Genomic DNA, 72,089 nt, shown 5'->3' on the forward strand with positions numbered 1-72,089 from the left:
TCTAGAAGACTTTTGTTTAGTTTCTCTTCCGGGTAATTTTTCTCTATAAATTTTTGTTTGATTTCATTTATTTTAATTTCAAAATCTTCTTTCTTGGTACAGTTATTAAAAATAATACTGGTTACCTCCCACCTCCCACTTCCTCACTTCTCCACTAATTGAAATGTCGTTTTTTTCGATAACCGATACAGTATATAGTATGGGCGGCATCAATAGGCACCGATAATATATATTAGATCGATCGGTATATCCGATCGTTTTTTAACTAGGACACATAGCATAGAACTTGCACTTACCGATTGTTTTTTGGGTCCTGTGGAGCGTCTGGAGAGAAGGAGACGGACGAGAGGACGGCAAAGCGGACGAGGTGACGACGGCGAACGTATTGACGTCAGACGCCGGCGGAAAAAGATGGCGCCGCACACAATTTAAAAAGACCACGTACCGAGAATGAATACTCCTGATGAAGCCACGGAACTGGCGAAACGCGTCGAGGATACTATAGAGCTCTTTTTACTTTTTTATCTGGACTTTTTATGGATTTTAGCATCCCTTAGTGGATGTTTGTGAATCGTTTATTATTTTGGCCTATAAGCCTTGAATAAATAGGTTTTATATTATACCATATAGTGGATGTAATTTGTTTCCAGCATTGGATACAGCTCCACATATACAGATCATCTGAAGCAGTTACAAAAGAAGCAGAGGAAAGACATTTGCTGTGTAAGGGTTTTTTAAACCCCTTCCAAAGTGTAAGTACATTTTGGTATTTTGCGTGGTACATACATTGAGTGATAACACACCATTGGGGTCCCTACCTGTCTCTCTGTTTTTTTGCATATTTGTCATACACCCATTTTTGAAGACTGGATTGTCTCTTGAAGCCTGAATACGTGTAAAACACTGTAAGTGCATTACACAGACTTGCAGCGATATCACTTGTGTTTAATATCACACAATTATATTCTTTTCTTTTTATTTCATTGTTCATTGAAACCGGTATACACGAGCGCCCCCTAGTGTTCTTAGTTCTGTTTTGGAAACACCTGGAGAGTGTTTTGTACGGGTTGCAGCTGAGTATCCGGGAAGGTTACACTACAAAAAGGGAAGTATTTTTATTGAATTTCCTTCTCTACACACCCACTCCACACTGGTTTTCATCACTCTTCTTTTTCACATAGAACTCTAATGAACCTGTGATTGTTGTGCATTTATTCCTAGCTGCCACAAGAGGCCAGAAGTGTGCCTGCGTTGTGAACAGACTAAATTTTAGAATGATAAAAGGGTTTGTGAAGCTGTTAGTACTCATGGGAGAGAAAAATATGGGGAGTCAAACTAATCTGCTGGTTTAATACCCTACTCACTGGCCTCAATAGAGACAGAGAATTCATCTCCTATTACAAACCATTAATCCTCTCACAATTCAAATTAACTACAAACAACTTATTCCTGGGAACATTTGACACCTTCATGGATCTGGAATCTGTCAAATGGTTTTATGGCCCCTCTAACCAGGGAGTAAACTGACCAAGGATGCTCTGACTGAACCATATCTGTCTATTAGATCTCTGCTAGTCCAGCTAATTTACTGCTGAACAAATTCCCCAATACCTCAGTTTATTTAAAGTTTTTGTTAATGTGTGAATTGTGCTTTTGTATTTAGAAAATTCTGTTTTAGCTTCATTAATGCCTGAGGAAGGGACCTAACAACTTGGTCTTGAAAGCTCGCAATTAAACTCTTAGTTGGTATAATTTTAAGTATAATTTTCAACTAACTTTTAGTAAGCCACATTTACCTTTCTGGTAGCATTCATGCTATATAACAAATATTTAACTGCGAATACTAGTCTGGAAATGGGCAAGCTCAGTCCATAGAAAATATAAATAAAATCCAGGTGGTGCTCAACAAATAATGGGTTACTCCAAACCACAATTTGCAATATCACTGTAAATAGTGATAAAATACATATATATTTTTATCGTCTGATCCGTAATTCCATAAAATCAATTCAAAATAGTAGAACAATCTGAGAAATGTGGAAAAATAGAAAAATATATAAATACTCATAGCAGGCAAAGCATTATCAAATGGAAGGTCACAATTGCATCTCACAAATTCATCCTGCAATCAGGCGAACGCATAACATGTTTCGCACGTAGTCCTTTGTCAAAAGCCACCTTTCACAGCAATTTCATTGCCTTCAAAGTGAACAACGCCATAACAGAAAAATAAAAAAAATGTTGAATTGCTCTTTTACTTCCACGAGAATAAAAAGTTTGTTGAGACTATGTAATGTGAAGAGTTGTACCACTGCCACACAATTTAACAACAGATAAGAGGCATCCAGCCCACCTAGTCTTCCCATATCCCCTGATGTAGAGACTCAGACCTTAATCAGTCCCTGATGAGCCCCCTCCTTTACCATATGTTTAGAGGAGGACATACATAGTGCCCTTAAGAGTGTCAATGGGTTAATGAATCGTACCAGAGATAGTAATTTAGTCATAGGGACAATCTACACACATAGGCCAGTAAAAGCTTTTAGTGTTGACTTTAAAAATATTCTCCAGAGCTACTTGACCCCTCTACATATCAAATCATCACAAGGGGTTTGGTTCAGGCTAATGAACAGATGGCATATGGGTCGGTTATAGGTCCAATCTCACACTCCTCTACTAGGGAGCAAATGAGCATTAATGTCTGGGGAAAATAATCATTTCTGAATGATTTAGTGCTTATTTAAATCAAAAGGCACTTTTGTATATTGGAACATTAGTATAAGAGAATGACTGGAAAAAAGTAACAGGAACTTTTTTCTTCTTCTAAGAACCAGAGATACCAACATAAGATAGAAACATTACAAATACTGTCTGGCAGCTTTGCACTCAGCATCAATACACAACATCAGTGTTTAAACTTCCCCATCAACGAAACAAACAATGTCCATAACAGAAGACCAGATGGCTCCATTAACCCAAAAGGTATAGTTAGAAAGGGCTTACAGGGCAACAGTAACATGAAAGCATCTTCAAAGCTTATGGTTTCCAAACATCCCAAAGGAAAACTCTATTCAACTACTATCAAACTTGGTAACTTTCTGGGTCGGCTTACCCAGAGCTCTCTCTCATCTGGGCTAGCAAGCCATGTAGGCTGATTTTGTACCTGTATAGCACAAGGGATTTCTGTATAGCACAACAGAAAACATTGAGTAACAGAAAGTGGGCATGGCAAATGCTGCTCCTCCTTTCCGGAGAAAAACAAAATCGACCTGGAGAAGAAGCACTTCACCTGGAGACTCCGGGTCAGAGAGTTTGCCTACAGTATAAGGAACGCATACATTCACTAAACACTTCCTAATAATAGAAGCATGTTTGGAGGAAATCAATTAAAGCGTGGTATATCATTCTACGTTGTCACAATGACCTGAACTGTATTAAAAACCTTAGATTTCATGTGTATTAGAGTCTGGGTTTTCTGCCCCCCAAATATTGTTTAATTTTATTAGCCACAACAGAACTTCAGGTAAGTTTAATTGGCTTTGAGTGAAACACTTTATGTATCTAAGCCCATCATTATCAGAGTGTGTCAGCAGTAGAAATCTTTACATTAAACATTCACAGCCAGCTTTCTATTCCCGCAGAAGTTAAAAGAGAACAACTCAACCGAGTCAAATTTCACATTACCTTAGTAACTGCCTGGGGTAATAACTTTCTCAGGTTTAAAACATAATTATTCCAGTAATTAACTGTAGCATAGGGAACATGGTTTTTTAAGCAAGTGCAAGTAAAGCAGCGTCTAAATATAAGAATCGGTCCCATTTGTAGATTTCCATCAAGTTAACAGCTTGATGAAGCTGTACTTTTAAAATGTACACTAAGCAAAATGTTTTTATAGGAGGTCCTAATTCACAGCTATAGTAGAACAAAATTAGAATTCCTCCATGTGTTTCAAATAACCCCCCTTGCCCATTGGCAAGGGTTAGTTTGAAACAAAATATGGGCATAATATGCCCTGGTCTAGCGTAAGTAACAGTTTGGTAATATCAAAAGGCTGGGAGGTTCAACCCAAAAGGGGTGTGAAGAAGCAGAGATCTAGAACTATAACAGCACAGATCTATACAATTCACCACCACCACTTGGACCTCTCAGATCTTCACCACGGTATTGTCACAGGACCAGGTTTACTAGAGTTGACCCGGACCTCCTGTCCCCGGGCAGAGCCAGACATTTTCATGGAACTCTAAATCGTGTTGTCTGAGGGCAATTTACACAAAGTATTCCGTTATGTAAAAATGTTTTGGAAGTCTTGTTCAGGTTAGGTGTGTAGGAGTAATGGTCTAAAATAATAGTCCTATACAGAAAGTATGTACATTTATTGTGCCAGCAGACAATACGGTTCAAGGTGCAGGTTCCTGAGGGTCTCTGCAACTCCACAACCCCCCCCTCCTGTGGATTTATTTCTCAATACGATGACATGACCATATCATGTTCAACGTTCTAGCTTTTCATATCCCTATCATAAAAAAGAAAAAAAAGTTTGAGCGTCAAATGAATTATTGAGTTCGCAAGAAGAATACAGTTGGTAGCCTGGTGGGAACTCAATAATTACCCAGAAGGATCTGATATGCCAGTCTCAGCACAAGTTAAATTAGAAGAATAAAAATAAAGATCTGCATCACAACAAAACTCTACAAGGCAAGAATTGTACCGGGAACAGTGACGTGCAACCAAAAGGGAATTTAAAAGCCTTTTCTAGTCTGTTTTATGAGTCTAATATTAACACAAACTAAGACACAAAGCTATGTTCGAAATTTGAAACTATGTGGCTCTTACACTGAGGGATTTCAAAATATATCACTTGGAAGATGATTTACTCTTTCAAACGTTTCCCCCATTCTTCTGGGATGGAAACATTAATAGATGCACTCACTATGCAATAAATAATTAAAGTATGGATATCAATCTTTAATTCCACTTCCTCAAGAGAATAGAAAACATCTACAGAGAGATTCACAGCTAAATTTGTCATTATAAAGCTCCATAATTTATTTGATGTTCAGTATAATCCCGCTTCTACAATGTATGGCATATTTGAGACTTTTTAATGTAAATATGTGTCTAATTTTCTTTTGGCAAATCGGTGCATGTGTTTTTTGGTTACTCACTTTGGGGGGCTCCCCAGTCGCCTCTACTGAAAGCACTAAGCATATGTAAGTATACTTCCCCTAATGCTCTACAGAACTCCCACCAAAGCCAAAAGCAAGAGAGTTTCAATTGAAATTAGAGTAATGCCAGCCAGTCACGTTTGTTAGTTGGACATCAGGATTCAGCCAGCATACACGATTGGCTTCTACTACTTCTATTGATTTGAAATTAGATGTCCTGTTTTCGTAGCTAGGGGTGCAGTAACGCACCAGACAAGGTCATGCTGAATGTGTAAGTGAAAGCATATGTACACAACCTAAAGAGCCGAAAAATACTAGAGGGAGACTAGGAGGCCACTTGATTGTACTCCCCAAGCCAAGGCCAGCTGTCCCCGGTCTACCACTTGCCTGGTCAAGGTAACCCATAGAAAGGGGTAATTTTTTGTAGGAAAACATAGAAAGTTTTACTAGAGGGACAATAGAAACTATATAAAAAAGGAAAAAAATAAAATAAACACACTTGTTAGCTATGAGCTAATCCTAAAATAAACGTTAACAGTAACTAATAATGGCAATTCATGGACAAGCCATTTTGCTCCCAATGCCTGTTGAAGTCTGCCTGTTTTAGATAGCATCTATCTGGAACGTGTTAGGAATATTCATGGAGTGATCTCGACAAAAGTGGCCACAGTCAGTCTAATCCCATCATAATCTGTCATCCTGATGGTCCATATATGAAGAGTGGAGGCTGGAGAAATCTGATCCGTTCTCTTTTGAGCAGAGATAATCTTGAATGCTTTAATGTATGCTCTTTGAATATATGGAATGTTTCAAGGACATTCTAGAAATGCAGCAGTAATATGGATGGCAAATTTGTCAGGGCTACAATCAGACTCCAGCTGTTTGGATGTGCATACAGACACATGTATTATACGGTACTGGGATTCAGAGACATTTATAAATCCTAATCTCTACCAGCAGCCGTTCAGTAATACAATGGTGACAATCATCCTGCGAAGATAGGCTGCCTATGCATTGAATGTGTTCCATGTGAGAAGGGTATATTACATCATCTTTCACTGCTTAATATACTAACCACACGATGATGTCCACAACTATTTCTTTAAGAACAAAAGCCAGTGATGATGTTTTCTGCATTTATGTAAGCAAAAAGTGGATAGATGTAGGAGGTGAAGCGAAGCGTTACTCTCTAGCCCCAGTTTTATAACCAAATTGAAATAACAGGCAACTACATTATTCCTCCCCATCTCTGTGTATATGTTGTCTCAATCCAAAGATGGGAACATTTGACAAGCTGCACTTACATCTCCTGTATAGCAATGTAGTAATAATGCATACATTTGACTGGATATAGGTTTTATTTCACAGAATTGCACTTACCCACATGCGCAGGTGTGGGAGGGCGATTACCAAGGCTCTGTGGAAAAAGACCATCACTTAGTATACTAGAGGATGCCAATAGATGCCTCACAATCATCCCTACTACCACCATAAGTCAGACAAATGAATTGATATATGCTACAGAGGCTGGAAATCCTAGAAATGCTTGGATAGACACTCAGATTACATACCCTCCATGGAAAATTAGATTGGACCCAAATTCAATACAAGCCAGAGACAAGTAAACAGCTGGTAGAACTACAGAAGTGTGTGAAGGTTAAGACCAACACTCATCTACTTAAAATATACAAGAGTCTTACTCCATCTGAAGTCCTAGAGAGTGATAAACAAAAGCTTGCAGCACTGGCTACCAGACAAAATAGATACACTGGAGAAGTATGTATACTTGTGTGTGTATGAGCATGGATGTGTACTTGTGTGCGTGCGAGAATTTATGTGTAATTGTGTGTGTGTGTGTGTGTGAGAGCAATGATGTATACATGTGTGTGTACTTTGTGTGAGCATGGATGTGCACATGTGTGTGTGTGTGTGAGCATGGATGTGCACATGTGTGTGTGTGAGCATGGATGTGCACGTGTGTGTGTGTGAGCATGGATGTGCACATGTGTGTGTGAGCATGGATGTGCACGTGTGTGTGTGTGTGTGTGTGTGTGTGCGCATGGAGGTGCAAGTGCGGTGAGATGGAGTGTGTGTTAGTTAGTATAAGTACTGTAGTTTGGGGAAGCTGTACTAGTCCAGTGCATAAGAATGCAAAAAAAAATAATCTTGTAATACCTTTTTTATTAGACTAACAGTTCTGACCAAGCAAGTTTTCATATATGCTTACCCCTGCCTTATCTGTGCAGTATATGCCACTATTTACTATTTACAACCCTCTTGAGTTTTTTGTCTGCAAATTCTCTACCTTGTTGTTTTAACCCTGTATCAGAACATGTAGTGGTTAGTTTTAAACTGTGTTTTTCACCTGCTTGGTCAGAATGCTTTCGACTTGATAAAGGGAGGACTCCCAAAAGCTCGTCTATTATTTTAAATACTGTTAGTACAATAAAAAAGGTATTACAAGATTCTGCAACATTCTGTTTTTTTTGCATTAGTATAAGTATGTAAATTGTGTGTTTACATATGCTTTATGATACTTGGAAAAACACAATATTCAGGGATATGATCTTTAATTATGGGGAAACAGCTTATTGATCCAAGGAGAAATCTGACTGCCATTTTGGGAGAATATCAGAAAAAGGGGCGCATAAACATATGGAAAAAAATAACAACACAATAGTGTAATACAATCAAATATAGTGATGTGATAAATAATGTATTGCACTCACAAAAGTGATAAGTAAAAAAAGCCCATCAGATGGAAGATAATCTTCTTGAAATCTGGAAAGCAAATAAGGAAACCAATGGTGCAGTATCACGAAGCTTATGTTTAATATAAAAAAGCTCGTAAACTCACAAGAATGTTGGCATAACCCATAGTGTTATGCTAAAAGGCACAATGTAAAATGTCCAACAAAAGATAATGATAGTCTCAGCCTCAACGCGTTTCGCCAAACTTCGTTGGCTTCTTCAGGAGAAAATAATAGAATAAAATCCAAATGGATAAAAATAATAATAACAACATCCTCTACTTCCGGCTTTTAAAGGTGTCTCATTAACGTCCTCGCGGCTGCTTGCGTTGCAGTCGCGTCATCACGTCATTGTGCGGCGCCGTGTTAGCGCGATCGCATTCGCGACATCGGGAATTGCGGCTGTACACCTGGTCGCGTACATGGAGATCGCGTCATCGCGTGTATTGACACGAATACGTACGCATCATCCCGTCGTCCGTACTAGTCTCTACATCCAATGATGTGTTTAACAAAGTTCATTCAAATGAAGGTAGGGGGATAATCAAATGAATTATATGTTCTTCTCTCCCCACAAATAGGACTCGGACATGTAAAAAGAACAGCCCCCCCGGACAAGGGCAAATATAATCAATAAAAATATATATATACAACCCAAATATATATGTGTCTAGACTATTATTAAAAAATGTGTATAAAAATAAATAATGACTATAAGGAAGGAAAAAAGAGGTATCTATAAGAAAAATACAATGAAAAGAATACCATAAAGAGTAATCCCTGAAAGGAAGGAGAAAAAGGAAAGAAGGTCTAACATAATGTGGTGAATTGGAAATATAAATAAATATAAATATATATAAAAAATAATGGATATACATTATGCCATTTTGGGATCAAGAAGGAATTTTTTCCCTGGTTAGTGCAAAATTGGAAAGAGCAAAACCAGGGTTTTTTGCCTTCTTTTGGATGAACAACAAATTAACCGATATAGGAAAGGCTGAACTTGATGGACGCATGTCTTTTTTCAGCCTATATAACTATGTAACTATGTTGTAAGGTGGGGGCAAGGGGCAATGATGGCACAGCTGTTGAAGTTAACCTCTATTACCCGCTCTGTAAATGTCCTTCCAGTTTTAGACTGCAAGTACAAGATCATAATTAAAAAAGGAGAGTCTATATATTACATCGTTCATACTGTGGCTGAGCATTGTGGGATATTTGGTCACAGCTATTAAACATCCAGTGGTTGTTTGTGTGCTGTATTTTTATAAATACAAATGCATTTTCCCCTTGAAATTTTGCTGACACACAGTCACTTCTTTGAAGTCAACAACAATGTTTATATTTTATTACAGCATGTTTGGCCCTGTTATTATTAAACATTGTTTATATAGTGTGGTATATTAACAGGTTGCTTTTATGTTTGCTAATAAGGTAACGCAATAAATTGTAAAATGTATGTCGAGTTCCTGCAGGCTTCCTCTATGGGTGGAATCTACACGCAGGGGTTTCGTATATTTATGAATGAACGCTGAGCAGCAGTTACAACCTGGGGTGGGGTTTCCAGGATCAAACAATAAGGCTTTTGGTTTTGTTGTCTGGTTGCTAGGTAACCCACTACTTGCAGGATCAGCCCCCCCCTCCAGCCTTCAGAGAGAGGCTATTTACAAGCACAAGGTGAATTAAACAGGTAAGAAACATTCTTATTATATTTTAACTTCTTAACAAAGAAAAACAAGTGTTTAGAATGATGGTTAAAGATAAACTACAAGAACGTATGAAGTCTTTGTTGCCCAAATTGCGTGAAAATTGCTTATATTACAACTCGAAAGACAACAGAAGAAATCACAATCATGGCATGGGGATTGAGGATCAAGTACGGTAGATAGGATTAAACCTTTTCAGCACCGAGTTGCTGCTTTATTTTGTTGTTTAGGTAAGCAATTTTTCCAGCTCCTCTATCATATAAACTATTAAAACAAAGACAAACATGCCCAATGTTATATTTACGCACCTTTTAAAAACATACATAAAAAACATGCTTAAAGTTAGCTGCGTCCGTTAAAATACAAAACTATGAAAAGCAAGAGAAAGTAATACTAAGCTTTGTATGCTCGACATGCCAGAGCTTCCTGCGAATAAGCTTATAGAATAGTAAAACAATATAAAAGATTTTTCCTGCTGCAAAAAAACAAAACAAAAAAAAGTACCATTCTTGGTCTAGCCTTAGATACAGGATAGCCTTATGCCAATACCATCTACCTTTAAATTCCCTCACTGTATTAGCCTCTACCACTTCTGATGGGAGGCTGTTCCATTTATTTATCCCCTGCTCAGTATAATAAATCTTCCTTATATTACATCTAAGCATCTGTAGTCTAGATATAAAATAGATCTGTAGGGCAATGTGTATGTAAATGTATATACAAATTGGCAAGAAAGAGGTAATTACCTGGTTTTCTGCATTAAACGTTCATAACATATGATCTGATCTACATCTAAGATACAAAGTATAGACAAATACAATGTGCTTAAGATAAAAACACACACACAATGAGAATCTTTCATGTCTTTATTGAACATTAAACGTTCAGTGCTGATGGAAAAAGTACATGAACCCTTGATTAAAAAACTGGTTGAACCTCCTTTGGCAGCAATAACCTCAGACGCTTCCGGTAGCTGCGGATCAGATCCGCACATCGTTCAGGAGGAATTTTAGAAGCTTCTTTTTTACAGAACTGCTTACGCTCAGCCATATTCCTAGGATGTCTGGGCTCTGTTTTTGCCATTCCAAAATGCAGATTTTTTTTATTTTTATTTTTTAAACATTCTTTAGTAAATTTACTTGGCTGTTTTGGGTCATTCTCCTGCTGCATCATCCAATTTCTCCTGAACTTCAGCTAGTGGACAGCCACCCTAACATTATCCTGCCATGGACTCCATCATTGTTCAATGTTTTTAATATGAAAGACTCAAAGTTCCTTTACACCTCAGTGAGGTCTGCGATGCGCTCTTGGAGTCATCTTGGCTGGGCACCCACTGCTAAGGAGAGTAGCCACAGTACTAATTTGTCTCCATTTATAAACAATTTGTCTAACTGGGGACTGATGAATACTTATGAGATTACTTTGCAATCCTTTCTAGATTTTTGCAAATCAACAATTCCTGATTGTAGGTATTTTGACATTTATCTTTGTGAGGCATGGTTCACATCAGCAGATGCCTCTTCAGAATATCTTTTTATGTCAAAGTAGCTCTGAAAAACACTTCCAATCTCTTTTCATTGATTGCTAGATTAGGTTTGCTAACTCCTGACTCCAATTAGCTTTTGTTGAAGTAATTGTCTTAGGGGTCACATACTTTTTCCAAACCACATTGTGAATGTTTGAATGATGTATTCAATATGGAAAATATTAGACTTGTGCATTCGTCTTCGGGCGAACATGAAAACTAACACGAAGAGTGCGTTTTCGTGTTCGTTCCAAAGACATGCCGAAAAGAAGACAGCGGCGGTAAAACGCAGGCGAAGACGAAGACAGACACACACCACGAAGATCTCCGTGATCGTCTTCGTCTACCATTCTCCCCCCCTTCTAACTTACCTTGTCTTCGCGGCAGTTCACGGAAGTGGAAATCTGCATGGTCGCCGTCACAGGTTACAGGGCAGGGCGAATGAGCCTATTGGTCGCCTACAGGGACCTCCTCTGGTATCAACCAATTGTCTTTGTAAGTTGTAACCCGACAGCGAACCTATGGATTTCCGCTCCCGTTAACCCCTTCGATGTTGCGTTAGATAACGGGAGCGAAAATCTGTAGGTTAAAGGGCCGTGCAAGCGACCAATAGGCTCACTAGCACGTCCCCTTAACCCTTTAAAAAAAAAAAAAGTTAACCCCTAATGGCAGTTAAAAAGTTAACCCCAATACTGCAACTTACCCGGCAGATCCCACTGGTCTCCCTGTTCTATCAGTTAAATGTCCATACAAGCGACTTTATTGGTCACTCGTACGGACATTTAACTGATAGAACAGGGAGGCCAGTGGGATCTGCAGGGTAAGTTGCAGCATTGGGGTTTTAAAAGTCCTTAACAGACTTTTAAAACCCCAATGCTGCAGATGCCACTGGTCTCCCTCCCTTTTCAATTAGTTAAATGTCCGTACGAGCGACTTTATTCGTACGGACATTTAACTGATAGAACAGGGAGGCCAGTGGGATCTGCAGGGTAAGTTACGGCACCAGGAGTTTAACGGTCTGTACGAGCGACCCTATTGGTCGCCAGCAGGGGGCTCGTCTGCCAATGGTTGATGGCAGACGAGCCCCCTGCTGACGACCAATAGAGTTGCTCATACGGACATTTAAACTCCTGGCGCCAGAGCTGCGTTAACCCCGTATTTACCCCTTAACCGGAAAAAACGAAGAAAAACCGAACACAAAGAATGTCCACGAATATTCGCCCGAAGAGAAGACAGGAACAGGCGAATATTCATGGAATACGAAGATTTTTTTCCCCCCCGAAGACGAACACGAAGAGCCCCCTGGTGCCCAAGTCTAGAAAATATCCATACAATACTTTGTGTGCTATTAGTTAAAACATTTTGTTCATTATTGCAACTTAGATGAAGGTCACATCATATTATTAAGACAAACATCCATAGGGTTCATTATTTTCTTGCAGCTGTCTTATTTTAAAGATTTTTGCTAGCCATATAATATTAAATGTGGTTTGTTTAATCAGATATAAAGGTTGAATCCATATAAAACCCTAATTTACCACAATCTTTCAACCTTTTCATTCAACAGATTGAACATTTTGCTATCAGGCTACTTTATTTATCATAAGTATCAATATTTTGTACAGTCTTGTATACCTTGTAAGGGTGAGAAGCTAAAAAAAAAAACAAAAAAAACCTATACTATGAAAAAAGTTATAGTAATTTATAGTTTATTTTCTTATTTAGAGTCTCTTTCCATATATATATATATATATATATATATATATATATATATATATATATATATATATATATATATATATATATATATACCGTATTTTTCGCTCTATAAGACGCACCTGCTGATAAGACGCACCTAGATTTTAGAGGAGAAAAAAAAGGAAAAAATATTTTGAGCTAAAAAATGGGCTATAAAAAAAGGACATCATCCTCCCGTCATGCCTGCACAGAAAAAAGCTGGTCAGACATGATGGGAAGTGTAGTTGGACTACAAGCGCCGTACTGCGCATGCGCCGGCGCCATACGTGACACGGCGCTTGCGTCAAATCCCCCCGTCCTCTCCATCCAGTCCGCCCTTAGCCGTCGCAACGGACCAGAGAAGAGGAGAGGCGGCGGTCTCCAGATGAAGACCTCCCCTGGACGGCGAAGCGAGACAGAGACTGTCCGGGACACTTTTGGTGAGTACCGTATTGGCTCGGATATAGGCCGCCCCCGTATATAGGCCGCACCCTAAAAGTTTGGTGCTTTTTTAAAGAAAAAGTTTTTTTCTTTAAAAAAGCACCAAAAAACATACTGCCACTCTGCCCCCCCCGCCCCCCGAGATATGCTACCACTGTCCTCCCTCCCCGAGATACGCTGCCACTGTCCTCCCTCCCCCGAGATACGCTGCCACTGTCCTCCCTCCCCGAGATACGCTGCCACTGTCCTCCCTCCCCGAGATATGCTACCACTGTCCTCCCTCCCCGAGATACGCTGCCACTGTCCCCCTCTGCCCCCCCCTCCCCAACTTACCGGAGCAGACTCCCGGGTGTCTTGCGGGGCCGGCGGGGGACATCTACGCAATACAACTTCCGGTGCGGCACATCCGGCACCGGAAGTTGTATTGCGTAGACGTCCCCCGCCGACCCCGCAAGACACCCGGGAGTCTGCTCCGGTAAGTCCGCGGGGGGTGCAGAGGTAAAACGCATCCGCACGATGCGCTTAGACAACCTCCCGTGCCGGCAGCCCCCCCCGTGGGAAGTGCTGGCAGGGGAGGCTGTCTGAGCGTATCGGGGAGTAGGATGCAGGTCCCCTGCACCGCTGCGGGGGATCTGTATCCTAACCCCGCTGCCTGCCCGGCGCCCGGGACTGCATGTCCCGGGCGTCGGGCGCTAGACCCCGAATATAGGCCGCACCCCCACTTTAAAGTCTTAAAGTGGGGGAAAAAAGTGCGGCCTATATTCGAGCCAATACGGTATATCGTTGCCCCCCCCCCCCTCCCTGCCTGCATCTTCGCTCCATAAGACGCGGCTGATTTTTCATCCTACTTTGGGAGGAAAAAAACTGCGTCTTATGGAGCGAAAAATACGGTATATATATATATATATATATATATATATATATATATATATATATATATGTTATTAACACCGACATCTAAAGGAATATGCAGGCAACCCATATTTTCTGTAAATAATCATTATAAACCCGTAGCAATCATCTGTTGGCAACTCTGTATTCCCCATGAGGAGCTCCGTACTATGCCATCATTGGAATCAGTAGATCATTATCACAGCAGAACTGGCTGTAAATCAAATTCAAAGCTCTAGCAGGTCGCCATAATGTACAGACGTAGCAACCGCTGAGATATGAGTGCAGGCAGCATTTTGCATGAGGTTTGTGATAAAAAGAAGCGGCAATATCAGCGTATTGTGATATCAAACTAACAAAGTCAAGGGCAAAGTGAAAATAAGTCTCCCCTCCAACATATAGAAACTTTCTAAAATGTTTTCATTTGTATCTTTTTTTTATTTTTATTTTTTTAATCAGAAAAAGGATTCCATCAGTTTCCCGTTTTTCCCAAACCGTGATTAATCCCCCGTTAAGTAATCGAATCACATTTCGACTGTGTTATGAATATAATACCAAGTATCATTTTGCATTGCAAATTTGATGTGTTCATCAAATAAATCTAAGAGGGACTGTCATCTAAAACATTTATATTGAATAGAATATAGAATATTATCATCCATTCTACAACTTGACTTTGGGCTGTATTTACTAACCCAATAGTTGGGAGGACTCATCAAAAATGAACTTGTAACAAAACACAGTTTATCTGTTTACTTGCAGGACACTTGTGACAATGTCTGTAGACAGAAGCCTGGAGGACTTTTTGAAAGATGTTGATGAAATCTGTAAGTTTTATTTTAGCTCCTAGTTAGATTTTCAAAATAATGATGAGAGGAGGCAGGAGAGGAGGAGGGGATACTGGTATGTCCAGTATATGTGCCATCTTTTTGTCTAGATAACGTCTGCAAGCTCTGACCATTTACCCCTTTACTACATATTCTATTATATTTTAGATTGTTTCCTCTTGTCCATTCACGTTCTGTCTCAGAAAATAATATTCTGGTTCAGGCCAAAAACAAATTATGGAGACATGTCCTTGGGAGCAGGCATGGACTAGTGGTTGGCACAGGTCAGTTAAGTGGCCAATATAAAGGTCTAGTGTGTCGCAGCATATGGACCATACATGGCCATGTGTCTTCAGATTTATCAGCCACTGGCTTTAGGGCCAGGGTTAATCTTTAATCACAGTGCACTCCTGCTTGAAAGAAGACAAATAGGGAGCCCTGAGATACCCTTTAGGAACACATTTCATGGGGACCAGTAAGCCCTACGCACCATGATAAGGCCTAGCCAGCTTTGAGTGGTAAGCATAGCTTTGATTGAGGAGGGGCTCGCATTGTTATGGGCAGAAGTAACGGGAATGAGCGTGCTACATCTTAATTCAACCTGTTCTTGATGTGCCAACACGTAAAAGAAGATTAGAAACCCACTTAAAAACTATATAAGTAGAAACTAAAACGATTAATAATTAGGTATTTACGCGACTACACAATTTGTAAACGCTACACTTATTTACCCATGAAATGTTTTTCATACTGGTGGAAAGGTACTGTGTGCATTTTTGAGGTTTGCTATATATAGTTTCAGCATTCTTTTTGTTGAAGTGTCCATTTTTTTAAATAGGTAATGGAACTTATAGAGAACTTAATTTGTTCTATAAAGCAGCTCATGGTTTTCCCAACTGTTATTGGGTTTTTTTTGCAGCTGAGATTGTACAAAGTCTAAATTCTGAAGACACAGCTTGTCGTGAGAAGGCATTCTTAAAAGCAGACAAAAAAATTGCTTTGTTGAAGGACAATGAAGATATGGATGGGACAAAAACTAAACTAAACAGAACCGTCATCAATTCATCTCCTAATAATGATTTTTCTCAGCCTGTGAGTTAATTTTCTTTATTTTCTTCACATGGAAAAGATGATACTAATAATGTTTCTTCACTAAACTATTATTGATAGGCCAGACCAGAACATATTTCAAAACTTTATGTATAAAGAGCCAACCCCACGGAGTTTCTCCTACATAATTCATAGGTAACTCTATGATAAAAATCGCACATAAATGTGAATGAAGTAGATCTAACTAAACTCACCCTGTTGGAGACTCTTAATAGCTCGCCCTATGGCAAGTCTCTACATTTTAGCTCACTTCTGCCATTACTGAGGGAAAATGTCTAACAGTATATCAGACTAATTCCTTCCCCAAGCAGCAGTCTAGAAACAAAACTTAGAACTAGGACACAGTTTTCAGCTATTTAAGAGTTGATATGTTTTTAATATTAAAGTATATATATATTTTTTTACCTTCCGTTTTTTTTCTGCTTCATGATTTGTTTTGGTTGATTCGATGTGAATATACTATGGAGTGGGGGGCACTTTATAGGAAATCCTGATTGGCACAGGGATCCTTCCACACACTTGCATATAGGCATACTGATGCCCTTGATATTATAAGGGGCTTTTTGTACTTACCCTTTACTATTAAGTTGTGCAACGTTCTACATTATGTTGGTTTATTTTCTCTTTATTTTTTTTTTTTATATATATGATTATACCCAGATTCTCTATCCGAATACCATCTGTAGCACTTATTTAAGGCCATAATATAATTTATACTGGTTACCTACCACAAGGGACGTGGACACTTTTTTTTGTTTGTATACACTGCATAAATGCTCGTTGGGAAAATATTGGCTTGTTCGGAGATGGATGCAATGACATCCAAAGTGGTTATGTGGCTAAAAAGGTCATATACAGACACTTGGGGTTAAAAAAGCATGGCCAGGGTGAGGCTTTACCAAGGCTTTTCATGTGGCTGTATGGACCATTAATTGAGGTTTGAAGAAGCATTTAGAAGAAAAGATTGTCTCTTGTTTACACAATGTAATTTACTAACCAGTTTCTATACACATTATTGCAACTTTTAGGACCATGGAACACCAATGTACTAATACCCAGCAAACATTTGGCGTTCTCAGTAAAGAGGGACATTAGGGAAAGAAAGAGGGACAGTTTCCCATAAAAACAGGCACTAGGTTCCAGGTTCTAGAGAAGGTAGAACGTGATCATCAAGAAGGGAGGCATCTTTATCACAAGGGTGAGACACATTTTGAAATGTTCAAGTCTTTCAAGAATAAAATAAATATGTGTTTTAAAACATAAGAAAACGCTATCGTTATGGTCAAGGCAATACAAACTTTGAAAGACAAGATGGTTTTCAACTTCACTGTGTGTACGGCATAAAAGACTATGAGAAAATAGGGACCATGACTTCAATCTTTATAAGTAATATAGAAGGGTATAATGAAAGCAAGCAAGCAAAATTTGGCACACGACTGTAGGATAATTGGCTCAAATTACAGTGTAAAATTTATTATATTTTAACTTATGTTCTTTGTTTTCCATTACATTGGGTCACCTATCATCTGGTGAAGAACTCTGTAATATGTCAAGGTAAGAACAGGCATTGACTTTAAATGTAACCTAAATGTAACTGTACTTATCACAGTTTGACAAATACAAGCTATTTCATAGTGACGGAGAGCGGTGGAAACCAATTATAAGCTATGACTTTGTATTAAAGTGTTTTTACTGAAATCCTCCATAGGATTTTCTAATATCGAAAGATTGGAATATCTGGATCATTTCAACACTGTGATCCTGAAATAAAAAATAGGGTTACATGGATCAGACACCTGCTCTATGACCCATACCCTAGATAAGAAGTGATTTGGGAGGCAAGTTAATGCCCGGTTTCATATGTTTTTAAAGAATAAAATTTTTGTGTATCCTCAGAAAGCTTTCTCGAAGTGCTGGAAAAAGATGCAAAAGAACGGGCAGAAAAGCGAAAGGAGAACACCGCTTTGGCAAATGGTAATTTATATTGTGTATAGTTGGAAGCGTTGGAATAAAGTAATGGACTGACCAGGTAGTCTGAATTCTGTATAATTTATTTTTCATAACGGATGGATTTTTGGGGGGTTAAAATTCATCACTGTAGCCAAAATTACATATGTAAGAAACGGATTCTTCATAGAGTTCTAATATCTTTGCTCAAATATTGCACAAAGCTATAGGTATCAGGGCTATAGTTTTAATGTTGGTTCATTGACAGCACCAACTTAGTACAAATTAAATGTAAATTGTTTCTATATAAATTTGTATTATTTTGTGGAGAAATGGAATGGGGTTCTCCAATCACAGAAACTTGGCGACCCATTGGTCTGAGTGGACATTCCAGGGGTGGCTACTGATAACAGATGAATCCCTTAAGTGCCTTTAAAGAAGTTATATTTTCCCCACTTACTGCGCCATTGGAAATACACTATATGGACAAAAGTATTGGGACACCTGACCATTACATTAACAAGGACTTTTATGAGATTGTATTCTAAAAGGATTTCCACAAGATTTTGGAGTGTCCCCTTCAGCATACCAAGACTTTTTGGACAATGCTATGCTTCCAACTTCCAAGGTCCATAATGACACAGTTGTATGAGTTTGGTGTTGAAGAACTTGACTGGCCTGCACAGATCCCTGACCTCAACCCCATCAACCACATTTGGAATCAACTGGAATGGAGATTGCGAGGCAGGCCTTCTCCTCAGACATCAGTGCCTGACCTCACACATGTTCTACTGGATGAATGGGCAAAAATTCCCACAGAAGCCCTCCAAAATCTTGTGAAAAGCCTTCCCAGAAGAGTGGAAGCTGTTATAGCTGCAAAGGGGACCCAACTACATATTAATGTCTATGTATTTAGAATACAATGTCATAAAAAATGTCTCTGTTGGTTTAATGGTCAGATGACGCACCAAATGTTTTAAAGTAAATGTTTAGTGCACAAATGATTGTAGCTATTTTGATATTTGGTGTAAGTATAAAAAAAAAGTGTTGGAAGGCTATAAGTATGAGATAGCGGACAGAATTTTTACTAATATTCCAAATCCTGACATTTAAAAGATTGTTATTGTGAAAAAAATACTGTAATATTGGCAAAACATATGCAATTAAAAACTAAAATAGAAAGCTTTTTTGCAGTTTTAAATTTTAAGGTAAAATTGTGGTTCTATAACATTATCTGAACACGAGAAAATGGTTTTAATACTGGATAGGTTGTGTAGACTACAGTCTGATAATGAATAATCCCTGGAGGTTGTCTGTTGTGATTCTGTCACAGTGGAAAAGGCTTTTACAAGAAACTTGACATGTCTTGAAGTATTTGTGCAAAGCATGTAGCGCTTCCAAAGCAGCCTCCTACTACATTTCAGTGACACATCCCATCACTTAATTAACAATACATGTATTGATGCAATTGCTTCAATTTAATTTAGGATTAAAAATTATCCTGAGAAAGAGTTAATATTCAGGATTTCGATTTCCTGTTCTTGCAGCGTGAATGGACGCAAATTAACATGCTGGCTTTGTTTTATACAGTAAATTGCATTTTCTTGCAGCACTGAAAGGTCTAGGGAATGAGGCATTTGCACAAGGTGACTACGAGACTGCAGTGACATGCTACACCGAAGGGCTGGATAAACTGAAAGACATGCAGGTCTTATACACCAACAGGGCTCAGGTGAGAGCTTACTCATAAAAGGGACATATATGGTCAGGAAAGAATTGTGACCGTTACATGTTACAAGTTGTAACTATCTACTCACGCTATCATAGTTTTGGGGTTTTTTGGGGGGGGGATTCCAAGGACACTTTGGAGCACAGCTTAATGGGACATTAGGGGCAGTAAAGTAACCTTTGGCACTCTTGAATGTACTATAATCCCCTGTATGCACGTGCATGCATTATAGCATAGCCTTCATCAGTATAAAGATAGCCAGACAGACATAAAAGAGCGCAGTGAGAGCTCATATCATAGCAAGCCTGACATGTTATACAGCATAAATCCCATATATAGTGATCCAGACACTGATGGTTGTACTGCATAACTTTCATCATTATATATCGAGTGAGACAACAGCAGTTGTACAGCATATTCCCATCATTATATAGCAAGCCAGACACTGACAATGGTATATTATAACTGCCATTACTATATCCTAAACCTGAAGGTGGTACAGTATTACTTCCATCAATATATACTGAGCCTGATAGTGATATACCACAACTCCCATAATTACATATTGATCAAGACAGTGATACAGCTTGACTCCTATCATGAAATAGTGATCCAGATACTGACGTATTATATTGCACATCTCCCATTATATACTGAGCCTAAAGGTGGTACAGTATAACTCCCCTCAATATATACTAATCAACCATAACATTATGACCGCTGACAAGTGAATAGCACTGATAAACCTGTGGGGGTGATATATTAGGCAGCAAGTGAACATTTAATCTTCAAAGTTGATGTGTTAGAGGCAGGAAAAATGAGCAAGTAAGCATCTGAGCAACTTTGACAAGGGCCAAATTATAAAAGGCTAGACATCTGGGTCAGAGCATCTCCAAAACTGCAGCTCTTGTGGGGTGTTCTCGGTCTGCAGTGGTCAGTGCCTGCCAAAAGTGGGCCAAGGAAAGAAACGTGGTGAACCGGCGACATGATCATATTATAGTGATCTAGACACTGGTGCTGGTACAGCATGACTCCCATCATTATATAGCGATCCAGACACAGATGTCAGTACAGCATAACTCCGATCACTATAAGCTGAGTCAGACATTAGTGGTGGTACAGCATGACACTCATTATATAGTTATCCAGACACTGAGGGTGGTGCAGCATGACTCCCATCATTATATAGCAATCCAGACACAGACAGTAGTATACTACAGCTCTCATCATTATATAGTGATCCAGATACTGAGAAGTGGAAGAAGGTGTTTGTGGAGGCTCTGCCCCTTTGAGGAAACACTCCAGAAGGCCTGGCCAGGAGAAAGAAGGCGGCATGTTCATTTCAAATCAAGCTTTACTGAGCCGCAGATGCTCAGTAAAGCTTGTTCGGAGGGCTACTGCCGCTGATCGCTGAGCTGTTCTGAGAGACGCATATGCTGGGAAACATTTTGATAGGACAGTGCCTCAAAACTCAGGCAAGTCCATGGTCTTGTCTTCAGGATAACAATTTGACCATGTCATGCATGTTTAAAGTCCTTTACTGTATGGACCTCTACCACTTCTGCTGGGAGTCTTTTCCACTTATTCTCTCTACAACAATTCTCTCAGTAAAATAAAACTCCCATACATTATATCTAAGCCTCTGTCCTCCTGGCTTTACCTCATGGCCTTACCCTTCTCCTTTAAAGCATTGGTCCCTAAAGTCATTGAGCTCCAGGACACTGCATTGGTTGCAGAGCCTGTGCTACTCCAGTTGCTGTAAAATGGTGCATTCAGCATATCATCTGTCATCATCATGTGCTTGGTGCAATCAAGGTGTCTTAGCTTAAACACAATTTATTGATAATCAAGTAAACGTCTGCACACAGTTGATGGATGAGTATGTTACAATGAACAGTGTTCTTATCCAAGCAGCACACTTCTTAATGCCTTTTCGGCTGTCCAACATAGTTTGCTTATCTCCATTTTCTTGATAGATTGCTTGTTGCTTTTATCCTTTTCTATTCACTGTAGACTATACTAGACAAAGAAAGTATTTTTATTTCTGGATCTGCAGAGCTAAGCGCCAAAAGCGAATCAATCTTTACGCTACATGTATATATGTATTACATTTTCAGAATATAAATGGGATTTTCTTGTCCTGAGTATCCAATAAATACCACCATTCTTTTATTCATTTTGATCCGTCCTTTTGAACCTGTCAGTAGAAATAGTTAATTTTGATCCTGAAATTGGCAAGCATGAGGTTTATATTAATGTACAAAATTAAAGGCAGTTGGGATGTTACGCACTTTCATATTTGCTACAATACGCTAGGTTCCAATAAACCAGCAAGCGAGAAGGAGAGGGGGGCGAATTGTTGAATCTGGAATAAAAAACGGGACGGCTGGGCTAAACTCCTGGGATTTTGAGGTGGCAAGGCCAATAATACATCTTAAATTGCACTGTATTGATTCTCCTGGACCATGAAGCAAGTTGTGACATGTTAACCTAAATGCATGAGCTTGGTGTGTTATACTGTAATAGGTTCTATTTATCCGTTAAGAGCCAATGTATTCATTAAGACATTATGATAGCACAGCACCAGTTAGTGTTTGGGATTCTGACAGCTGATACAGCCAATGAAAACCAGCAAAATTGGCACTAACCACCAGCAGGTCCCCTCATTCTAAATTGTCACTCAGCCTCTCTTTTTTGCAAGTTCTTTTATACCTTAATGTGCACAATGATGTCTGACAGGCTGCTCAATGAAGACAATTTGAGCTCCTAAAAAGGGAACATCAAAGGAGGAAAGAGGGACAGAGGCATTTGGGGCCATAGAGGGACATTTTGGAGCAACTCAGTTGAAGCAAATTGATGTCAGCTAAAGGGGATCACCGAGTCCCAGAATTTAATCCGTGTACCGGTCATCTGCAGACGGTAACAAGGAGCCTAAAACCCAACAGTGCTCGTGCTCAATGCTACATTCAACTAGCTCATGGTACTTAATGTTTGAAATCATTGATTTTGTTTTGTTGATTTATCTTTTTCAGGCATACATAAAATTAAAGAAATACAAAGAAGGGATAACAGATTGTGAATGGGCATTAAAGGTAAATAAATACTGTATTGTGCATACACATCACACAGTTTATTTTGTCAAGATATATATTATATATGATTCTGTTGGGGAATAAATGGAGTAACTTGAATAAGAATAATCTGCATTATATTTAACCCTACTTTTCTCTTTTTTCATTAAAGGACTATTGCAGACTGTTGGGTTCCATCTGAGAGGCCAAACATGTTGCACCCATCCTGTCAAATCTAAGTGTATCTAAATATATTTTTTATTAAACAGGATGGGTGGAAGGTGCTTGGTGGATTATCAGATGAAACCCATGGGCTGCTGCCACCATATCTGCCCCCCCCCATAACGCCTTTCTTATTATCCCCTTCCCTTCTTTCTCTCCTCATTATCTCTTTTTATATATTTGTCTTTATCACTCTTCTTTCCTTTCTTAATCCCTGTTTGAGCTCAAGGTCAGTTTCTACAGACCTCTGCTTCAGTGCTCCAGCTTAAGTGCTGAGCAACAGGATATGACATCATACCAGTGCTCAGCATCTATGGCCATCATGCTTCGTGAGGGAGCAGTGACATTTTAGTTTGGGCAAATTGCAAAATGGAACCACTGGCAAACATATCCTAATGCTATGTCAAGTAAGAGTACTATGGAAACCTCCATGGTGCATCTGGACAAGGAAGATCTCTTATATCACCAAACCAGACACATTAGCCGCAGGGATCCTGATCATCCAATATGGCAAACTGACCCTGGTTTAGTATTGAAGGATCAATTGTCCTCATCAACCTGCCAGCCTAGACCGGTATACAAGACTGGCAATAAACTTGTCCTATGATGAAGCATGAATTGGTCCATAGTGTGTAGGAAATCTTAAAACGCTCCTCGATAATTTAACTATGCAATACACAGGGCTAGCTCAAGCCTTCTTATAGAAGAAGTTTGTTTGGGTTTGCTGTTCATAATACATAACAGGAAGTTGAAATGAACTGTCCTGCAAGTGACTCCTTTAGTAAATATCCCCCAAGGACTGAAATATATAGGAAGTTGTGACTTTAGCAAATCTCTACTTGTAGAAGACCACAGTGATGACAGACCTATGAACAGCCCTGCCAGCCAGCATCAAAATAGACAAATCGGTTCCATTGGGACTGATGAAGCCAAGGACCACTTATTACATTGAACCAGTTATTTTATTGTCATTAGTTGTTTAAAGTAGAGCTACTACTCTGCAAGGGAACAGGCTTTGTAGACAACATTTCAGTAATTGCTCACTTTCCATGGCACAATTTTTCCAATAAAAGGTATGGGGCTATTTTACTAAATGATCTGTGATTAAGTGGTTTAATAACATACTGGCTATTATTTTAACTGCTTGTTCTAATAATGTTAATGTTGAAATATTAATAAGATCTCTTTGGAAGCCTTCTGATCAATTGGACTAATGGGACAATATTTAACAAAACTCAGCGGCAGGCATCTCATCGGAGGTATGCATAGTAATCATTTCTTGTCATAAAGTTTTGAGGTTCTATAACTTACAGAATATAAAACTAATATGATTTGATTAAATTGTTTTATATTATTCTTATTCCCATACTATATTGTTGTAGAGACTTTTTGGCATATTGTTGACGCCAATTATATATAAACTGATTTGGAAAGCAGGGTCAGTCCTATCAGAGGCAATGGCGTATTTTGGCATAGGCTGACCGGGCCTCCACCAGTTAGGTGACCAGGCTCCATGGTGCCCTATTGCTTAATGGTCTGGTTGCACAGGTGATTACCCCAACCAGCTCATTTATACTATTTTTGTTTGATCCACAAGACTTGACTCCTTTTAATGTATAATATTTTCCTTGCTGAAACTACCATGGAAATAATGTTTCAGAAGCTAAAATACAGAGATCATTTGTGTCACAGTAGACATAACATACATCACAAGATAACTTGTGACTCCTCACCGCATTTAAAGTTTGAATGGATGGAAACCTCTGAAGTTTTTTTCTCCCTCACTACTGCCCGAGAGTGGTCACATAACTACAAGTCTCATTGCTTGCCCTGAACGTGATCTGGTCAAATGTCAACATTGCAACGTTACTAAATATACACTCACTGGCCACATTATTAGGTACACCTTGCTAGTACAGGGTTGGACCCCCTCTTGCCTTTGTTCTTCATGGCATACTTTCTACAAGGTGCTGGAAACATTCCACAGAGATTTCGGTCCATATGGACATGATGGCATCACGCAGTTGCTGCAGATTTGTTGGCTGTACATCCATGATGCAAATCTCCCGTTCCACCACATCCCAAAGGTGCTCTATTGGATTGAGATCTGGTGACGGTGGAGGCCATTGGAGTACAGTGAACTCATTGTCATGTTTAAGAAACCAGTTTGAGATGATGTGAGCTTTGTGACATGGTGCATTATCCTGCTGGAAATAGCCATCAGAAGATGGGTATACGGTGGTTATAAAGGGATGGACATGGTCAGCAATAATACTTGGGTAGGCCGTAGCAATGCTTAATTGGTACTAAGGGGCCCAAAGTGTGCCAAGAAAATGTCCCCCACACCATTACACCACCACCAGCAGCCTGAACCATTGATACAAGGCAGGATGGATCCATACTTTCATGTTTACGCCAAAGTCTGGCCCTGACATCTGAATGTCGCAGCTGGAATCGAGACTCATCAGACCAGGCAACATTCTTCCAGTCTTCCATTGTCCAATTTTGGTGAGCCCTTTGCGAACTGTAGCCTCAGTTTCTTGTTCTTAGCCGACAGGAGTGGCACCCGGTGTGGTCTTCTGCCGCTGTACCCCATCTGCTTCAAGGTTCGATGTGTTGTGCATTCAGAGATGGTATTCTGCATACCTTCGTTGTAACGAGTGGTTATTTGAGTGACTGCTGCCCATTCTCCTCTGACCTCTGACATCAATAACGCATTTTCGTCCACACAACTGCCGCTCAATGGATATTTTCTCTTTTTCGGGCCATTCTCTGTAAACCCTAGGAGATGGTTGTGCGTAAAAATCCCAGTAGATCAGCAGTTTCTGAAATACTCAGACCAGCCCGCCTGGCACCAACAACCATGCCATGTTCAAAGTCACTTAAATCCTTTTTCTTCCCCATTCTAATGCTCAGTTTGAACTTCAGCAAGTTGCCTTGACCACGACTACATGCCTAAGTGCTTGGCTAAGTGATTGGCTGATTAGCCATTTGTGTTAACAAGCAATTGAACAGGTGTACCTAATAAAGTGGCCAGTGAGTGTATAAAAATGTAAGGCCCACAAGTGAGGATAATGTTGTAAAGGTGAGTGTTTGTGTCTTGATTTAGGTGAATTTATCTTTTTTTAGTGCCATAGGCTTAAGAAATATGTGACTGGCAGGCTGAGTATTGTGGAGGCGGATATGACGCAGACATGAGAGAGACACAGGATCAGCAGCCTATAATTACTCTAAAGAATCTATTATTCCTTTGTGTAACACTTGAGCTGTTATTGCCTTAAAATGTTGACTCTATGCAAGCTCAATCATTAAATAAAAAAAAGTTGTGTGTCGCAAAAACTTGTTTACCACACAATGAAGCATTATGGGTCCAATATTCAATGGGTCTAAAAATTCAATACTTTGTCTTCCAACTCAAATCAGCTATAATTCGTCAATACTTTTATTAAGACCATAATCACCTGTTTCAAGTGTAACTTTGTTCATAATTACCCAGAGAAATACTCAATTATCATGTGACACAAAAAGCAGTTAGTCTTGGTCTGTTGTCGTGGAAATCTAAAAAGCATCTAAATAGTTTCTATGTTGGTTGTGATCTTTAAATTCTGGCCTTTTTACTTACATAACGAAGCCCTCGATACAACTGAACTCCATGATGTGTAAAGCAACCAAGATCACAGGGACAGACATGCTTTGTGGGAGACATTTTCAATAGTAACATTTCTCAGCGGAGGGCACTTTTTTCCCATTTAAAACAATGCTGAATAGTTCCCTTTGGTTAAAAATGTGTTAATAGAATCATTGTATTCCTTTACAAAGGCCCCAAACAGAAAACGATAGTATAGGGCCACTGAAAGCATGGTGTTAAAGGAGACCAGGTTGTGAGACCTGATCATGTGTGAGACAGAAGCATCAATTTTCCAGAGGTCACAGGAATTCTTTCTGGCAGACACAGGTGTCTGTGTAAGGAAACCCTGCCGACCATTGCAAGATCATATAAAGCTGTAGATATGTTGTATGTTATTTTAAAATATCAATGTCATGTGGCCCATCAGGGTGGCACGACCAAGATGCTACAGTGTGCAGCACCTTGCTGGATATGCTCCTCTGCACAGCCCTGGGGAATATGATGGTGCCAAATAAAACAATAGTAATAAAAAAAATATATAGAAATGAACATGTAGCTGTGTACCAGGACCGCCTAACCACCCCCAGTTCTGCCTTGTACACAATCTAAGGAGAGGTCGGGAAGCAGGGTAAAGAAGGAATGGGTTAATGACAACACAAAAGGTTGCATGAAACACTGTTTGCTACACAGATATAAAATCGAGGCACAATTTATTTTACATGAAAAGAAAGTAAACACATTTTTTCTTTTAAAATTGTCAAACGGATTAGTACTTTAAAACCTATCGTCAAATGCCTTGATTGAAATTCTGATCATATCTAAAAGAAAAGTAATTTATACTCAAAATAATAAAAGCAACAAATCCTTTCAGCAAAATAAAAAAAGCATTTAACATCGGTAAAAGAGCTGGCTTTTATGTATCTTTTTATAGTATACTCATTCTGGGAATGTTACAAAAAAAAGGAACTATTACAGCATAGAGTCAATTCTTGCTGAGCATAAACCACTAGTGCTCTGAACACGAAAGATCAACTTATTGATGATTATTGGAAATTCACATTGAAAATGTTTATTCCTCTTATAACCAAATTTGATTTGTATAGGAAATGGGTGGTAGCAGCGTTCCTAGCCTCATTACAAAAAGCAAGGACATGCGAATGACAGGATTTGCCATAAAAAAGGTTATACACTTACTCATTGAGCCACTGTTTTAAGGTGGTGCTGGAGTCCAATGGTTGTGACTGAAGCCTCTAATTACCTTAATGCATCCTGATCATTTCCTATGTCCTCCTACCTGCAAAACATTTTAATGGAAACTGTCTCATTCCAGATTATACTTAAAAACAATTCTGTATCTACGTACAGCATATTATTCTCACTGTGTTTTAACGTATGTTTCCATGTTTCATATTTTATCAATATTATTAGTAATTGTGTATCGTTTCCTTCTGTAATATTGCTACACAATCTGCTAGAGCTCTATTAAAATATTCACTTACTGTAAGTTTTTATTTGTGTTATATGTGAAAATAGCCCAACATCACCCTGGGATAGTTGTAATAATGGCTTTACAGAGGAACACTGGGGTTAACATAACAACCTCACAGAGATTCATGCAAAGTCTGCTACAACAATAGATCTATTATCCGGGAAGTGCGTTACAGCCTCCTACTTGGGCTATAGCTTTTGAGGTTGCGGAAACCGAAATAATCCAGGTGACAGATCATAAACATATCGATTATAACGTATGTGATTGCAAACAGTCCCCGCTGATAATAGAAACTAACAGACCAAGTTTATAGACACATCTTCAATATACTTTTCCTAATCTTCTTGCAGTGCAACGACAAATGCACCAAAGCCTACATACACATGGGAAGAGCTTATTTGGGACTTAAAGAATACGATGAGGTAAGGTTTGCATAATGTCTTGGGAACAATAACTTCTCCAAGTAAACAGACTCTTTATTTAGGCTAAAATTAAGATGTGTTCAGAAACAAGCCATTTACACAAAGAAAAGAAAAAAAGAAAATAAATTACCTAATATATTCAATGAATAGAATCCATCCCTTCCCTTTTAAACATGTTGACCTCTTATTTCGACAGGCTAGAAAAAGTTATTTGAAGGCCATGCAAATTGACTGTAGCCTAGAGAAACTAGTGAAAGGTAAGATATTCTGAGTTGTATGAAACAAAGGTCATACGATATTGACTACCCGATTTTGCTTTTCTCCTACATGCTAATCCTAACATGGTATCCAGAGATATGATTCATTAAAATGAAGAATATATCACCTTTATTTTAGGGAATCATATTTATGGACGCCATATTAGGATGAACATGCAGGAGGAAAGCAAAATAAGGCAGTCACAGCAAAATAATAGAAAATGTTCATTGCACCCAAGAATCCTAAGGATTTAAAAATCCTTAAAAATGAGCAGAATCTTAAAAATGGTCACCGAAACAAATAGCAAAATCTATGCTTTCCCTTTATGGGCTAAATCCTTAGACTATTGTGGCAGATGAACTGGTGTTTATAACAGTTCATATACAGGTAACACTAAGAAGGGAACACTTTGCAGGACAACCAGCACTGTAAATGCAAAGGCCAATGATTCTGTACAGGTAGCACAATAAAAAATGGTTGAACTTCATAAAATCATTTCGATCAGACAAAGAATTGATGATCTATAGGGCCAAGGATGCTCGGAGTTGACATTTCTGCAAGCTAACAATGGACTCCATTATATAGTTAAGGAAAATATCTAACTCCTTTACTGCTGGAGAGGTCACTCATGACTCTTTGTATTCACATATATGAAGTGGTCTCTTAAATAGTACTTATGGTATTGTCTGTTGTAGATTGATTATGAATGATGGATCTATTTTCCTGCTCTATTTGTTTCCCATAATTCCTAGTAAAGATTCTGATCAGTTATATTTTTGACACATAACGGTCCATGTTCTGCAGCCTAATAAAATTGGTGAGATCCTATTTACATGCTCAGACTGTTCCTCCTAAACGATGCTAGCATGCGCATGTGTTTATCACACAATTTGATAAAATTAGATGTGCATCCATAAATCAAAGACATAACTGTGCAGTTTCCCCGCTCTCTCGACAGGTTACCTTAATCAAGCGGACTCCCAGGAGAGAAAAGATAGCCAAGAGCAAAACGCCCTGGAGGAGTTTAAGGCTGGGAAGGAAAATGCTATAACTGTAACTCATCTTCTCCATAAACTCTCCAAAGAAGATCAGATTCCCTTATATTATTCTGGAGGCATCAAGCTTCTTGTGGAAGTAGTTAAGGATTGTGAGTACCATCTTATTTGCTCAGGAACACGAAGGTGTATATTACAGTGTCATTACTAAGCGCTGTGTAAATTGTTGGCGCTATATAAATAAAAGATAATAATATTATTATTATTATTATTATTATTAATACCTATGCAAGGAGGCACTTTTAAGATATTGCTATAAAGGCCAAAAATATAATAAATATAATAAAAATTGTGTGGATACCTCCAACTTCCCCTACTTTACTAGAACTTATGTTCCAAAATGAGATGCGAAATTCAGACTGTAGGAAGTCAAATATATTCAACTCCCTCTAGATCACCATTCTACAGTCTCACAAAGGCTTAGACCATTGTTATTTTATTTCTTTTCAAAATTGTAATTTGGTTTTATGAAACCTCTGCTCCCCGATCACCATTCTACAATTCATTTTAAATTCACTTAATATATCGTATTGAATTTTTTATTTATAAAAAAGGAAGTTGAGATTAAGGGAGAAAAAAAAAGAAACATTCGTTTTTTCCAGGTACAGGACAAACATTATTCCGGACCAACAATGGATTCCGTATTATTGGCGACAACAAAGTTATAAACCGGTATGAGATTTACTTTCTCTCTGCAAGTGTTAAATGACCAAGTATTAAGTTTGGAAGTGCTGTGATTTAGTCACTTGAAATGCTAGGTTTATTTTGCGCCGGCCAGCGTGACTGTGGACATCGAGGAAGAGGCTCTAAGTTGTTTACAGAAATATATGTACCTTAAAAGAGGGAACACTAAAAGCGTTTTTATAGATCCTCTTTAAGTCAAAGAACGGCGACTAACTGATATTTTCACACTTTGACCTGAGGGGGAAAAAAATAAGGTGCAACTATGAATATACACTATATGGACAAAAGTATTTAGACACTGAATCAGTGACTTACACCACCAGGGACGTTGATCACATTGCATTCTAAATACATAGAGATTAATATGTAGTTGCCCCCCCCTTTGCAGCTATAACAGCTCCCACTCCTCTGAGAAGGATTTCCGTGAGATTTTGGAGCATTTCTCTTGGAATCTTTGCCCATTCATCAGTAAAGCTTTTGCGAGGTCAGGCACTGATGTTGGAGGAGAAGGCCTGGCTCGCAATCTCCATTCCAGTTCACGCCAAATGTGCTTGATGGGGTTGAGGTCAGAGCTCTATGCAGGCCGGTCAAGTTCCTCCACACCAAACTCATCCAACCTCATCTTTATGGACCTTGCATTGGGGTACAGACATGCTGGAATAGAAAAGGGTTTCCCCAAAATTGGAAGCATAGCATTGTCGAAAAGTCTTGGTATGTCCCCTCGAGCATAGCATTCCCATACATACTAATGTATGTTATGAATGATAAGAATGTCTATGTATTTAGAATGCAATTAAAAGTCCCTGATTCATAGTCAATACTTTGTCCATGTAGTGTGAGTGCGTGTGTGTAATTATATATGAAGCAGCTTATATATAATACCTCATCTCACTTAAACCATGTATAAGGTATTATGGGATATTCACTAAAGAGACAATTGAAAGGAGAGAGGTTTTAACTCTCACTTGACTAGTCATTATGAAGGGCCAACATTAACCAGTCTGCTGGTTTTTAACTGCTGTAAAGACATAAATCGGATTTCTTCTTAGATTCAGGATAGCCATTTGTTGGGAGGCTGTTTCCACTTATCTACCTCCTTTCTATAAAGTAATTAATTGCCACAAACATATTCCATCTTGATGTTGGTAGCCGGGCAGTCTTAAATTAAGTAGTGAGTGGGCTATATATATATATATATATATATATATATATATATATAATAAAAAGACCCCCCTGACCCACAACCTAACTAATAATGACTTTGTGTTTCAGGAGCCTTGTGACAACACTGACAGATCCCTTACATCTAGATCTTTGTATGTCTGTCCTCGCCCTTTGGCAGACAGTATGCAGAAGAAATGGTAAATCATTTATTTTCTACATAGACCTTCCAAAGTATCTCAGATTTATCAGGTTTATTAATCTCTCTCCTGAATGTAGAATTTGATGTTTAACTTTCCTGTAATAAATTTTAGTAAATAAAATTTGGTATAGCTTATACAGAGACAGGAAAAATGGTCCCAGCGCTTTATCAGGGTCATCACATTAACAGAACACATGTTGGGACTAAAATACCATTGATTAATGTCATTCTCTTTTATTGTTCACTGTAGAGGAGAACCAGTACTTATTGGTGACTCACAAAGACATGAGTACCCACATCCATGCACTACTTTCCTCAGAGGTTCCAGATGTCCTAAGAGAAACACTCAGCCTGATGAATATTTGTTCATCAACAGAAGGAGGAAAAGCTCTACTTCTGAAAAATGTGGACCCACCAAGGTATTTTACTTGCTTTTTATATTATCATATGCGTAATTTCACTGTAAAATGATATCACATTCGCTATATGAAGCTTTGGTTTAGCCTCTATGTTTGCAGTGAATACAGGTTGTGGCATGATAGTCGGCACTGGCTGAATGAGAGATTTCTTATATAGAATAAATGTTCTTATGTTGTCCTTAGGGGATGATTTGCCATCTGTGGGCATATTTTTGCTTCAGATTTTTTAAAGTCAGTTTCAAAGAATGTGAAGCTTCATAGTTAGCAAGGTTGTAAAAAGAAAAAAAGGTCAATCAAGTTTAATGTTCCAGTAAAGAGTCCATTCCTTTGTAGCAGAGAAGGGAAACTCCTTTCTTCTTATCTCAAAAGGATGACCTTGTGCCATCTGTAAATTCTACTAAGAAGTGACCTCTGATCGTTTTTTTCTTTCTTAACTTTAAGTCAGAGGTACAGAGAGTTTTTTTTGTGTTTGCTTTTTTTCAAGTAACTGATGTCAGGCAAGAACAGCAGGGAACATGGTATAAGTTAACCAAATGGGCGCTTCACAGTTTTTGTTATTGTAATAAATACATTGATTTCTTAAAGTTGGTTTCTTGTTGTAGAGTGAATTTTGGTCAAATAGCAGAAACAGATTTAACTAGATCGATCATTCTATCATTCTGCATACACCATTGGTTTAGAAAGGTTGACTCCAATTCAAACAAACTCCTTAAGAGATGGTGAGCCGATCCAGAACTACATTTAGCTCAGTAGGACTAACAGGGTCAGTAGCCAACTGGACACCACACAGACTCAAAACAGTTGAGTTCATCTTGATTGCCGTTGACAGAAGAATTAAACCTCACAGTAAGTTGCCCCAACTTAACTGGAAACCTGTAGTATCCAACTTGCCAGCTTTAAACTCAACTTATTGTTAACAGACAAGCTGCTGTTTAATTTAATTTTTAGACAGAGAATTAGACCCTTAGTAACTAGACCTGCCTCAAAAGTAGTTTGAGAAAAAATTGCCTTGCTCCAGGTTTTTACTCATGTTTTTGTGATTAGTGATTTAACTGTAAGTTATATACTACTTATTTCATGTTTACCCATTGTACAGCAATATATATGATGGCAGTATATAAAATGATGAGTTAGAAGACCAATCTTTATCACAAGCTATGAATTTAATTTTTAAAAATCTGATGGAAAAATAAATAAATAAATAAGTTTACATAAACATTAACCAAACAGATATGGACAGCATAACTCCCTACTTAGCCAGACATTGACGGTGGTACAGCATAACTGCTATCATTACATACTTAGCCAGGCATTTACAGTTGTGCAACATAACTGTTCTCATTATATATTAAGTCTGACATTGACAGTGGTACAATGTCTGCTATCATTAAATACTAAACCAGATGTTGATGGTGGTTCGGCATAACCTCTATCAATATATACTGATGGCAGCACAGGGTAACTCCTATCACTATACAGTGTACCACCATCAATGTTTGGCTTAGTGTATAGTGATAGGAGTTATGCTGTACCACTGTCACTGGATTGTGAGCTTGCAAGTTCAGGGCCCTGTTCTCCTTTTTTGCCGGTTTATTGTATGATTTTAAATTTTACCGACTGATAGCAACAGCACTATGGAATCTGCTGGTGCTATATACATTCATTTTGTAAGAAATTATGACCCTCTTACATTTATTCTTTTAGGGAATGTGGGACAAATAAAGCACAAAGACGAGTGTATAGAAAAATATACCTTATTGGCTCAATTATAGGCTGCACTCACAGTTTGGTGCAATTTTAAAGAAATAATAAATACAAGTTAATGGAATGGTAAAACAGTATTTTATCACTTGAATACATATATTTTAATGAATTTGGTGTCTATTATGCAGTTAGCATATGTTATATACAAACAGAAACTTGTAAAACCAATAGCCATTTTAAGCCCCCCTCTTAATTCATAATGCACCTTACTTATAGATATGCCACTCTGCCCCCTTGATATTCTTTATGCCCCCTAGAAACCCCCCCAGACTTACCAATGCATCCCCAGACTCCCAGGTGTCTAGCGGGGGCAGCTGGTGAACGTCTGCGAGATGCGCGTAAACAACCTCTGTGCGATTCCAGAAGTGGCGAGCAGCAGCAGACGTTTACTGGCTGCCAGAGGGGAGGATACAGGTCTCCTGTAGCCCTGCAGGAATCCTCTTCTCTGGCAGTCAGTGAACATCTGCACGATGCGCATAGACAACCTCCGCTGCCAGCACTTCCGCCACGGCTTCTATGGTGGACCCCCTGGAAGGTTATGCAACGCAGGTGCTCTGTTATAGAAGCCCGGCCGAAGTGCCGGCAGCTTAAGTTGTCTGGGAGCATAGCACAGCCGTTCACCGGCGGTCAGAGAGGAGGATCCAGGTCCCCTGCAGTGCTGCTAAATGAAAGAGAAAAAACACCTGCCCGGTGCACGGAACTGCATGTCCTGGGCATGTGGCGATATACGAATTGCGCATCCCTGCTGCTCTTAACCCCGATTATAGGCCAATACGGTATATTGATATTGAATTTGGTCACTGCTACAGGTCATAAAACAAAATGGATACTTAAGCATCAAGATCATGTGGTTATTTCAATTTATGTAATATCACATTTTAAAAAGGGACCCTTCATTTCTTACACATATAATGTAATGTCTGGCTCAATATATCTTTGCATTACAAAAACTTTTTTTCTGGTGCTATTTACTTTTCTCTCTCTCTCTCTCTCTCTCTCAGGTTGCTGCAAACCCTCCTAGAATATGCACTATTAATGGATGGCAGAGCAAGTGATGCCATGAATTTACTGCATGCAATAACACTACAAAAAAGGTAATTACAAACATTATATAGTTTAAAGGTCTGGGTAGGTGAATAATCTGTAGATTACAAGATCAGGGCTGGGCAAATATATGTGAAATTTAGGAGTCACAGAGAAAAACATTAAGAGGCAGGCATTTCTTTTTGTCTATAAAGAGACATTTTAAATAGCAAAAATGGTGACAAACAATAATGGTCATTAGACTTGTGCATTCGAATTTGTATGAATTGCAAATTTACCCAATTTTGGTAAATTCAGTGATTCATATGAAGCCCCACATGAATCAGAGGAAAATGAAGCAGAAAGCTTTGTCATACAAAATTCATGGGTACACATTCAGTGGGTACGCATTCTCGTTTACGCTCTCTGAATGTCTCCTTGCCTTCTTTGCCGACCGCTTCCTTATCTTTAATCTGGCATCTTCTTTCTTTGTCCGCATCTCAGCGGATAAAACCCGGCAACTTCCGCCAAAATGGCAGCACTGCTGTTGGTCACCGAAAGTGCAAACAGCGATATGTAATCTGCCGATCCTTCAATCCAGGGAGAGGGTGTCAATCCAAGCGCCGTCATTTTGCCCTCACGTGAACTTAGGGCAATATGCTGGCGCTTGCAGGGACATCCTGACATCAGTGCCGCCATTTTGGCGGAAATTGCTAGGTTATGTCCGTGGAGATGGACGAAAAAATAATTTACCAGATTAAGGATTGAAGAATAAGGAGAAGATAGAAGAATGATACAGAAGCGGAAATGGTTGGCAGAGAAGATAGGGAAACATTTAGAGAGTGTGAGAGAGAGTGACTGTGGGCAACAATTTTGTTAGCGAATTAAAATGCCAAACCGAATGGACAGGGAATTAAATTTGTTTCCCGAAAACAAATGTACATGTCCAGTAGTCATACCTACCTGGCTTCTTGTGTTTGTGCTCTCCAGAGTAGGAAAAATTTATGCTAGGGAAATTTTGGTGAAAGGGCATTACATTTACATAAAACAATTTGTAAACATAAGTCATTTTATTACCGAAAAAAAATAAAAGAAGAAGATCTGGTTTTCAAATTAAAATTGTTGTAGTCTGCTACAAAAAAATATAACCCTTTCATCTCGATTTACAAATTGATTTTATGTACTGTATATTAATTTCACAAGAACAACCCACCTTTAAGGCATCCTACGATTGATCTTGGTAGATCACATCCAGTTGACTATTAACTGTATGAACTACACATTCTTTAAAAAAATAATAATCTGTGTGTCAAATCTTTGCACTTTTTTCTCCAAACAGCTCAAAAATCCATTTCAGGACCAACTTTTCTTCTGCATCATTACCCCGTATCACTGCTTTATTGGTAAGTCACATACACGGAAAACTGCTAAATATCGATCCATAGATCATATTAAAAACATACGCACGTGAAAGTCTCCTTGACCATCCCTGTACAGCATTGTAAAGGTTTGTCATTGATAGTTTTGTAGTTGTTACGTTACATACAGTTATTCGTTTTATATAGTGCCATCATATACTGCAAAGCTGTACAATGGGTAAACATGACATAAGTAGTAATACCACAATTCGACTTACAGAAAACAAGATGTAAGAACGGGGCCTGCTCAAGTGAATCTGGATCTATTACACAAGGGGTAAAAGTGCCACTGTAGGGAAGGACCAGCCATAATAGTGTAAGTATTGTATGAAGGCAGGAGAGGGACTAGGAAATGTGAGCTAAATGAAGATGGGAGGAAGGGCATTAACATGTAAAGTTTTAGATGTCCCTAAAGAAATGGGGGAATTTTTGAAGGCAGGGGGAAAGACAGGCCGGGGGGAGGGCATTCCAGAGGATAGGGGCAGCCCTGGAGAAATCTTGCAAGCATGCACGAGAGCTAGAAATCAGAGGAGAGGACCGTCAGATCACTGGATAAGCGCAGAGACTGGTTAGAGGAGTGTATTAAGTGATCCGTGACAAGATATAATAAGGGAACCTGCTATGAAAAGTTTTCACAGCAAGTCAGAATTTTTAAATAATTCTTGTAGCTCGCAAGCAGCCAGTGAAGAGACTGACAGAGAGGAGAGGTGCTCGTTAAGCGATGGAAGAGGAAGATAAGTCTGGCAGGTGCATTCATGGTAAATTGTAGAGGGGCAGGATGGATAAGAGGCAGACCTGATAAGACAGAGTTACAATAATCAAGGTGGGAGGCAATGAGGAAATGGACAAGAGCCTTAGTGGTATCTTGTATTGAGGAGGGATATATGTGGGCAATGTTTTAAGATGGAGATGGCAGGTTTTTTTTTGTTTTTTTTGAGACCCACTGAATGTAGGGTTGAACAAGGAGGACAGAGTCAAGGGCAACACCAAGACAGCGAGACAGGGAGGTACGGGAAACTGTTGAAGCAATGTTAGCATTGGAGGGAGTGACTATGAGTGAGTTTTAGGAATAGTGCAGACATCCAGTTAGAGACAGATGCAAGGGAGAGAGCTCAGGAGAGGATAGGTAGGTCTGGATGTCATTGGCATACAGGTAGTATTGAAAGCCAAAGGGAGAGATTAGTTTGCAAAGTGAAGAAGTAGTGTAAAATGAGAACAGAAGGGGTCCTAGAACAGCCTTGGAGTACCCCGAGAGAGGGGGAAGGGATAATGGAGACGGAGATGCTAAAATTATGATCAGAAAGGTAGGATGTGAACCAGGAGAGAGCAGTGTCACGGAGACCAAGATCATGAAGTGTTTGAAGAAGAAGAGCAGCAGAAAGGCCCACCAGGACAAGCATAGATTAGTATACAGTTCCATTATTTGTATATTACAAACTTATTAGGAAGGTTGTATCATCCGATGATTGATCCAGATCGGTACAATACACCACCTCGTAAAAACCATACCGAAATATGTTTTCTCTTTTCCATACAGCCAATACCTTTAATAAAGTTATACATTTGTACCTACCTATAACATACATAATTTTTATTCTGACATGGACCATTAATGATAAAATCCATTATGTTATCTTTCATCAGGTTTAAAATGAATCTCTCTCTGTACTTGTATTTCATATTTCACAGGGAGATGCTTCATGAGGGAGAAAAGCAAATTCAACTGACCAAGATAATATTAGCTACATTTATCTTTCAGTGACCACAGCTGATGAAATATTGCCGATGTCTCTTGTCTTAACGATATACTAATCAAGACTTTCATTAATTACTCAGAGCAGTAGATCCAGAATTGTGTCACTCAGAAAAACCCAAGATTCAGCTATGGGTGTAGGTTATATTAGTCTTAATGATTTAACCCATTTGGTCCAGGCAGAAATACGGGAGTTAAATTGGTGATATTAAAATCTTCTTTTCAGTTGTCTGAAAAGGCAAGTTTGTGACACAACCTTAGTATAGCTATACATGGGAACTCACTAGGACTCCCTACCTTACTGGAGACTGGAAGAGGGGAATGATTGAGATAAGGGGATGGGGCCAGGTGTGCTAGGGTTGGGCTAGCTTCAAATATCCACAAAAGTGAGGAGAGCTAGTGTGGGAAAACACCACTCCTCCACCCAGATATTAAGCACACTGACCTGGATGCCCAGTTATCAGGGCAGGGTATGCCGATTCGATGACACCGCTTACACAAAGAGTGACTGTACTGCATGAGCAAGAGTTTAGGAACCAGTGCTATAATCTAGTTTTTTCAGACCCTGCCATGATCCCCCACCAGCCCCTGTATTGTCTCTACCGGCCACTGTCATACCCCCACCAACTGCCATACCTCTCCAGCCCCTGTATTGTCCCCACCAACACTGCCATGCCTTCCCAGCCACTGCCATGTCCCATCAAACCTTGTATTGTCTCCACCAGCCCCTATAACCCCCCCACACCTAGCTTTCTTTCATTAGAAGGGCAATATTCCCTTCTGGTATGGCGTAGAACCTGCAAAATCCTATGCTATATGAGGAGCTAGGTTTAGTGGTACAAGAAAGTGAGATTGTGTGTGCGTGTATTGCAGAGTGAATGGGTGTTGGAGCGATTTTGGGTATTGGTATGTGCGTGGACTAACCCTAGACTCACACCTACCATTGGGTGAAATATAAAGAGCATAATCTTACTGCACCAGTCTTAGCATTTATTGAAAGATCAAATGCAACTGATGGAGTTTAGTCCAAAAAAGTGAGTTTGGGTTAGTTTAAAAAAAAAGACAAAAAATATTATCTCACCAATTTAACTATGCTTTACGCAAGGTCAGCTCACCTCTTCTTACTGGAGTTAACCCTTTATAGTGCATAGCTACTGCAGTGAGAAGTCCCAACTTGCTTCAAGTCACCAGAAAATCACCATTTAGTGAATAAGCCCTCTTAAGGTCTCACAGAGGCATTTTATCGGACTTTGACACAAAAAGAGAGTCTAGATGAACAAAACGACTGCTAGAAAGAATCCCTTTTTTCCTTCAACGTGATGCCAACACTTGAATAGAAATGTCTTTCCGCTGGTAGTATAATAAAGTAGTACAATAAGTGTGACAGTAACAGAGGATTATAGATTTGTTTTACTGTCGAAACACCATCTCCAACAATGAGAAATTAGCAAGAAATCCAAACATTTGGCCCGTATGTCTTGCTGATAGATCCAATAAAATTTTAAGTTAAAAACATGGCCAAATAATTGGATCTGAACATGGTATTAAAATTAATTCTGCATTTGGTGCATTGGGTATGCTGATTTATAATAAAGACATTATTCAGGACTAGTATGAAAATACTTTGTGTTGACAGAGGAACCGCTGAAGGCTTGAAAACAGTATATCATGCTTTCTCAACGAGCATTCTGAGTGGACTGAAGTCCCAAATGCATCATGTTAGCTTTATGTGATTTTGTCATTCACCCCTGAGCATGTTAACCAAGTCTCTCTAAATATTCTGTGATGCAGCGGAAGGTAAATCTGGCCAATAAGGCAGTGTTCCCCCAGTGTATAAGTGTGCTAGGAAACCTGATTGAAGACGAAGATATAAGAAGGCAGATGGCTGCATCTCTAGACAGCTGGGATTCCTGCTTGTTCATTTTGGTAAGTAAATTATGGGAGATTGTGTCTACAAGATTATTGTAGCACATATTCCGTGCAGTAGTCATCTCTATGATCTATCACCGGGTTTCCTTCTATTGGCACTATTTGTTAACGTTGTGACAACTGAAACACAGGAGTAAGCTTTTACGTTCTCTAGTACCATAATGAGGAATGTTCAGATTATGTGAAAAAAAACATTCCTAGAATTAATGGAGTTTACAGAAGCATTTGACAGTAAAGAAAGACACTATATAACCCTGTTCTATTGGGGACTTCTTCCTTCCGCACGGTTTAATAATGTGCTTTCCCATGTCTATTCAGGATGAGTGCATTATGCACGGTGATGAAGCAGAGTACAGAGACATTTTGTCTGCAGTGCTTGGCCTCATGTTGAACCTGTCTTTGGAAGGGAATTCAGCCACCCAGGTAAAGGAGATGGGAAGTTTGTGGATAAAAAACATTTTGCCTTTACTGGTTACATTTTGAAGATGGGTGGGTTTTGGGTATTTCTTGCTACTCCTTCCGGAAACCTGCCAATACATGGTACACTGCAGGGTTTATCTACTAAACAAGAGTTGCAAGTGAGTTGGGATGGATTGAAAAATCTCATGCCACTGATGGCCAGACAAAACATCTCATGGCATTTCCAAATTATCTGGAACTCATGGTTTACCAACTCCAGGTCCACCTAAGGCCAATGTCTATACACTGAAGTCCACAAACCAAAGCAGTGTGGACTGTACTACATTTACTCAGCCCACCAGACTTTGAAAACAGTTGACTACGATGGAAGAGTGTGAGAAAAATATTCAGCCATTAGCAGTAGCTAGTCCCAATGAGCACAGTCTGCAGACATACAGAGTGTAGATCTTTGTACGCTACACAAGGAAAACATAAGGTCCCTAAAAGCACAATTACTGCAAGCCCTGCACAGGCAATGAGGTCTCTGGGATGCCTGTGCTCTCCATTTAACATTCCCGTTGTCACTCCAGTAATTAGAAGCTCTTCTGCTACCGAGATTAACATGGAACCCACATGCGCAGGTTGACATGGATGTTTGCCAGCATTTTTAGGTCTGCAACAATGTTCTTTAAAAGGTTACTGCTTTTGTTTTATTCCAGTTCTTCACTGTTCAGCAACAGTCATTGTTTTATATTGGGTTTTTATTTCTAGGATCGTGGCATGGATATAAACTGTAGATGTTTAACCCTTTTAAACAGCGATGATGGCATTGTCCTTACAGTAAGTAATAAAATAATTTTCACCTCATTTCTAACCTCTCTCCCTTGCTTGTGTTGGAAAGCACTGTTTTTCGTAAAATTTGTACCATAGAGGTAGATCTAACAAAAATAACCAGTACTGTGCTGACGGTGCAGAAGGTTTCATTTTGAGAGCAGAAAACTATTCATCCCATCTACTTTGCTCGTTATTCATGTTACATACAAGTTAGCTTTAGGCCTATCCTATGCATGTTTACATTCCTTCACTGTTTTAGCCTTTACGACTTCTGATAGGAGGCTGTTGCATTTACCGTATTGGCTCGAATATAGGCCGCACTTTTCCCCCCCACTTTAAGTCTTTAAAGTGGGGGTGCGGCCTATATTCGGGGTCTAGCGCCCGGCGCCCGGGACATGCAGTTCCGGGCGCCAGGCAGGCAGCAGGGTTAGGATACAGATCCCCCGCAGCGGTGCAGGGGACCCGTATCTTACTCTCTGATACGCTCAGACAGCCTTCCCTGCCAGCACTTCCCACGGGGGGAGTGCTGGCACGGGAGATTGTCTAAGCGCATCGTGCAGACGTTCACCGGCAGCGGTGAACGTCCGCACGATGCGTTTTGCCTCTGCCCCCAAGACTTACCAGAGCAGACTCCCGGGTGTCTTGCGTGGCCCGCAAGACACCCGGGAGTCTGCTCTGGTAAGTCGGGGGGGGCAGAGTGGCAGCATATCTCGGGGGGGGGAGGAGGAGGACAGTGGCAGCATATCTCGGGGGGAGGAGGAGGAGGAGGAGGAGGAGGACAGTGGCAGCATATCTCGGGGGGGAGGACAGTGGCAGCATGTCTATTAAAAAAATGTTTTCTTTAAAAAAAGCACCAAACTTTTAGGCGGCGGCCTATACACGGGGGCGGCCTATATCCGAGCCAATACGGTATGTACCACCCTCTCAGTAAAGTAACTGCCTTACTGTACATATAAGCCTGTGACCTTCTTGTTCTAACATCTCTCCTGCTAATAAAAGTACAACATTTCCACACAAACGGTAGGGCATAAGTAGCGCCTTTAAATGTGTTTACTTAAACATGGAAGAATAGGGCCCCCACCACCACTACTTCATTTTTGTCCATGTAAAATAATTGGTTTCTAGTGACCTGCGAAGTCTGCTTTCATTAAGTGGGTCGCGCTTAGATCAATGAGAACGATAAGGTCTACATGTGGAGCAAATAGTCACAGCATTGCATTGGTTTCCATGGTAACTTTTCTATATATATATATATTATAGAATAATCTATTATATGCCATAGTGTAAAAGAACAGTGACAAGTATGAGAGATTAAATTTAAAGATAATCCCATCTACTAATGTACCATTAGGAAAATAGCTCAACGTCTTAGAAATGGTCCCCATGTAACATCCATTGATTTACTTTGCATGTCAGCACAAGCTCAGAATAGGCCACTTGATCCCCCAATATATATATATATATATATATATATATATATATATATATACACGGTTTGTTCTACAAAACTTATCCCACATGATGATCAAACCACCAACCATTTGTGTTTCAATATTTCTGAAAATAGAACCCAACTTTCATCAAAAGCAGACAGATCCTGCACCTATGAAGAAATTGGGGTCCTGTTTTCAGAATATGTAAGATACGTGCATTTGATCTCTGCCACTCCCAGGAACAACCACGTTGTACTCATTGGTAATATACAGTAAATCAGCATGCTGAAAACAAGTTAACCTGGTCATTTTAGCAGATTCCCATCGACACAGAAAGCAGAATTTTGAAGAAAATATAAAAATAAATATATCATATATTATGATGTACTTTTATAAAATGACACATAGAACTGTACACAATGTATAGTTTGAGAATCTCTGATCTAGTTCCCCTGCTTGTGTTGCAGAGATGCGTGGGCATTCTAAGCAGGGTTCTCCCCCAATGTACAGCAGCGGTGGAGGAAGTCGTTCGCAAAGGAGTTGTTAAGAAGTTGGTGAAGTTGTTGAAGGTAAGCTTACAGGCAAAATACAAGGCTAATGTCTCCTACATAATCAAGAAACATGAGCGTTCTGAATCATTCCACGTAAAACGTACCACGGAGTAAGCATAGCATTGGGTGAAAACGGCGGGTTGCTGGATAATATTGTGGATAATTGGCACCCCGCATTGGGTAACATGCTCATTTATAAAACTATATACAGATTGCTTTGTATTAAACAAAGAAACCCCTGTGAAGGGATAGTTAAATTCCACAACTAAATTAGAAAATAGAATATACACAGGAAACAGAATTAAATTATGTACATTGCACCCAATGAGCCAACTTATCTAAAATAAACTGGATATTCAATATCCTTCTCACCGGATTTAATGGTTATTATTGATAGCAATATATAAATGTTATTTATATACTTTGCTAACACAAAATATGAGAATTCACCCATTGTGTGCTGATATACTATCTGTCCATTGTCTATACTGATGACGTTGACATTTTTGGTGTTCTAAAAGAACACTTATATACTCTATTTAATAGCAGAATTGGTTGTAACATGAACCCCACTCTTGACTGTACTTAATCCTGGTCACAAACCGTATAGATTACAAACTGGACTGGTTACACATCCGTGTTCTGGAAGAGATGGTCACGTGATCACGGCTCTAACACAAGACAGCTACTCTATGGTCTCAAGATCACTGGTCTGGAAAGGAAGGTCACATGGCCACTATTCTAGAACAGGTTGCCATATATTCCTTACTTTCAAAATATCTGTGTAAAAAAATAAACTGAGCAGAACTACGTGGGGTTATAAAGCGCAACCAAACAATAAATATACAGTTAATTTTAGCAGTTTATAAAGTACCTGCGTTGTAGGTGTGCTCATGATTATCCTTGGACAGAAAATTAATGCACATTTTCTATGTTTTCCCCACCCTGTGGGGTTTGCCCTTCTCCACGTAATTATTCTGTGTGCGATCACAATGTAATTGGAAATCCTATTACAGTCTCATAAGTATTAGTTACAGAAGTGACACATTTATTGAGTTTTTTACGTTCCTTCCCAAGAGTACAATGTATATATTTCTGAAATTGAAATATGGGATATGATAGCTTTACCTAATTGTGGGACATCAATATTAATATTCCTTTTCAAAGCCTGACCTGGTTTCCTTATTCTGGGTTAGTTGGGCAAATAATCCCAGTGGTTAAAAATTTGAGAAATCTTCAAAACCTTAACACAGCCAGTGGAAAAAACCAAATACGTTCATACCCCAGATGTGATCATGGTCAGCTTTCATGTAATTGATTTTAAAACAACCTTAAATCAGCCAAGATATTTCTTCCCTGCTCAACGATAGTTTTTAGATCTTTGGTGGAAAATTAAAGGGATAGCCCAAGCAGACCTGGTAAGGGCAGTATTCATCAGCCTTGTTTTTGACAATTACCATCAAATATTGGCTTTGCTGAAGTGTTAAAATATCTGTAATGTTGCTAAATTTTTTAGGCAGGTGGGCCAAAAACATCACTTTATTCTGTGAAGGCTCTTGCTGTGTGTACCAAACAAAATGTCCAAGCTCGGAAGGATGTGATCAAGTGTGATAAAAGTAAGTAGAACTTGACAAGAATAGATCAAATAACTCATACATTTCCTTCTAAACATCCACAGACACTGATAAGCTATACAATACTACATATGCAAATATGTTCAGTTTCAGGTTAATTTTTTTGCCACAAAAGCCAGAAGTCCTGTGTTTACCCTGTTCTGATGGGTATTTCTTTTACCTGACCTATTTGCTTTACTAACTACAGTATATAATTATGTTGTAAATAATTTATAACGCTGCAGAATAGGATGCCACTATATAAATGATTAATAATAGAATTATATCTCCCTTAAACGCTAAGCATGCATTTAATGGCACGCTGCAGATGACATACAACCACGGCATTTCTTTGTTACCGGTTTTAAATCTTATTTGATATACCGTCTCATCTTCATTCAGCTTGTGATGGTTTGTGGCCTATTAGCCTCTTAAACTAAGATTAAAGATCAATAAAAATCCAGAACCGATTACTGAAATTTATTATCAGAATTGCAGAATGTCAGAAATTAGTATTATTTTTACATAGAAAGTTAGATGAAATCACCCTTTTCCCTAAATGTTTAGTCATAAGACATTTCAGTTTGTCTTTTGAAATACATTTAAAATCTTTGATGAGAAACGGTAGTGATTCTCGGTTGTCTTACTTAACCCAACGTTAGAATTATATCACATTCTGGTGCCCGCTTGATATTCAATACATTGAGCTTACTGTATGTATGTCTATGTAAGTAAATGTAATGTTATAAACCATGCAAAATGAAAAACGGTCGTTGGCGGGATAGAGATGTTATCTTTCTACATCTTTGTGTAATATGGTAGATTAAGTCGGTATATAGATGACAATTTTATGGCACCATAAACCTTAAACGGAAAAGAGGGTTTAGCCAAATCCTACTAATACCCGTTTTCATATGTTGCTGGTTAGATTTGTGAAATTTGTTCTAAACCCCTTTGGAACAAAGAAAGCTCGCTGGTAAAATTGCTTTAGTAAATAAAATACACTGTTTATATTACTGGAATATTGGAAGTATTTTTCTCAGACATTGAGAGATCCCCGCTTTTTTTTTTTTTTTTTTTTTTACATATGTTAGTGTACTAACTTGACATACTTAACCAATGGAATATTTTGGGGGGATATTCTGCTCTTGCAGAAGAGCCAAATATTGGAAAACAAGACGTGTTGTGAATACAGGGGTTAGCGTATGTGTGGTTTTTTTTTTCTTAACTTGTGTACTTGTCCCACACAGAATTCCACACTTTACTGAACCTATTGAGTTCTACTGATGAGATAATTGTCGGCAATGCTGCTCTCTGCTTGGGATACTGTTTTGAAGTTCCAGGAGCAGCTTCCTCGTTGCTACAGTCTGATGTCCTGAAACGTCTGCTGACCCACGCTGGCGGGGACACTAAGAGGACTGCGGTACAGCAGAATGTGGCCATAGCCCTAGGGAAACTATGCACTGCAGAACCAAGGTAACCAATGTATAGAATGTCTCTAACTTCTAAAGCTATGTCATGCATGAGGGCTTTCAACTCTGCTTATTGCATCTTCTTTATTAAACCTTGTGTAGGAAAGGAAATATTTCCCAGTTACATACACTAAATAAACCTAAGTCATTGTGTTTACATATTACAATAATCAATGCATTTATAGCAGAATATCACTGTATGTGTATATGATAGAAGTCACTTTCCTTTTCTTATTGGCTATTCTCCCATTATTGGGAAATTACTGAAGGTCTTTCATGAAAATTAGCTGGTTCTACTAGCCTTTGTAAGACCTGGGGGTAGAAAGATGAAGAGGATTTCAGATTAGGAAGGGAATTAGTACATTAGTTCTGCCACCAATCTCAATAACTTGGAGTATAGTCCTTACTGGTCTTTTACTGTTAAACCAGTTAGTTTTCATCCTTCAGTTTAGCGTGAGTGCAGTAAGTTCTTACATGCTTAAGTTATGGAGAGTGTCAGGGGTGCCCCACAAGTACCAAATAAATTCCATTTAAGCTTAAATAAAAATGCAGAGATGTGTACATCTAAATAAAAATAATTAGGATTTATATGATCATTGTATTGATACTATAGTGCTTATCATATAATCTCTACTCACCCATTGTCAATGTTGTAAATGACGGCTCACTTAAGAGATGTTTTTTTGTTTTGTGTTGTTAGCGCATTCCGAGTAGCTCATGTTTCTTTGTTTCATTCCAGATATATGAGTCAACTTCGTGAACTTCATGGAATTGAAATTCTAAATTCCTGCATGAAATACATAAACTAAGCATGACTCCATTTTTGTTCCACCACAATAGTATTAATCGTTCTCAAGGATGATGAAGAATACTCAACCCAAACATGAACATTTTACCTTCTAAAAAAATTCCAACCTTGCATTCATTTTGTGAATGTATTTTTTACGTTTTGTTAATCTAGTCATTTGGTATGCAATACATTTGTTGATGTTTCATTTGTTCCTTTGTCATCAGTGTATATTGTTCCTAAACTGTTATTTCTATTGTAGTTTCTAGTTTTCTGAATTTACATTGTTTAAGTCTCGCTGTGATAATATGACCCATTATATATTGTGTTTAAGAACAAAGTTGCTATACGTGACAGAAATAAAACCATACACTAACGGTAATGAGACACCAGTATGCAATTACAGAGACAAATGGTGAGGCGAGTTAGGATAGAGGGTGAAAGGTCAGAAAAGGAAAAGGAGGGTGAGAGAGAGAGAGAGTGAGGGTGAAAGGTCAGAAAAGGAAAAGAAGGGTGAGAGAGAGAGAGAGTGTGTGAGGGCGAAAGGTCAGAAAAGGAAAAGGAGGGTGAGAGAGTGTGTAAGGGTGAAAGGTCAGAAAAGGAAAAGGAGGGTGAGAGAGAGATAGAAAGTGAGGGTGAGAGAGAGATAGAAAGTGAGGGTGAGAGAGGGAGAGGGTGAGTGAGAGAGAGAGAGAGAGAGAGAGAGGGTGAGTGAGAGAGAGAGTGAGAGGGTGAGTGAGAGAGAGCGAGGGTGAGAGAGAGAGAGCGAGGGTGAGAGAGAGAGAGCGAGGGTGAGAGAGAGAGAGCGAGGGTGAGAGAGAGAGAGCGAGGGTGAGAGAGAGAGAGCGAGGGTGAGAGAGAGAGCGAGGGTGAGAGAGAGAGCGAGGGTGAGAGAGAGAGCGAGGGTGAGAGAGAGAGCGAGGGTGAGAGAGAGAGCGAGGGTGAGAGAGAGAGCGAGGGTGAGAGAGAGAGAGAGAGAGGGTGAGAGAGAGAGAGAGAGAGGGTGAGAGAGAGAGAGAGAGCGAGGGTGAGAGAGAGAGAGCGAGGGTGAGAGAGAGAGAGCGAGGGTGAGAGAGAGAGAGCGAGGGTGAGAGAGAGAGCGAGGGTGAGAGAGAGAGCGAGGGTGAGAGAGAGAGCGAGGGTGAGAGAGAGAGCGAGGGTGAGAGAGAGAGCGAGGGTGAGAGAGAGAGCGAGGGTGAGAGAGAGAGAGAGAGAGGGTGAGAGAGAGAGAGAGAGAGGGTGAGAGAGAGAGAGAGAGCGAGGGTGAGAGAGAGAGAGCGAGGGTGAGAGAGAGAGAGAGAGCGAGAGCGCGAGGGTGAGAGAGAGAGAGAGCGAGAGAGCGCGAGGGTGAGAGAGAGAGCGCGAGGGTGAGAGAGAGAGCGCGAGGGTGAGAGAGAGAGAGAGAGAGAGCGAGGGTGAGAGAGAGAGAGAGAGAGAGAGAGCGAGGGTGAGAGAGAGAGAGAGAGAGAGAGAGAGAGAGAGAGAGCGAGGGTGAGAGAGAGAGAGAGAGCGAGGGTGAGAGAGAGAGAGCGAGGGTGAGAGAGAGAGAGCGAGGGTGAGAGAGAGAGAGCGAGGGTGAGAGAGAGAGAGCGAGGGTGAGAGAGAGAGAGAGAGAGCGAGGGTGAGAGAGAGATAGAGCGAGGGTGAGAGAGAGAGAGAGAGCGAGGGTGAGAGAGAGAGAGAGAGCGAGGGTGAGAGAGAGAGAGAGCGAGGGTGAGAGAGAGAGAGAGAGCGAGGGTGAGAGAGAGAGAGAGAGCGAGGGTGAGAGAGAGAGGGCGAGGGTGAGAGAGAGAGGGCGAGGGTGAGAGAGAGAGGGCGAGGGTGAGAGAGAGAGGGCGAGGGTGAGAGAGAGAGAGGGTGAGGGTGAGAGAGAGAGCGAGGGTGAGAAAGAGAGAGCGAGCGAGGGTGAGAGAGAGAGAGAGCGAGCGAGGGTGAGAGAGAGAGAGAGAGAGAGCGCGAGGGTGAGAGAGAGAGAGAGAGAGAGCGAGCGAGGGTGAGAGAGAGAGCGAGCGAGGGTGAGAGAGAGAGCGAGCGAGGGTGAGAGAGAGAGAGTGAGCGAGGGTGAGAGAGAGAGAGCGAGCGCGAGCGAGCGAGCGAGAGAGAGAGAGAGCGAGGGTGAGAGAGAGAGAGAGCGAGCGAGGGTGAGAGAGCGAGCGAGAGACGGTGAGGGTGAGAGAGAGAGATAAGAGTGAGGGTGAGAGAGTGAGGGTGAGAGAGAGATAAGGGTGAGGGAGTGAGGGTGAGAGAGAGAGCGAGAGACGGTGAGGGTGAGAGAGTGAGGGTGAGGGAGTGGGTTAAGTAAAAACTTTAAGCAACTTGAATCAGTAAGAGAATGTGTTCATTTTACTATTTTTTTCTCCAGAAACTAGCATTTATTTTTGATTTAAATGAAACTGCCCAAAATCTTTAACATGGCAACTAGTAAAAAAAGCATACAACACTCAAACATTTACAGCCACAGTATCTGAATACTTAAACATAACAAACATACCCACAGTTCAGTGAAATGCAATGATAATTAATATAGACAAACCTATATCAATTCTGGGTACTTGCACAGGATCTCAGCCAAGTTGGGTTTGTCTATTCAGCCTTTGACCACAAAACCACATGTATCTTTTTCTTTCTTACTTTCATTCCTTTTTTTGTGCTTTTCATCTCTTTTTAAGTAACAGTAAATGTCCATTTTCTTTCCAAAAGAAAGTCAGTTCTCTTCTGAAGGAAAGGCATTTGCAGTTGAACTCCAGTGAAATACCCATCCTCACCCTACCACAACACCCAACTACTAACTGCTCTCAGCACATTAACCATAACTAATGATCAGATGCTGAAGCTCATAAATCAATCATGGGTGAACAAAACTTTTAACCCCTTAATTACAAGCAGACATGTTACACAAGAAAATATGGTTGTACCCAGTCTTAGCTCTAATACCCAGTAACCCTGCTACAACTTTACTGGTCGAGTGAAGAGGATCGGCATGCTTGCCAACTCTCCTGATTTAATCAATAGTCCCAACATCAAAATGATTGCCTCATTAGCCAGTTTTTTTCTAGCCAGACTGATATTTTCTGATAAAAAGGGTTGGCATGTGAGTGGGGGGACAAGTAAGGGCATGACATCACTGTGCCACCATATTGGATGGGCGTGATGCGATGTGACAACTCTGTCCTTAGCATAAGTGACACGTTTAGTCTCAACAGCAAAGGCAAAATGGAATATGACATTGGTTATACTCATAAGTCTTAGAGTGGTTCCTTTATATTGAACTGGGTATACAGTAATATTTAGAATAGGCTGGGGGAATTTTTTTCCATTCAAATTCAGCTTTATAACAGGTGTTATATTTAGCATTGGCACTGCCCTAGGCCTGACACATAGCAGGACCTCCAGAAACCCTTCATAATTTATGTCGTAGAGCAGAAGGGTGGACAATACTGGCTAAAGTATAAATTGTTCTAATGAATGTAACAGCGCTGCGGAATCGGTCGGCGCTTTATAAATAAATGTAATGTAATAAGGCGACGCAGGCACAGACCTCCATAGTGACAATGATCCACGGCTTTTTGTTATATTCACACATTAGGAAAAACTGTGAGATGTGTAATGGATAGTATAGTGTTCATTTTAAATTTAATTCATTCTAGCCTTAGTAAACATTCCTCTATTGCTTGATCTGTCACTTCAAGGTCACCTTCTCAGCCTCCAAACCACAATTTCCCCAGCATGCAAATCACTAGATTCTATATTCCATCTTCAGTATACATTTTGGTATTTTTGCTGCCTCCATGTAAGTAACTTGCATCACACTGTTTCCTTAAGACATAATGCTGTTTTACAAGATAAAGCCAAGATAAATTAAAGTCAAGTCCTGGATCTAGTGATGGCAATGAATGTGCAGCGATTTGGCCACATTAATAATTGGACAGTAGGTGGCGCTAGTATCCCACTCTTAATTCTTGCCAAAAGCACCTGAAGCTAATTGGAAAATGTGTACATTACCCAATTATCTTATAATGTATATGCAATGTGCTTTACAATTACAACACTTAATGCTACTTGGCATATTATGTGCTTCTTTTTTTCAACCAATAGCCACACTTCACTCCCTCCTGATACATTAATCAATTTAAATGACATGCGTTTCATCTAACACTACCGCAAAGTGAGCAAGGTTATACGTTATGCACAGTAGGCACATTGCCTAAGGGCCCCATATGGCCTTAATCCAGCGCTGAACACAAAATACACATAATGTTTACACTTCCAATGGAATTATCTCTCACTTAATCCATACAGATAAATTCCTGATATTATATCGTTACATGTAGCTACCAGTACACCAACATGAGAGCAGATATATGGGGTACATTTAATAAGGTGTTGATGTGTTGGACACAAGAAAATTGCAGTATATTTATTAAACCTAGAGTTTATAATAATTTGCTCAAGAGTCATACATGTCAACTCACTATGTTTTATTAAAGGGGCAGTTTAATGTTCCATGCAGTATAACCAACAAAGAATTCATACTAACTGTTGTAAGTCAATGTTAAGTACTTTCTGCACAAGCATACAGGGGGTCTCCTTAGACCTCTCACTGATACTGAGGTACAACATGTGCGCACTGATTAGCAAGAGGTTGATTCTGCTAAACAGATTGCATACGATATATATTTCATATACCATATTGGCCCGCTTATAGGCCGCACCCGATTATAAGCCGCACCCTAATAGTTTGGTGCTATTTTAAAGAAAATTTTTTTTTTAAAGAAAAAATACATCTATTATGCAGTTAGTCAGCATATGTTATATATAAACAGAAACTTGGAAAAACAATAGCCATTTTAAGGTCGTCCTCTTAATTCATAACGCACCTTACTTATAGATATGCCACTCTGCCCCCCATATACATACCTCCCAACATTTCAAAGTGTGAAAGTGGGACACTTTTTATTTTTTTAATCTCGCAGAACTCACCGATACGAGCACTTTACAATGTCGCACTTGCATCACCACTTAAAATGCACTTCGCTTTTGTCAGCACAGTCATGCATATTAAAAATAACCAACACATAGAATTGAATTCCCATGAGGCTCAGCCAGACATACTACTTCCATGATGCTGGCTGAGCATCATGGGAAGTGCAGCAATAGTAAAGCTGCAGATGCTAGCTGTGAACTGAAATTCCCATGATTCTCAGCCAGCCAGGTATCCAACATAATGCTGGCTGAGCATCATTGGGAGATTAGTCCACAGCAGCAGAGATTTTTTTTAAAAAGGCTAATGGTAGCCTTCCTCCCAGGACCCTTACACACTACCTTTACACACACATATACACATACACTGCCTTTACACACACACATAAACACGCACACTGCCCTACACAGACACATAAACACATACACTGCCTTTACACACACATATACATGTACACTGCCCTTACACACACATATACATGTACACTGCTCTTACACACACACACATATAAGCGTACACTGCCAGAATTATACAAAATATAATAACACTTCCTAACAGGAATCATTCCTTACATATCACTAATGTAAAAGCATCAGAAACATGTATGGCACGTACCATTTATGACAATCTCATTTGTGTCTCTTCTGACAAATGGGGATTCAGAATACATCTCTCATCCTTTATCATAGAAAAACACGATCAGCTGTACTTGGGAATCTGTTTGGTTTTCTTAAGATAAATTAATATTAATTATTTTATAGCCTGTTCTGGGAGCAATTAAATTGCTATCTTTACCAGGTGTGAACTAACAGGGTGGACAATAAAATGTCAGTGGGTCAAATCAAACAGGGGTTAGAGACAATTGATAAGGAGAATAGAGAGGGCCAGCAATAACCCCTTGTCAGAGAGATTTTTTTAATGCTTTTTTCTTCCTAATGTCAGAAATAGGAAACTAGAAGTCCTGATGTAAGAACATTGTTTTCCAGCATTGTCCTCAATTGCACATTGTTTGAAGGATATCTGAAACACGGATTAATGCAGTCCATATGTTATATATAAATATAGAACGTGGTCTTCAAGGATATGGTTTGTCAGTCATGCTTAATGGGGGAATTCTTCTCAGTCATAAGTAACAATCCCACCCATGGCCCTCATCTATCAATAGTACTAGACTTGTGCACTCAGATTACTAAAATACTAACTTCATTTTTATCAGGTTTTGCCAAATTCATGCATTTGTATGGATCTCCAAATATGTATGACAGGCAGAGGGTTAATCTAATAAACAGTTCAGGGTCAGTATAGCAGGCAGCAGGTTAATCCAAATGCAATTTAAGGTTTAGGAGCACATGAAACAAAGGGACCGAAACATAGAGCCAGGGAGACACTGTGATCATCAAAGTAACTGAGCACCATACGCAGGGAACTTGGCAGCTATATAGTTGTCAGGGGCAGAGCAGCATGCTTGGCTTTAAGCCTGCCCCCTCCTCTTTGGGAACTTTGCTCTCCCACGATGACGAGGGGAGCGAAGAATTAGATGGCGTGGGTGGTGCCCATGTCCCCTCTTCTGGATTGACATACAGAGGCCAGGCTGTGAGGCATTCGCCTTACACAATCTATATTTAGAAGCATAACTGCAGATGCTTAGTCCTTGGCTACATATCTGTCCTTATTGGGTCAGCTTAATTCCTGACAGGACAGGTCATAGATTTGCATAATAACTGTGATGGTCCCCAGGAACTTGTACCGAAACCCTTTTTTCGGAGTCCTTCGGTTTTGTGACCTTCATCACTAACTATCCCTCTGCTAGGATCCAGGTTGAACACTGGTGCTCTTTTCCTTCATGGATCTGGAGGGGCAAATATTCTACTTTGCAAAGATTTCCTTACAATAACCAGATGTGACTTGGTAAAGGGGAACAGCAGATACTGTTTTATCGCAACATTGGACAGTTTATATAGGAAACATATGGGGGAAAGGGCACAATGGGAATAAACAAGTGATAATCTGATTAACAGCCCAGACAACACAGTAATAGTTATGGACGCTATGGTCTGCTAATACAAATGTCTAAGGAACCTAGTGACAAATAGGTGGGGAAGTAATACACAATTAATTAAGTTGATAACTCAATAACCAAATAACATAACAGTTTAGGGGGGATAGGCAGAATAACAAATGTATGTAATTAGACACTCTACATGTCTACACGTCTTCAGTCATACCCATTTTCTTGTTTATTTTGACACAAACCCATCTCATGCTCTAGATTTAAAACACTTGTATAACCAAAGTTCTATTTTTAGGTTCCTATTAAAATATATGTACTTCTTATAACACTCAGTGAGGACATGTACGTCTTATGCCCTGGTACTGAGATCTGCAGCCGTAACAATTGGTTTCTGCCCTGATTTATCATGCTTTTGTATATCTTTTAAGTTGTTTTAATAAAATGAAACTGGGAAAAAAAAACGTGGCTTTTGTTATTTTTTAAGTAACTGTGGGTAGGCTGCTATGGACTATAAATGTAACTTCTACATATGAATAATCCATCCAAAAAAACCCAACCTTGCACTAAAGACTACATTTTGCATAAAACATTTGGATAAAACAGATTAAAGCTTGGTCCTCAACTGTAGGAGAGCTATTGAATCCAGACGTAAATTATTTGAGGTTCAATTATACTTTAAAAAACTCATTAGTTCTAAAGACACACAAAGCTATAAACTGCTTTCATTATATCTGCTTTAGAATGCAGGTGCAGACAGATATATAGAAACACCACTTGCAAGAATTATGTTTTAGAATTTAACAAATCACTGTGCTTGGCAAAACAAAACGATGCCAAGTACCTAGAACCAAAAAACAAATGCATACATTTTTTGGCAAAAACATGTCAACAAAATATTAAAGTTTGAAAGAAAGAAAAACGGGAAGTTTCAATAAAATTATGTCTTTGAACTTCTGGCTTGTTCAATTTGTAAACTCAAATGCAAAAATCCTTTCTGAGAACAAGAAACATTAATTCAGCTGTTGAAAGGATGTAAACGTAATTAAACGCATTTCTTGATTAAATAACATAATTCGAGGGCAAAGAAAAAAGCGTAATTATTTAAAGGTCAATATAGGATAAACCCCCTAAAAGAAAATGTATCCAGACAGTTTTTCCAATTATGCAAAAGCTGTGTAGATCGTAGATACAATATTAGAGTTGGGCAGCAGGCTGGTGATCAGCAGGAGTATTTCTGGGAACCCTGCAGGTCTGACTCGGAGTCTGTGGGTGGGACCCTGCCTCCTGATTCCGCAAGTCAGTTTCTTCTTTATCCTGGCGGGGGAGCAGTGTGTGGTCATGCCCACTCCCCACTGACACTCTACCTACTCCTCACCCATTTTCCTTCATTCCCTACCCACATTCTCTCCCATAAAAGCCACTTTGAGGGTTAACCCAATGCATGGTAAACTGCACCCCATGTATGGCCAGCCCCATCCATACATGAGGCCATTCCCCTGGCAGAGGGAGAATGCCAGGTAGCCTGCCCTGGAAACTGAACAGGTATGGGCAACTGCTAACAGATGAAAAGTCTTTGTGAGCATCAAGTCACATGCAAGTACACACCAAAATCATGACTAAGAGATGGAACTAGAGCCAGCTTGGCTCCAGCTCATACATTTCCTCTCTTTATGATTGGCACTGGGTTTAGGTAAACGCTGGTAGATTGGGATTATGGGAATTGCAATTCCACATGAGCTTGAAAGCTTTCATTTGGTTTCCCTTTTCTCTACTATGATTAGTAGAGTTAACAGAACAGCAGCTCTATTTACCAGATTAGTCAATAGGTTAAGGGGTATTGTGAAACAATAAGTTCTACTTAAATGTCTGTATACATTATACACGAGAAGTGCTTGTGAACCAAGAATTTTGCAGTCTCTCAAGTCAGGTTCCCAGCAGGAATATTGACGTTCCTAAACTGTGTAAAACAAATCACATCACCGTAAATGCCCAGTTTCTCCCATTGGACCTTTGCATCGTAAAAATATAAAGGTCTCCAACGAAACAAGAGATCCAGAAACAGGCTGGGCTACATTAGGAACGCACCTATTTAGCTCTCTGGTGTAAAACTATAAACCAATGTGATGCTGTAAGCAAAGGGTGGCTTTCTGAGAATCATTGAGGTTTTCTAGCTCCACAACAAACTAAATTGGTTATCTTCTTACAAAAAAACAAACTGACTCCCACATCCTAGTCTAAAGGGTGGAATGCATAGAAAAATCCTGTTGGTGCCAGAAAAGCAAGTGTAATGTGAATTAAATATGATTACCCTTAAATTGAGAACACAAAGAATACCATGCAGTTTGTTATATAAAAAAAATGCATACTGTGAGTGGTTATAGTTTTTGTTCAATTTCAGCTACACAATAAAAGGAATGTAAAACAGGAGGACGCAAACAGTCTGTGTGGCTCTTAAAATAACTGCGCTTAGAAAAAAAATCCTTAGATTCCCAGGAAGACGGCAATTTATACTACACTGAAGCCACTTATTAGGGAGGGACTGCTGATTTACAGTGGACTTTGCATTAAGCCACCTAGTCCCGTGAACCAGCTTTCCTACTGCAATAAACCATAAAATCAGTATAGTATGATATACTAGAGTTGATGGTTAACCCTCTGATCTACAGAGGGAATGGAAAGCTTCAAGGTGAAGCAACATAGTTAAATCTGCTATAAACGATTCACACATTTTTCCACTGATAAATCTACAGACCGAGAATTAACTAAAGTGAGAAAAATAATTTCAGCCTTGAGTAAGTATATTAATAGTACAAGAATTATACTAATTCAACCTATTCAAATATTTTTTTTGTTTAAATCTGTTTATTAGCATTGGTCACAATGCAGAAATAAATAACAGGAAACTCAGTAGTCGAACGATCCATAAACATAAACATCTTGCACCCGAGGTCAGAAATCATACATGTAATGCACTAGGAAAAGACAACATGCCAATACAGAGAATGCACATAGCAGACAGCATTGATCATGGCATAACATGTCGGATACACAGAAATAGACCCAAAAGGACCAACCATAACAGTACACGAACGACCAGGTATACAATGTTGTGACACCAAAGCAATTTTCTATGTTTATACAGAAGTGTCGAGAGACCACCTCTGATTGAGGGAGAAGAGACCCAGAGGGGAGAGAGTAAGAAGGAAGGGAGTGAGAGAGAGAGGATAAGAGAGGATAAGAGAGAGAAAAAAAAATAAAATAATAAAAAATAAATAAATAAATAAATAAAAAAAAAATAAACACATGTCCCCCGGAACCTAGAGGCGTAGAACAAAATGGACTCCTACAGGGTCCATAAAGGTAGATATCCAAGGATCCCAAACCGCTTCGAATTTTGGCACTTCGTCTCGCAGGGTAGCCGTCATTTTTTCCATGGTAAAAATATGCCAGATGTTAGCGTTAATTTCACCCTGAGAGGGGGGAGAGCCCTTCCAGTGTCGGGCTATGGCTTGTTTCACCGCCGCACATATACGGTGGATAAGGCGAGAAGCGGAGGGGGACAAAGAGTCCGTTGTGTCCATGAATAACAAGGCAAGCTCCGGGGACGGCGCGATGGTAACGCCAAGCGCTCTTGACAACATGTCGAAACAGGAGGACCAAATCGGGCGAAGGTAGTCACACGTCCACCAGGCATGGAGGTAAGTACCAGGTTCTCCACAATTCCGGAAACAGCTGCGGGTGCTCCCCTGGGCCATGCGCGAGAGTCGCACAGGCGACAGATACCAGTGGGCCACAACTTTATAAGACCTCTCACGGATGACCGTGTTAGCGGTGAGCTTGTGGACCTGTACCGCGGCCGCATCCCACGATTCATCGGGGAATTCCTCCTGGAGTTCCCTGTGCCACAGAGACCTGTAAGCCGGCGACCGGGGATAGAGCACGGACACAAAGTGAGCATAATGTAACGATATAGAACCTCGGAGGCGTTTGCGGAGCAGGAAGCGCTGTTCAAAGGTCGTGAGTGACTGAGCAAAATGGCGCAACTGCAGGTAACGAAACAGTTCCGAGTTGGGGACACCCTTAGCCTCCTGGAGTTCCTGAAAGGAGAGCACCTGATTGCCTTTAGCCAACGCTCCGAGTCTGGTAAGATCCGCATCCCGCCACCACCTGAATTTGGCCGCCTGTACTCCGTCCTGGAAGAGGGGGTTGTGCAACAGGGGCGACAGCTGGGATACAGCACCCATGAGGGAAAGCTTACGTCTCCACTTGCGCCAGATGGTGAGAGTAGTGGTTATAGCCGGTAAAGTGGGAGCCGCCGGGGGACCCAGAGGATCCAGCCAGGGGACCACATGAATGTCAGAGCAAGTTAGAAATCCCCTTTCTATGTCGATCCAGGGAAGAGTACCTGGAGGAAGGGACCACGCTTCTAGTTGGGATATCCTGGCTGCCAGGTAATACAGGTAGAGATTGGGAACCGCCAGACCTCCAGAGTGTTTCGGTTTATACATAGTGGATCTGTTGATCCTCGCTCGCCTGGAGCCCCATATATAGCGGAAAACAGAGGCTTGAAAAGAGTCAATCTCGTCCCGTTTGACCGGTGATGGTAGAGCCCGAAAAAGGTAGAGGAGTCGGGGCAAGAGAGTCATTTTCACAGCATAAATACGTCCCATCCACGAGATAGGGTATTGGGACCATCGTCTAAGCTCTTTCCGAAGGGCTGTGAGAAGCGGAGGAAAATTAGTCCTGTACAAGGAGTGAAAGTCATTGGTGAGGTAGATACCCAGATATTTCAACCTGGAGGATTGCCATGTAAAGTTAAAGGAAGACGCAATAGATGATCGGACCGGGTCCGTCCAGTTGACATTCAGCGCCTCACACTTGGTCTCGTTAATTTTATAGCCGGAGATCCGCGAAAACTCTCGAAGGGTGCTATAGAGATTAGGAAGGGACACCACAGGGTTGGTAAGTGTAAGCAGAACGTCATCCGCAAAGAGGCTTAACTTGTACTGAGTGTCCTGAACCACAATCCCCGTAATATCCGGGTGTTGTCGAATGGCCGCCGCCAGGGGTTCAATACAGAGTGCGAACAGGAGCGGGGATAAAGGGCACCCCTGACGGGTTCCACTCCTGATATTGATAGTAGAAGATTCACAGCCCATCAGGGCAATCGTGGCGGGCGGTTGGTCATAGAGCGCACGGATACTCCTCAGGAAGCCCTCATGAAAGCCGAACCTCCGCAAGACCTCCCACATATACCTCCAGTCGACCCTGTCGAAGGCTTTCTCGGCGTCCAAAGCCAACAACAGAGATTCTTGGTTGGTGAGTGTGGCGACTTCAATCAGGTCTACTGTCCGGCGAATGTTATCCGGGGCCTCTCTATTGGGGACAAATCCCACTTGATCCGGATGCACCAGGGAGGGCAGGACAGCTCCCAGGCGGGTCGCTAGCAGCTTTGCATACAGCTTGATATCCGCGTTGATGAGGGATATGGGGCGGTAGCTGCTACAGCTAGCGGGGTCCCTCCCTTCCTTGTGTATGACGATAATTTTGGCCATCTGCATTTCCCGAGTCGGAGGCACCCCTGTGAGGAATACATTGAACATGGAAAGGAGACGAGGCAGTAACTGACGTTGGAATTTCTTATAATAAGAGCCGGGGAGGCCATCAGGTCCAGGAGCTTTAGAAGCCTTGAGGGAGGCAATGGCGTCACGAAGTTCCTCCTCACTGAAGGGCTCGCCGAGACGCTCCATCTGGGGCAACGAGAGCCGGGGCAAGGAAACCGAGCCCAAAAAAGCATGGAGGCGGGTCGGGTCCTGAGCTGTCAGGGGGGCCTTCTGGCCATCAAAGAGACTTTGGTAAAAAGACGCAAATTGATCCGCTATATCGCGGGGGTGGAACCAGCTTTTATTGTTCGAGTCAATAATCTTCGAGATATTTTGAGCCTTTCTCTGGGAGCGCAATCTCCTAGCCAGCATCGTGTCGGGTTTATTGGCCTTGTCAAAGAATCTCTGTTTAGTGGCATTCAGCGAGTACACCACCTCCTTACCAAGGAGAAGGTTCAATTCCCCTTTCAGCTGGATCAGTTCGCGTAGTGCAGCTGTATCCAAGGAATGCTTGTGCGCCGCTTCCAAAGCGCTCACTTTGTTGGTGAGGGATGTGATGGCTTCTTGGCGCAACTTTTTGCGACGTGCCTTGATACGGATGAAGGAGCCTCTTATATAAGCCTTATGTGTCTGCCAAATCAAAAGTGGGTCCATGTCAGGGGCTTCATTAAACGAAAAAAAGTCCTCTAGGTCACCCGAGACTTCCTCCAGTACCGATGGATCTGTAAGGAGAAACTCGTCCAGTCTCCATTGCTTGGGGCCCGGATGCCAGTCTGACATGCGATAGACGCACTCAACAGCTCCATGGTCAGACCAGATAATAGGGTGGATCTTCGAGGAACGGACAACATTAGCCTGATGCTGGGCCACGAACAGATAGTCAATTCTCGAGTAGGATTGGTGTGGATGGGAAAAAAAAGTAAAATCCAGCAACCGCGGGTGAAGGAGACGCCACACGTCAACTAGAGCCGATGTTGTTGCGAAATCTTTGAGATGTTTAGAATTGAGTGGAGGATGGACCAGCAACGCAGGGCCCCTTCTGTCCAAGTGTAGATCCCAAAGCGTGTTAAAGTCACCTCCAACAAATAATTGATGACCTTGCAGAGGCAACAGGGAGTCAGCGAGGGTGGAGTAAAAAGAGGCCGCCGAGGTGGAGGGGGCGTAGACGTTAAGAATCGCTGTTGGTTTATTGTGCAGGAGACCCGTGATAAGGAGAAAACGGCCCCATTTATCTTTCGTGGTCGATTGGTGCTGAAAGCCAAGTGACGTTTTGATAAAAATGCTGACTCCGTTCTTCTTCTGTGAGGGGTGTGTGGCATGAAAGTGGGCACCAAAACACTTACCCCAATACTGTGGGAGGTAAGAGGAGCGTAGGTGAGTTTCCTGTAGGAGAACAATGTCAGCATGAAGTTTATGATAATAGGTCATCGCCAATCGCCTCTTCTGAGGAGTGTTGAGCCCCTTGACGTTATGGGATATAAGCTTCACATCACCAGACATTTAACCCGGTGGGAGAAAGCTGAAGAAGGCTGCCTGGAGAAAAAAAAAAAAAATAAATAAAAAAAAAAAGGAGAGGGGGGGAAAGAGGAAAGCAGAAGAAACAGAAAAAGAAAGAGACGGAAGAACAAAGATCATACAGCACACAACATGATGCGTAACAGCATATAATGGGCTAGGCTGTATGCGACGGATAAACCTGGCCATCAACCCCCCGCGCCGAAGTATCGGCGGTAGTAGAGGCATAGCGCCAGACTGAGTGAAGACCAGCATCGGTCTTAGAGGGGAATTAGCGGCACGCACTACCACAATGGTCTCCGCGGCCCTGCGTAACTTGACTCTACCTCTGGGCAATGATGCGTAAACGTGTGCCATAGGAAGACAAACGCGTGCACGGAAACGAATTCGGACGCCGAAAATAAATGCGGATAAATTAAAGTTATAATAATCGCAAAGAATAAAAACGTGATATCCCGATAAAGAAACAATAAACCATACGAAACAGTAGCAGACCCCAATATCGAAGCCACCCCGATAGGAACTGTGAAGCATAGCAACACTGTAGGGTCTGCCCGCTACATCGCAGTCCACAGCAGTCTGTGACCCCCTCATACCGCAAAGGATACCGTAAGTGCGGAGAGTCCCAAAACGCGGCGGGGCTCCTCGGGGCGGATGAAGTGCTGGAGCGACGAGCTGGCAGGAGAGTGCGTCCATATCGAGGGCTGTCGAAGGGCTATGTGATGTCCTGAGTGTAGTGTACTGCAGCTAGACGATCAGGGTGGCCGAACCCGGGGTGAGCAGGTCTGCAAGAACGATCCGTAGCTGCCAAGTCGGAGATCCTAGCCTACGGGGCTGCGCGTGAGGAACTCGGGACATCCATCCACTCGGCAGTCGCGATGGGTCCACGGTCTTGACGGCTCCTTTTTCGGCCTGACGTTAAGGGGGGAAGACCCAAAGAGTGAAGGAACTCTACGGCCTCTGAGGGGGCCTTGAGGATGTAGCTAGTACCCTCCTTGATGACCTGGAGCGCGAAAGGGAACCTCCATCTATAGGGCACATTGTGAGAGCGCAGGTGAGCCGTTACAGGATGGAGGGCCTTGCGCCGTTGAAGTGTTCTGGGCGATAGGTCCGCATAAAGTTGAAGCTCACAATTACCTATGCGCAATTGCACAGACCTAGCCGCCTTCATGATGTCCTCCTTGAGTGCGTAGTCGCGTAGTTTGACAATAATGTCCCTAGGGTTGTCAGCCAGCTTGGGTTTAGGCCTCAACGCCCTGTGGATTCTATCCACGGCAACGTCCGACAGCGGGACATCAGGTAGGAGCTGTTGCAGAATCTGGTGCAGTACCTCATCGGCGTCTTGGTACGTCTCAGGGACACCCCGAATACGAAAATTGGCCCTACGGGACCTATTCTCCAGGTCTTCCTGGGCATCCTGTAGCGTGTCGAGCTCGTGGCGTAGGGCAGCCACCTCAGTTTCCAGCAAGTGTTGGCCGCGCCGGAGGTCAGTATGGGTGCGCTCGAGTACGTCCGTGCGGGATCCAATGTCCGTGATATCGCGCGTCAGTTGGCGTAATTCCGTGTGGATGTGATCCATCAGGTCTTTCTTGACCGATAAGACCAAGTCCTTAAGTTCCTCCACGTCCCTCTTAGTGCAGGAAACCGAGGCTTCATCGTTGGTGGGGCCCGACGCCGCCATCATGGGAAGCGCGGGAACTTCGGCCGCAAGTATCTTCTTTTGGAAGATGGCTGGCACGGTCTTCCTCTTCGGCAGCTTGCGAGAGCCCCCAGTCATGCCGGGTGCCTCTGCGAACGGGTGCGGTATAAAAAAAATCAGGTAGGTAGCCGTTATTAGTGCTAATTATAGGGCGTCCTGGAGGAGCAGGTTCACTGCACGTCCATCTTGGAGCTCGGCCGGCCACGCCCCCCCTATTCAAATATTTTATCTTTCATTTGGTCTGCCTAGGGCAGCAGCAGCATCAAAAATATGTCATTGGGATTGGTCCAACTTTAAAGTGCAGTTTCACCTAAACTGAATATTAACTGCCCTCTCTACTTTTATGTGAATAACCCCAAGCAAATCTGTCATTTTATTTGTTGCTCTGTATGTTTAATCACAAAAAAGCTACACAGGGAGACTTATTTCCCAAAGTAAGAGTATGCAGGAACAGGGACATTCCTGGCTAATTTCCCTGCAAGAACAACTGACCTGAACTTGCATCAGAGGCCCCATGGGCCAGTGCAAAGTTGTTCACACAGGGAACGCACAATGTAATGTTACCTGACCCCACAGTAAAACCAAAGCTGCTTGCACAGCCAGAAAGAAAGCTGCCGGCAAGGTAGGGGAGGGGATGTCAGGGAAAGAGTGAGTGAAAGAGAGAGTAAAGAAGGGAGTTAGTATGTATGGATGTTAGAATAAATGTGTGAATGTATACATATGTGTGTTAGCATGAATGTATATGTGTATGTCTGTGTAAGCATTCATAGAGTCTATGTGTAAGTGTATGTGTTAGCATCAATGTGCATGTCTAAGTGTGTGTGTTAGCATGAGTGAATATGTGTGAGCATGAATTAGAATGTGTAAGTGTGTGTTGGAAGGAATGTGTATTAGCACGAATGTGTGAGTGTGTGTTAGTATTAGTGTGAGTATATTTATGTGTGTGTTAGCATGTGTATGAGTGTGTATGCTTGTGTAAGTGTGAAAGTGTGCGTGAGTATGTATGCCAGTTCATATGTTTGTTACATGGGGAGGGGCAAGGGGCCACTTGGCTTTAACTGTCCCCTTGCCAGAAGGTGCCAGCCCTCCCTTGCCTTACATAATGCATAGGCGATGCTGTGTACTAAAAGCAGAGGAGCACCAGTGGAGCACATGAAAATTATTAGTGGCACCAGTATAAGAGTCAGGGTGCTTTCGCTGGAAAATTCAAAAATATCTCTTTCTATTTTTAATAACTTTTCTATTTTTCACAAAACCTCCCATGGGATTCCTGCAGTAGTGACAAACGTTCAAATGTTACTATGAACACATCACAATGTCAGGTGTGTCTTAACATTTATGTCATGATGCACATACCACTGACCGCAACTACCCTGGGCTAAAACATTGTTTTTCAACAAAAGTTTCTGCAATATCACCTATACTTCTTTTTGTCGATTTGGGATTCCTACTGTTCCATTCTCTATATTGTATTTTTATGCAAGTCCAGATAATTTATAGAAGCCTTATGTTAACCTGGCACAATTTCTTTCTCAATGAGAATGGGTGTAAATTAGGTTATAACCTTTACGAAAGTAGCAATCTAAAATCGCAAGGCTCTCCCTTTTCCCTGAATTTCAAGCCATAACCTTAGTTCAGTGATAAAGATGAATTCATAAAAACTAGTATGCTGAATCGGTGAAAATAAAACAAATAATAAAATGCATGGAATGGAAAAAAAGTAAAAGAAGGGGAAAATGTGCTTATCCAACAATTTCAAAATATTGCTTGGTTAATTTCTGAAATCCTTTCCAGGCTGTTGGCCTTTGTACGGCATTCAAGCAGCCTGCAGGGGTGATGTAGCAAGTTGAATTATTGCTAATTTCTTCATTGCTTTTCACTACAGCCAAACGTTTCCCTACTAATTTACTTGTGCCTTGCTAATGTATTTTGCTAACCTCCAAGAATGTTAAAAAGAAAAGATTTCTCAAATTCAAATTTGCTAATATAGTTGATGTTATTTATATTAGACGATAATAGCTGATTTTCTTTATTACATGCCTCAGAATAGCTTTCCCTGCAAAGCTATTCACATATTATTTTTTTATTTCTTCTTTTCCGCAGCAGCTCACAGGATGGACAAATAAATGTACTCTCTGTTGGAGACCAACACACGTTTCAGTTTAGGCGCATTTGCAATCAATTACTAATACAGATTTGGCTACAAGAAAATGTTGTTGGTAACAAAGTGGTACATTATTGTACATTGACTCCAAATAAAACAAATGTCACATGATCACCTACCTTCTCATGTGTAGCAGAGACTCTAACACATTTTTCACAACCAGTCATGCCTTCATTGTTTACAAAAGACATTGTGGTGTCACGTTTGTAGGGTACACATATGGCATATGTAGGCCACATCCCTACGCTACCTCACTCCAAAACAGACACATGCATATATCACAAAACACACATGCGCTGCGTAATGTTTGGCGCTGTATAAATAGAAGACAATAATAATAATGCGACATACAATATCAACACTGGCCATTCTATGAGCTGGTTCATTCAGTACTTGAGCAAGATTTCTTCATTTTTTGGTTACCAGTGCCTGTTATCAGCCTGCCCTGACCTTGGCCTGTAACCATTTATATTTTGTAGTCTTTCCTTTGGTACAGTGAATGCTGTATATATGCTGCAATTGGTAACTCTTCTGCCTACTTTGTTCTTGCCACCACTTTCTTGTTAATCCAAGTACCAGCTGCAGCTACAACAGAGTTACTTGACACAACCAAAATATATTCTGCCATCAAATATTTTTATTTTTTTGGTTGAACACTCTACTTTATAAATTGTACCCTTCCTTAAATGTACTTTAATCATAAATACGTAGTATATTTTATAGACCAGCTCTCTATATCATGTTACTTAACAAGATACGTGTTCATGACACGTTCTTTTACATATGAAACAAACATGCGACCCTTTGCACACAAGCTGTTTGGCTTATTTGCATCTTTTGTCTCAGAATGCAGTAAATTAATTGAATGTAATTTCATAAAATTCTACAATAATGCGATGACTGTTTTCTTCTTAATTCAATTTTAAATTGGAAAATTTAAATACAAGCACTTTTCCTAATTACGCAAACTAATTATGTAAGCGGATGCTAATTTTGGTTTCTGGTGCTATTTGATGGGAAAATGACATCACCAACAGTTTGTTACAACATGAAACTTGTAGCTGATTATGTAACATAATTATAACATATTTTACAAAGCAATACTGTATCGGTTCCTACAATTAGCCTTCAGAAAATGCAACAAGCACTTCATGTGGGACGCAGGTTTCAGATCTTTTTTTATTGGCTGTTTCATTCCATAATTAAACATGGGTGATCAACACTTTTAAAAAATCTAAATTTTTATTTCAATGTAACTCCTGGACATTTGCTTCACGTAACCATATTATTATAGTAATATATTTTTCTCAAGAATTTCATAGCATAGTCACATTTAGGAATTTTGTATGACAGTGTATGGGGCAAATGTTCTGCATAACTGAGATGCCTCGGTACAGTAAATCTTGAAGAGATGTCAGCATCCTCATACAGATTAAAAACATTATTTTTGTAAGGCCATATATGTGATAGAGAGGGAAAGGACAAAGCTCCTTATGCATTTTCAGGTAAGAACAATTATTCAAAGGTATACCTCTAAAACCAACTAGGGTTAATTTTAATTTTAATCTAGTTGTACAATAATTTTTTGTAGAAATACACAAAATTAATAATCTAATCTATATATATATATAATCTATATATTTTTAAACAGATTAAAAAGAAAGTCGACAGGATGAATAACACACTGTTTTTGGGTTTTTTTATTATTTTTTTAAAACCATGCCATATGTTTGTATTAGAAAGTAATACATTATTTACAGCCATATTATGACAATATGCATTGATTATTTAACACATTATAGTAAGTCCTTTTTTATTTTAGTTTCAAATGTACATTGAACAGCTGTCATACGTTCAATATTGTATTTGAACATATCAGTGCCTTGATAACTAAAGTTATAAATGACTTGTCAATAGGTTTTCTGCCATTTCATTATAACTATGGTTCCCGGTGTGAGAAGACCCTAATGTAAGGCCTACAGGGCTGCATTTATCAGCATAAAACAGACCATTCCTTGTCTTTATTTGGAAGAAATGCCAAGAAAGGTACTTATTAGCTGACTGATTCCAAGGAAGCCTTTGCCTTGGGATTGTTCTAGTTTCTGATAATTATGGATTGTAATGGCTTTTAAAGTTAACCAATCTCTAAAATGTAGCCATGGTGTTGAAGAACCTAATCATTGTAAACTCTACCACCATTCACTTTTTACTGTATTGTTGTTTTCAGTTCACCGCAACCTTCTGCCTTGTTGATGGAGTTGAACAATGATATGGCATGCTATTTTTTTTAATCATCATTGTTACCCTTCACCGAGTGCTGGGCACAATTACTAAGTACATATGGAGTTGTTTAATGGTTACTCTGCAGCTTTTGTTCCAGCAGAATGATAAATGCCGTTGATGGATTTAACAGATTAAAATGTTGATGACAAATTATTGTCTGACATCCTTTTTGATTTCTTATGACCCTGCACACAATAGCTTATCCGATAATATACTAAAGTGCTTCACCTTTCCATTATTTTTTTTAACATGCAACATCATCTGCTTGACTTGAGTGTTATAATAATGTTTGATTACAATAAGAATATAGTTATGGGGTCATATTTTATCTGTACTGAGAAAAAGCACTGTTTACTACATGAAGAGGGAAAAATATTATTTTTTGTTTTTAATATATATAATATTTAATATATATATATAATATTTTTTGTAGTACATTATATGCACTTATGTTGCATGTATACGAAGGCATACTCATATGTATCATTATTTGAAAACTATTTAATCAATGTCTATCATGACCATGTGTTTTCAATGCAAACATATACTTGGAGGTAATAGCCATATCTGATTACTCTCATTCACCATTAAAGGATCAATAGTATTTATCAAAGCAGAATAGAAAAAGTTTAACAAAAGGTTATGAACACTTGAGGCTTTTCTTTGGGAATGCATGGAATATATTGTCTTTCAAGTATTTACTGAAATAAAAGATTATTTTAGAATCAGGCCTCATGTCTATTAGAGTTAGGGTAACTACATTTAAAAAAAAATCTTATACAGTTATCAGTTTTAAAATCCATTCAAAAGAAATACACACTTATACAATAGTGGTTATTTTAAGAACAATATGGAAAGAAAGGCTTGATATAGGTAGCCACCTTTGCCACAATGGAGTTCATGAAATTACTGCCATGCACAATGCCACTGGACTCTGGAGCAAGGGAAATGTGTTCTCTGGAGTGATAAATCATGCTTCACTATCTGAAAGATGAATGACGAATCTAGGGTTGGCGAATGCCAGGACAGCACTACCTAACAGAATGCATAGTGCCTACTGTAAAGTTTGGTGGTGGAGGGGTGATGGTCTGGGGCTGTTTTACAGAGTTTTGGCTAGTTTCAGTGAAGGGTAATCCAACATCAGTGGCTGTCAGGAGGCTGTTATAATTGCAATGCAAGGGCCTATGGTTTTGGAATGTGATGTCCACCAAGCTCATATACACTCACTGGCCACATTATTAGGTACACCTTGCTTGTACCGGGCTGGACCCCTGTTGCCTTCTGAACTGCCTTCATTCTTTGTGGCATACTTTCTACAAGGTGCTAGAAACATTCCTCAGAGATTTTGGTCCATATGGACATGATGGCATCACACAGTTGCTGCAGATTTGTCAGCTGCACATCCATGATGCGAATCTCCTGTTCCACCACATCCCAAAGGTGCTCTATTGGATTGAGATCTGGTGACTGTGGAGGCCATTGGAGTACAGTGAACTCATTCAGTCATGTTCAAGAAACATGTCTCAGTTTGAGATGATGTGAGCTTTGTGACATGGTGCATTATCCTGCTGGAAGTATCCATCAGAAGATGGGTACACTGTGGTCATAAAGGGATGGACATGGTCAGCAACAATACTCAGGTAGGCTGTTGCATTTAAAGGATGCTGAATTTCTACTAAGGGGCCCAAAGTGTGCCAAGAAAATGTCCCCAACATTATTAAACCACCACCACAAGCATGAACCGTTGACACAAAGATCCATGTCCAAAGTCTGAACCTGCCATCTGAATGTCACAGCTGTAATCGAGACTCATCAGACCAGGCAATGTTTTTCAAGTCTTCCATTGTCCAAGTTTGGTGAGCGCGTGCGAATGATAGCCTCAGTTTCTTGTTCCAGTAGATCAGCAGTTTCTGAAATACTCAGACCACTCCTTCTGGCACCAACAACCATGCCATGTTCAAAGTCACTTAAATCCCCTTTCTTCCCCATTCTGATGCTTCAGCAAGTTGTCTTGACCAGGTCTACATACCTTAATGCATTGAGTTGCTGCCATGTGATTGGCTGATTAGCTATTTGTGTTAACAAGCAATTGAACAGATGTACCTTATAAAGTGGCCAGTGAGTGTAGGTTTGATGGTCAGGTGTCAACATAACATATTGTGCATCTTACAATCAGACAGCAAAGTAATATGAAAAAAACGGCTTGATATGTAATACTAAAGAAATTACACTCAGCTGTTCTGGGCTGAAAGTTACACACAGTTGTTTTTGCTATTAATGCCAATTTTAATACATTTCACAGCAACGTCAGAGGGGACTCAATTAAGCAATGTTTTTTTCACCCTAGTCCATACCTACCTCCGACCATTAGGGGAACTAGGACGGTGTCTTGGGATAGGCATCTCTGGTGGTCTAGCACATGTGAACAGAATTCTCTTTTTTTCTGTTCCTGATAGTATATCAGATGTTTTGGCTTGGGACTGATTGAGAGCAACTGCCTAAGAATCAAAGCTCAGTTGTCTCTAAACCTAAGATTCTTTAAGAAATTACAAAGTAGAATGAACGTCATTAAGAGTACACAACATAACATATTTATTAGAACAAATTCCCTATTAGTAGTTGTAGATACTGTAAGTAAAAAATATAACAAGCCAGCAGCTTTTCATTATGTAACCACAGAAGATTCCATTATGTAAATGTTGGACCATGTAAAAGTGAAAGCCAAATGTAGACCTATTCTTATCAAAGCTGGTTTAATGAAGACAGTCTGTATGCAAGTGTTATGTAAGTTTTTCTTCCTGGTTGGCACAAAGATGCATATAGAAGATATACATTGGGAAGTGTTCTGAAACTGCTCTTGCACAACCATGCCATTCAGCCAAGTCTCACTTCTTTTAGGCTGTTGACTCAGCTCCATCGAAGCTCTAGTTTCACATGAGCAAGAGATCTACCGCCTTCCTTTCTACAATTTAGTGGATAAGAATTTTGATGGCGAGTGCGTATATCATTATTAGAAGGTTAGATAGAGAATCCATGCATTATGAAATACCATATTTTCCAACACATAGGAATTATAAAACAAGTGTAATGATTAACCCAGCAGTTTTCCTACCTTGAGATTTTACATATGTCTTATTGTATGTGTTTTCCTAAATATTCAACAGACAGACAGTCTTGCCCAGAGGGCTATAGCCCCCCTGGCAGCTTCAAAATTCTCAAGGAAGTTTTCCCGCAGATGATGAAACACAGCAGGGTCAGGAAACACAATGTTACTTGAAAAGAAAAAATGTCGGTGCACTAAGCTAGTCACAGGCTCAAATAATACAAATGTATAATACGAGGCCTACCAAACAGGTGTAAGCATGCTGCAAAAACAGTGTATTGGCTGTACAATGTATACAAAAACTGTCTGCGCTTCTTAGAATAAGGTTTTGGTAGCAGTATAAACTGCTTTGTGTGCCCACTATGTAGGAGGTGAGAGTAGGTTCTCACCCTATTGAGAGCGTGCCTTGACGTGGCGGGTGAGCTTAATTATGCTTTGGCCAATTCATATAACCAAAACCTCTCATTTATATTATGTTTATATATTTGTTGCCAACTTTATTAGGGTAAGAAGCACAGACAGTTTTTGTTTTTTGTATACAATGTTACATGACCCTGCAGTGAAAGCGTATACAATGTGCGAGAAACAATCCTCGGGGAAGGTAACAGATGAAGAGAGTGAGAAGAGGCAGGCAGTCATGGAGATAGTTGATAAGGGAGTTAGAGAGGGAATGAGTATATATTGATGCATGTATGTTATAGGGAATATGCATATGTTAGAATTAGTTTGAGGATGGCTGTGTATGTGTGAGTATGTGTCTTAGCATGTGTATGTATGTGAACGTGTCTGTATTAGCATGTGTATGTATATGTGTGTTAGCATGAGAATATATGTGTAAATGTGTGTGTTAGCATCAGTGTGTAAATATACTATATAGTGTGTAATAGTGTACATATGCTTGTAGCATGAGTGTGTATATGTGTGTTAGCATGAGAGCGTGTAAAATGTGTGCCAGGATTTATGTTACTTACCAAGAGTGGGTTGCACGGGACCAATGGGACCACATAATTTTACCTGCTCCCCAGGCCAAAAGGTGCCAGGTCTTCCCTGTCAGCAGAGTTCTAGTAACAAAAAATTAGATTCCATAGCACACCATGCACGCGCCCCTACTAGTAGTAAGGTGTGTGCATGAAAAAAACATGCACATCTATTCCCCCTTCATAGGGGGAATAGGAAACAAAGCGCAAGATTGTGCAAAACGTCATCCGTAACAAATGACACTATAAAAGTGCACCAAACAAAAAAAAACCTTATTGATTGGTTTTACCAGCTCCCCTGTGGTTGTGTCCTGCTGTTTTCCAGTCCCTTTTGCCCA

General features: G+C 40.2%; 1 protein-coding gene across 1 annotated transcript; it reads left to right on the top strand.

Moving 5' to 3' along the window:
* Nucleotides 1–9,665: 9,665 nt before the first annotated feature.
* On the top strand, nt 9,666–47,437 carry LOC149297963 (tetratricopeptide repeat protein 12-like). Its single transcript, XM_089487836.1, has 20 exons — nt 9,666–9,796; nt 14,978–15,042; nt 15,962–16,138; nt 18,049–18,126; nt 19,710–19,831; nt 22,861–22,920; nt 28,589–28,660; nt 28,857–28,917; nt 29,877–30,065; nt 30,576–30,645; nt 31,930–32,018; nt 32,271–32,439; nt 36,566–36,629; nt 40,189–40,323; nt 40,645–40,749; nt 41,497–41,565; nt 43,460–43,561; nt 45,060–45,159; nt 46,407–46,632; nt 47,368–47,437. The coding sequence occupies exons 1-20, from the start codon at nt 9,666–9,668 to the stop codon at nt 47,435–47,437; spliced, it is 2,154 nt and encodes a 717-aa protein (XP_089343962.1).
* Nucleotides 47,438–72,089: the final 24,652 nt, after the last annotated feature.

The sequence above is a fragment of the Sceloporus occidentalis genome, unplaced genomic scaffold, assembly GCF_023333645.1.
Source record: "Sceloporus occidentalis isolate IW3139 unplaced genomic scaffold, rSceOcc1.0.p SCAF_35, whole genome shotgun sequence".
Classification (NCBI taxonomy): domain Eukaryota; kingdom Metazoa; phylum Chordata; class Lepidosauria; order Squamata; family Phrynosomatidae; genus Sceloporus; species Sceloporus occidentalis.

Bases quoted from the DNA above. Each gene is read 5' to 3' on its own strand.
- LOC149297963 (XM_089487836.1), top strand. From the start codon at position 9,666: ATGGTTAAAGATAAACTACAAGAACGTATGAAGTCTTTGTTGCCCAAA. The intron at 22,921-28,588 runs GTAAATAAATAC...ATCTTCTTGCAG, and splicing joins ATTGTGAATGGGCATTAAAG to TGCAACGACAAATGCACCAA. The intron at 36,630-40,188 runs GTAAGTCACATA...TCTGTGATGCAG, and splicing joins CCCGTATCACTGCTTTATTG to CGGAAGGTAAATCTGGCCAA.